At 39.4% G+C, this 71,736-nt stretch overlaps 1 protein-coding gene across 2 annotated transcripts; it reads left to right on the forward strand.

Moving 5' to 3' along the window:
- Window positions 1-33,045: 33,045 nt before the first annotated feature.
- LOC100619728 (zinc finger protein 260-like) lies at window positions 33,046-60,659 on the forward strand. 2 transcript variants are annotated; one of them, XM_056814397.1, is made up of 7 exons: window positions 33,063-33,416; window positions 40,174-40,423; window positions 40,842-40,936; window positions 42,634-42,760; window positions 45,858-45,953; window positions 52,679-52,747; window positions 56,855-60,659. In XM_056814397.1, the coding sequence occupies exons 2-7, from the start codon at window positions 40,390-40,392 to the stop codon at window positions 58,897-58,899; spliced, it is 2,466 nt and encodes an 821-aa protein (XP_056670375.1). In that variant the 5' UTR covers window positions 33,063-33,416; window positions 40,174-40,389; the 3' UTR covers window positions 58,900-60,659. The 2 variants fall into 2 exon arrangements, with proteins under 2 accessions (XP_016285212.2, XP_056670375.1); XM_016429726.2 differs by lacking the exon at window positions 52,679-52,747 and having other exon boundaries at window positions 33,046-33,416.
- The last annotated feature ends 11,077 nt before the right edge of the window (window positions 60,660-71,736 follow it).

Consider the following 71,736-nt stretch of genomic DNA (forward strand, 5'->3'; position numbering starts at 1 on the left):
GTGTACATTCAAAAAAATGTTCAATCAACCACATCCCAAGGTTCATTCTGGATCTTCCTGTAGTGAAAAGGTTTAGATATCTTTCTGCAAATAGTTCATTCTCTGGATTCAGTTAGTTAGCAAGCTTCTTCTCTGAAGATCTATCTCGAACAAAAGTTAAATCTTGGATTTTATGAAATACAATCCCCCCTGAAGAAAGTGTTGAAAAAACACTGAGTCCCGCTGAGGATGCAAGTTTTAGTTGTGGGGGTGTGTGAGTTAATCCAAAAGGAAAACAAAACAAAAAATGAAAACCAAATAAAAAACAAAAAACAAAAGAAGAAAAAGGGAAAAAAATTAAGGGAAAAAATATAGACCCTTTATATATACATATATTTATATTAAAGAAGAATTCAAAATCAGTATCAAAATATCAAAAATCTATGTATACAAAAATTTTTAGAAAGCAAGAATAAAATTTTCTCACAGGCCCCTATATTAGGGTCCAGTTAAGTAATTTCTAATCCCAAAAATCTGTAGGATGGAATGCAGCAAATTTCACTTACCCATTTGCAGCCAAGGCTACAGGAAGTTGCCATACTATAGGAGAGAAAAAAGGACCAGATTTTTATTTTATATCTAGGGAAGTGTCATTCCCTTATCTGATTTTACCTTCATTCTCAGGGATAGATGGAGCCAAGATGGTAGCCAACCTTTGGTACTTGTCTGTAGGTATTTTCACGAAAAGTGTGGGTACAAGGAAGGCCTACATCTTAACGTCTGTCAAGTGTCGCAACCCTGAGTCTCACACTAGGTTCAAGTCCTTAGTATTGGCTTAGAAGTGCATCAATCCTACCTGGATTGGTCTTTGATTTTTTAGACCTGTGAGCTCTTTTGGCATTTTCCAGATCATCTCTGTGCTCCTTTTCTGATCCCATTCCTAGAATCAGACACAAACATTAATCATAGTCCCACAACAATTATCAATAAATGGCAGGTTCCCATAGTCTAAAACTGTTTGGGTATGTACTCTTATCCTCAAATTATTGTAATCTTTAAATTGATTATGTTTTCATGATCCTTTGGGAAAAAAATTAATTTTTTTCAAACGCTCAAACGAGGGAATGTAAAAAATAGACTTGAACTCTGGACTTCAATCCCCACAAGCCTTTGCTCCACTTCCCCAGAATGCTTTGTAATCTCACGGAATTCTGAGGTGGGCGAGATTGAGAAGGGATTTAAGCTGATTGCAAAGGCTTTTGGCTTTCTTTTGGACTTCCATTTTGGGGCAGACGTGGCTCTTTCCATAATGTAGGTGAGATCTTGTCTAGGCCTCTCTGGCCTGGGCACGTTTTCCTTATCCTGTATTTTCTTTAATCCTTAATCTTCAATAAATCTCATAAATATAATACTTCTTGCAGAGAGAAACTAATTTCTACCTGCCTCAGTCTCCCCTAAATTTTAATCTTTACAGTATTAAGCATTTTTGTGTCTTTTCATTACATCCATTAATGACTATCTGACCCCTTTCATCAGTTCATATTCAGCTTTATTATTCATATCTACATCCTGGAAAGTTTCTGGCTATGAAATCAATAATGGGTCATTTCTTGTCTCATCAGTAAACTTATTTCTTTCTCTTTTTGTCAACAGTTCCTTCATCAATAAATAGAAATCACCATAATCTGGGTCAAAAATGTCAATAGCTCTTCGAAATTCTCTAACCACCTTGTTTGGTTCTTCTACAAATGATGGAATTCAGTGTTTTATCGATTCTAAATTTTCTTGTGTAAATAATTTGTGTGTTTTTACTTTAAATATTTCATCTTGGGATACCATAGGGATCTCCATTAGAGGAAACAAGGATTCTTTGTTGTTAATGCACTCTGCCTCTTTCTTTTGTAATCCGGTTAAATTTTTACTATTGCCATCATTACTCTTCAAATCGTTTCCAAAATCATTTATAAAAATCATTCGTTCTTTCATGCACGACTCCACTTCATCTCACTTTTCCTTCATAAGTATAATCATTTGTTTTAACTCTGAGTCTTTAGTAATCCACAATATAATAACTTTAAATCTATTACTAGTAGTAAACACAACTCTACATTTGTATACCACAAATAAGCATATAAAAATTAAAGGCATATAAGACAATATAGTTTGCATAGTCAGACGCATAAAGGGTTTCATCCATTGATACCCCAACGTAGCATAACATCCTTTAGGAAATAAATTAAAATTCGGTAAGGGATGTGTACAACACAATCCCACAACAAATAGGATAAATTATTTATCATGTCCCCTGACATGTTTAAATTAAACATTAAGCCAATATATGATACAGAATTTGTTGTATTATACTCCACTTTGATTTGTATTACTTAATACACAATAACAGAACAACAAAAAAATCAATAAAAATTCAACAAAAAAAATCCGAAATGGCCACCTAGTGCGCTTTAATTGTTTATATATCCCTCAGAGTTCAGTCAGTCTCAGAATTCCATTGATTACCCCCCCCCCCCAAGGTACAAAGTGCTGGGAGTTCCAATGGATTCTTCCAGCTAACCCCCTAGCTGTCTGTTTGGTTTCTAACTGATTTTCCCTATCTAAAGTTTAAATTTTTCTAAGTTTTTATCTACCTGGCTCAGTCAACTGAAATAGGGGGGTTTGGGGGAAAGGGAAGGTTTTAAGGAAGGGATCACACAATTGTATAAATCAATTTTATTAATAAAAAGAACAAGGGAATGATAGGGGATGAGGAACCAATTTACTATTACCCACCCAGATATTAACTCACTAAAATTTCTAATCTCACTTAGTCTGACTACAAAAGGGTTAATTAAATTGGAGAAGGATTTGGTAAAGGAAAAGTAACCAGGGTCCTAAGGGATTCTCACAGACAAGAGTCCTCCTTTGATCCAGAGAAAGATGTCAGCACCTCCAGAATAAATCCAGTTTTTCTTTGTAGTGTGAACAGCAGGAAGCAGGCAGGTACCTCAAGACAGTCACAAAGAGGGAACTGAATGGCTTTTCCTTGGTCCACCCAAGGAATACCAAAACCAGGTACCCTCTCAGTATCTTGAGAGCAGAAAGCAGGACACAGCTTCTGTCTCCTAAGGAGTCCAGCACCAACTGTTAACTGCTTTTTCAGTTATTCTCTCTTCCTGTCCAGTCCCAGGTCCTTAGAGTTCCAAAAGGAATTTTGGTCTTGCATCTTCTTGCATTTTGCAAACTCCTTTCTACTGGGGTAAGGGTCTTTATTGTGAGACCCTTTTCTATAACCCCAAAGGCAAGCTGGCTTTTGCCTGTCTCAGATGAAACAAAGGTTTCACCCTTTGGTCTTGTGCCCACATATCCAACTCTATCCTTCAAGAAACCTCTGATCAATCTCTAACTGACAGTAACTAACAATTTATTTTGAAAGAAATGGAAAATGAAGCAGGAGGGATAGGGAAGCAGGAAGGAGGGATAAAGGGAGCCCTAACAGTTAACATCAATGGATGTTTGAAACCCAAGGTCCTTAGCCAGGGGCTTGGTACCTCAAAGCCTTTTGGCCTCAAATACCCTCATCCTTATCTCCTAACTTTACTATAACTTGAACTAAATCTTTTTTATCCTATCCGAGAATGACGTAAGGGAAAGAGACCCAAGCAAAAGGGCAGATGTTCCCTTCCTCAGAGTCCCACTGACTCTTGGTCAGTCTTGAAAAGCAGGAGTTTAATGGTGAGGGAATTGTAGAGGATTTCAAGCTGGAGACAGGTGTGTAGCAAGATGAAATCAGCTTCCTTGTCCTCCTGGCATCAGGAATCTCTCTCTGAGTCTCAGAAAATGCTCCTTTCCCTCTGCTTCCAAAGCTGGAAGTCCAGTCAGTTGGTTTAGAACTCTCACAGCTCCTCTTCTCCCAGCATCCTCAGCTCCTCTTCTTTGCCCCCCACCCCCAGCCAGTCTCTCCCTCAGCCTGCAAGATTCTCTTTCAGGGTCTCTCTCCAATTCTTACACTATGCATTAAAAAGTGCTCTGTACCCCTTGGGGTGGGGTAAGTTAATGTGCATGAGCTCAGCCGGAGAATCATACCCAAGTTATCCTAGATCATACTAAGGTTATCTCCAGCTGTCAAACACCCCCCACCCCAGGCCCTGCCTCTTTATTCTTATCTCATTACTTTCCTGTTCTTATTAAAAGTCACATAATCTGTTTCCCATATTAAATGACTTGCATGGGGTCACCCACCAAATAAGTATCTGAAGCTAGACTTGTAATGGAATTCTCCCTGACTCCAGGTCCAGGGCTCTATCCACTCTGCATCTTCTTGAGACATTAGGGAGCTACTGGAATTTGAGAAGGGAAGAATTGTTACAGGATCAAATTGGGATCATTTTCAAGGCAACTTTGGAGTGTTATAAGGAGTTTTATTTAGTGTATTTTGTCCTGTTAGGAGCAGAAGTTTAGGTCAGGGAAAGGTTTTTGTTTGTTTGTTTTTTTAATTTGTATGCTGTCTCCTTTAAGAGACAGAACAGACAGATCTTGTGTCTGGACCTTTAAGGAAAAAGCATAAAACCAGGGAAGGTCTGTTAGTTCTGGGCTCCATCTTCTCTGGCAGTCTCAAAGAACAGGATTGACTGTTTGAGCTCTCTGTTGAGGTCTCACACACAGAGACTGGTGGCAGTTGGAGTTGAGTAGAACAGAATTAAGGAGGTGGAAGAAGGAAAGACTTACTATTTTTTGTTGAGTCTAGTTATTGAGAGGTTTTCCTTCTCAATACCCTGAGGCCTATTCTCCAGAACACCTTGAGGGAAGCTGTGGAACTGTGTCTGACAGGCTACTTTCAACTGACAGAAGAATTTCTTAAGGAGTTCATAATCATTTAAGTTTATCATTTAGCATAGCTTAGTTAGAAAATTATTATTTAAGATAGTGAGTATAATTTAAGTTAGGTCAACCTTGGCGGAAAAGAAGAAACTGAAATGAAGCAGTCAGTTTTTTTTGGGGGGGGGGTTATTTAGACATTTTATTATTAGGATTTAAGAAATTTTCTATCATTACTACTTCCTTTCCCCACCTCTACTAGAAATAAATAAGAGTTGTATTAAAGTGATTCTGGCCTTCCATCTACTGCCTGCAAATAATTTAACCTCTGAGAGCTTTAGTATATTATAACAGCTGATCATTATTGACCAGCTATCAATATTCAAAACCAACATTAGATCGGTTATACTTATCATAGCTTGGTGAGCAAAAAGGATTCGAATTAACCTATAAATCTTCTATAGAGCAGTCAGGAATAAGCAAAAAGAGAACAAGAACCATAGTATTTGAGACTATGGCTCAACTGCTATAAGAGGAGAGGTACCATCTTATCTCCAGCAACTGCCTGTGCCAAAAACTGTTTTAGACATACTCAGATTATTACCAATATTTGCCTTCTTTCTATTAAGTGGATTACTACAGGGGTACCAATTGTGCCTCATACTCAGCAAAATTATAAAAAGATAGAAAAAGCAACTAAAAACTGATCAAAATGAAGCAAGGCTACTGTATCTAGAGGAGTTTATAGTACAACTCATTGAAACTATTTGTAGGCAAAGTGAATGGATAGCTCAACTTCTCAATGCTGCTAATACTGATTCTAGCACCACTGCTAAAACAACAACTAAACAAAACGCAAAGAACAACAATAATACTATTTTCACAGTGTGAAGTATCAACATTCAATCCTGACCAGGAATTAATTAATATTAGGCAACATAGACCTTTCACTCCTGCTGACGTAGAAGGGTTCAAGCACAGTACACCTTCCTTCAAGGAGGAACCAATAGCCATAATTGAGAAAGTAGAAAAGGTAGGTAGTGCAATCCCACATGGCTTGACTTTGAATTTTTAATGGATGTGCTTTTAACAGAGGAAAACAGACAAGATAATTAGATTAACCAAAGAATGGAGGATGGTTCAATGGCCTCAGTTGGATCCTGGATGTGATATGAAAGATCCTTTGCATTATGACGGACTAGTCCAAGCTAGAAAAGCAGTGTTGACAGCAATGAGACAGTGTTCTGATAGACCTGGCACATGGAACAAGTTTGAAAAGCTAAGACAGGAGATAGGAGAGAATTCATCTAAGTTTATGGATAGATCGATTGAATAGAGGAACAGTACATAGACTTAGATATGCCTAAAGAAAGGGACATTTGCCACCTTAAAACTGCTGCACTGTCATCAGGAATTATTTTAAAATGCATTGTACAAACTGGAGTAGGATGGACTTGGATGAATTGAGAAGGGTGGCTATGTATGTTTTCACAAGGCATCATGAAAAAAAGATGAGGATAATACCAGATTAGTAGAAGAATTAAGAAGGGAGATAAAAACCTTGAAAGGAAAACTTGATAAAGTTGAAAAAGGAGAGACCAGTGTTGGGTTAGCTGCATTCCAGGAATATAGGAATCAAAGACAACTTACAAACCAAGGATCATCTTGTTATATTTTTGGAAAAAGGGGACATTTAATGCTTATAGGTGCTGGAACCAGATAATAATTTTATGAGTAATAGAGGCAACTTTAGAAGTAATTTTAGGAATGGCAATGATTTTAGATACAACAATAACAATTACAACAGGTGAGGCAATTTTAGGAATGGGAATGATAGATACCATGACAGAAGCAATAACCAAAACAAAGTTAATGAATTACTAAATTGTATAAGAAACTGTGTACATCCAAAATCAAAATGCAAATACTCTTCAAGGACAGGAAGCTCAGAAAGGGACACACAGTCCATTATGAAGGTTTAACAGGCAAGAAAGAACTATAGAATCATGGGCTGAAAAATTTGAATTTCCAGACCCATATGTAATAACACCAATAATTCAAATTAATTCTCCCCCAAACAGCAGAGAACCACATGTCAGGAATATGCTTTATGATTGTCTTTTGGTTACTGAGGCATCAAGATTAGTTTTAATTAATACACCTGATTTAAATTGTAATTCAGTGGGCTCAATTAGTATTGTTGGAATTTTGGGAATTCCTTTTGAAGTCCACAAGCTTTCATAAATAATGGTGACTGTAGGACCTTTGTCTGTGGAGCATTCATTTCTACTAATGCCTAACTCCCCTATGAATCTTATAGGGAGAGATTTTCTGTGCAAATTAAGAGCCACAATAGTTTGTTCCCAAGATGGTGACATAACATTATAATTACCAGAAGAATTATTGAATTTGTTCCCAGTACTATTTTTAGACAATCAAGAAGTGGATAAGAATCAATTTTTCAAAATACCTGCAGATATATATCAGAAGTTCTCTGGGCTACATCTTCCTTCAATGTAGACTTGTTAAAATCAGCTGTTCTAGTCAAAATAACAATGAGAGGTGGTCCTCCTCCATCTATACAACAATATCCATTAGTAAAAGAAGCCATAGAAGGAATTACTCCATGATACACTCTTTAATGAAATATGAGATAATAATCTCTTGCAAATCAGAATACAATACACCTATTTTGCCAATTAAGAAACCCAAACTAGATGAGAATGGAAAACCAGTATATAGATTTGTCCAAGATTTGAGAGCTATTAACAATCACATAATTAAAAGGCATCCCATTGTCCCTAGTTCTTGAACTATTATTTCATCAATTCCTATCAATGCAAAGTACTACACAGTGGTTCTGCATTTTCCTCCATACCTATATATGAAGATTCCCAAAAGATAATTGCATTTTGAAATAATGGGTATAAATGAAGTAGTAAGAGTGATATACTGTGGGATACTTTGCTTGATGACTGCAAAGTACTTCAATTGTTCATCTTTAAAAGAGGTTCAATTGTGGACCTCTTTTACTGAGCTTAGTGCACTCAAACTGCCTTGTGTAGAAAAGAAAGAGAGAAATGGGTTGAAATAGAAGTGAGAGAAGGGTTTTTTCAGAAGATCTAGCTGCATGCCAGGACCCTGATGACAGCAAATTCTGGAAGTCAGTGGGAGAATTTGAGGAGAAGCCAATTGCTGCTGGGGGCTTTTGCTTCCTGTCCCTGGAGGTGAGCGGAGATAAGGTATCTGAGCTCTGTTATTCCTGCAGTGATAAAAGCTACAGTGAAGTTAAAGTGAAGTGTTCCTACCTTCTGGGAAGTACCTTTCCTTACTAAGAAGATTAAATCAAAGAATATCTGTGTAACAACTAGCCTGATCTGATCAAGAGACAGTGTTGGGTTGAAGGCTTCAGGCCAGTGTCAAGACTTGGCCAGCTGGGTTGGACTTAGTCATCAAGAGTTCAGTCTTTGACCATCTAAGGATTGTTTCATCTTATAAACCAACCCAGAGGATTAATTAGATTCACGTGTAGACAGTGAGGTTTGGGGAATCTTAGTCAGAGATAAGCCAGGGCTTAGGGAGCCTCAAGCAAATGAAAAGTTCCCCCTGAGGGAAATTTAGAATGGGGAAGCTAGTGAGACTTATTAGAGCTAGGGAAACCCTGTTCCTTAATCCTCTCTTTTTAATCCTTTGTTTATTTTAAATAAATCCCTTTTACCTATTCATCAACACTGTCTTAAAGGTCTTATCACACACTGGTCCCAGTGAGTGAGACCATCAACCTTACTTCATTGAGGAATACTGAGGGTTCAGATATACCTCAGTATACTAACATTATTTCAGTTGGCTGAGTCAGAAAGTGCTAGAACCTGAAGATTTGGGGATTTTCAGATTCAAATAGCTATTTTGAGGCCTACTAGCCATTTTGAGACCTGTTTAGAACTTTGGCTCTATGAGCAGGCAATTTGAGTAGACTCAGAACTTTAGAACTGCAGGCCCAACAGAACATTGCAGAGCCCTGACTGAGCCAAAACACTGTTTCAACTGTTTTTTCTCTCTCAGACTGTGTGGAATTTTAAAGTGGAGGGAAACAAATGTTTGTGAAGACCTGAGATAATACAATCTACTCAGGGTATAAACTATCTACAGTTGTTTCTAAGCAGCACAATGGAGTTATTGTATTACCAGTTGACACTGATTCCATGTTTTTTTCTGGTTATATTACCAGAATATTTGTATCAGTTACTGGTATATAAAGCCTTACTTCCCATTATGGACCTGTGTAAACCTTAAAATTTCTCAGACTTGTGAATGTTAAAAGATTCTCAGACTCTACCTTGGAACATTTGGTTAAGACCATTCCCCATTTTAAACAATGAAGGTACTTGATCAGGAATGTGAGAACTCTGACCTTATTCCACCCATACTTAAGCATACTTTAGGGGAAGATAAAGTTGTAAACTCCTTACTGAACAATGAAAAAGTACTTAACTCATACTTATCCTGAGGCAAAAGCCCTTAGGCTAAGTACCTATAAAGGTCAGACAACTTGTGAATTTACAAGGAACAAAGAACTGGGAAACTTACTCAGAGCTTTCCTGGTGTGAATTACTCAAAAATCCACACCTTCTTAGGTGTGGACTAAGAATGGTCTGTCCTTTGAAAAATGTCTACTGTGATTGGTAGATGTAAGAATTTAGGAGAGGTGACAAAGGAAAATTTCCCTTTATAAGGAAAGGAAAAGCTGAAAAACAGGAGCTCTCTGGATCTCTCTGATCTCTGGATCTCTGAGGAGATTTCTTGAGAGACAGTCTCTAAGGAGGTTGTTGAGAGAAGGACAATCTCTAAGGAGCTCCCTCAAGGGAGGCTGACTCTGGCTGGAACTCCCTCTGGGGAGACTCTGTCCCCCTGAATCCTCGCTTGAACAGATCTTATGGTGAGTGATTAGGACTGACTGATCTTTTCTTTTAGGGCTCAGGCCTGGGTTGGCCAGGGCTGCCTGGGCCAGCCTATTCTTTTCTCATTTATTTTTTTTCTCCCTCTCTCTCTTTCTTTGATTCCTCATTGTATTATTAATTAAATTCTCTATAAAACCCAGTTGACTTGGGTATATTCATAATTGGGAATATTTCCCTGGTGACCACCTTATATTTGATTTAAAACAAGACACTGTAGTGAAAACATATTTTCTGCGGTCACAATTTACTCACCCACTCTTATATCTACTACAATTTATATCTTCCACTGTTTTACTCACTACACCTGAACCTAGGATGACTGCTTTCTTATGTACCACTGGTAATTCTCCTGTTACTGTGCTCCTACCAATTCAAAAGGGTAATGGTAGCAATGATTTAGAGGCTGAAGGCTGCAGGATATTTCAATTCTGGGGACAATGAGTTAAAGCAACTGGTGGTGGCAATGCAGTTGAAACTTACTCAACTTGAGGCTCATTGTGTGGAACTAAGCAAGGAAAATGGGATTGTGCTAAGGTAACCAGCTAAGCAGGGAGGTGATGACAATATCTAAGCCCCCACCAAACTTCAGTTGGAAACCGAGGCAGTGGAAAATACAGCTATAAACTTATTCCTGCTTAGAGATCTGTCCTATATTACACCAGATGTAGGCATAGTCCATGTAAAATTCCACAAACAATTTACATCAGCTGATCTCCATGCCATCAAGCACAGGACTCCAAAATTTTTTGATGAGCCCCACAGAGTGATAAAAGAATTTAAATGGACTATTCGCATCTTTGATCCAAATTCTAAAGATTTTCAGATCTTGATGGAAGAATTGCTTACTAAATAGGAAAAACAGAAATTTATAGGTGAGACGAATAGAAATCCAGCCCTAACATCCTGGCTCACAGAATCCTTGGAATTTGAGCTAAATTTCATGGAAGCTTATTGCTATCTTAATAAGGCAAGAAAATAAATATTTGAAACTATGAAGTCAAACTCCAAAAGGCCTGATATCTGGTCTAAGTTTGAAAGGCTTAGGCAGGAGTCTGGGGAGTCACCAGCTTCATATTTGGATAGACTTATTGAGGCAGGGGAACATCTATTAGGCATGACAATTCGACGGAGGAAAACATAAGCCATATCTGACACCAGTTTGTGAAAAATTCCTGTAATACAGTCAGAAATTTCTTTAGATCAAACTGTTCTAACTGGAAGACAGTGGTTTTAGAGGAAATCAGGAGGACACATGTTATATATACCAAGTTGATAAGCATACTTGTTGGGGGCCGTCAAACCCACGCTGTCTGACATGGTCACAAGTAGAAATGGAGGCTGCAAGGCATCTTCCAGAAAAGATGAGACCCACTCAGCCCCGCCCCCCCTTTTATGTGAGTTCTCCTACTAATTTCCCTTACTATTAGAATTGCCATGATTATTGTTCTCTCCCTAGTTTTAGGAAAAATAATATGAGAGCAAATACTTGCAGGATTAATACACATGTCCCACTTTAATCCCCCCAGAATATCACCAGAAGATTATAATTATAGAATTAAACCTAAAGATTTCCATGTACCCACTCGGGGGAAAAAAAACCCTCCCTTTTTCTTCTGAGGCTTACGTTTCTAGATTCTCCATCCCCACTGCTATCCAGGAATGTCAGACATATTAGTCACTTCTCAAGCCCAGGCTGATACGATACACTTTGCTGGTTTGTTATGTTTACAAAAGTCAGAGCAACATTACTACAATGCTGAGTGAAACATAGAAAATGTAACTTGAAAATTAGAAAATACCCAAATCTGGTTTGTGTCAAATTTACCCTTTAACCCTGCACCTAGCAGCTTTGTTTTTTGTTTCCTATCTCCTAAGTGATTCTGACTGATTATGAAAACTGATTAAAAGCAACAATGATTCTCTTAGCTGGTCAGCCCACAGTTCAGTGGGAACTGACCCCTGGTTACCCTGCCTGTGACATTTATCTTTAGCAAGCTTTGCTTTGTTGTAGCAGCTTGGTATGCAAGATGATCATAGAATGTTAATTAAATGATTTGTTAAAAGTTAATGTGTGACATATCCAATTACCTGTAAAAAGATCATGTATTTTGAAAAATGAGACTATGTGCCAGAGACGTATGTAACCACTGAGGTATAAAATAAAGACAAATCCTGTGCCTGGCAGAACAGCTCCTGTTCATGCCCATGCAACAGGTTTGAAACACTCAGCTGTCTTCCATTTCTCATCTTGCCTAAGTCATCACACTTAGTCAGGAGGAACCCCCAAATTTGCAAACTGCTGAACAGCTCTCGAAACATATGGAGGAGAAAAATGACCTGATTGAAGATTTAAAGAAGCAGCTTTAAGAAGCTAATACAAAATTAAGGGATAGTGAGATAAAGGAAGTTAAAGCAGTAGCAGCTCTTAGGTCATATAAGCCTAGAACTGAATATACTCCCAGGCAATCTAGAACTAACCCACCAACATGCTACCTGTGCAATAAACTTGACCATTTTGTGAGGGAGTGTCACTTTAGGGGGAAGTTCTCTGAATAGGCATACAGAGGAAATAGAGGCTATAACAACAATAACAATGGCTATAGACAAAATTCCTATGGCTATAGTGACAGATACAACCCTTATCAGAGGCAGGACCAAACAAACTACTGTGCCTATAACTGTTGCCAAGGATCCCAACAAGTTCCTAATCTCCATACAATACAGGAGTATGTAAAGAACAGGTAAAGATCAAAATATTTGCAAGTAGCAGGGGGTAATTGCCAAAAGGGGGATATTGAAAAAATAAGTGTAAGTTGAGAGGTACTCAGGAATTTGTTAGTTATAACTTGGTTACTGTCTGACTGGGCCAGTCACACAGTTAGTTTGGATAGCAAGATTTTTCTATAAAAATATATTTATTTGTGTAAAATTAAGTATAACATGTTAATAAACAAGGAGTCCCTGTCAAACTAAACCTTCTAAGCTTTCCCATGCCCTCTAACTGTACCTCATGGCCCAGCCTTCTGGTCTTCTAAGTTACACTCCCTCCTTATCAACTATTAAACCCCAAAGGAAATGCTAATCTGACTAATCTATCAATAAGGAAAACTATTGACTTATGTCTATACCTTGCCTCCAAGCAGATTGGCTTTGATAGCCCTAAAAGTAGCTGGACCTACCAGTTACTTAGCAATGAAGGAAATATCAAATTGCCAGTAAAGCAAAGGTTGGTCTTTACTCACTGTCTCTTCTTGGTGTATCTGAAGACAGGAACCAGGAAACCTTTTAAGATGGTTCAAATCTCTCTGAGACCAAAGATGGCCTGGGAAAGGAGTCCAAGCTAAATCTTAAGACCAGCTTAAGATTTTTCTGCCAAAAGAATCTTCCTGGGAATCAGCTTTCCTTCTCTCTTTTTGAAATCTTAGTGGAGATAAAGCAGGTTTGCAATCTGTTCAGCTTAGGGAGACACACTGCCAGAACAACCAAAAAACAGTCCAGGCACAACTAGTGCCACAGAAAAACTGTTTTCCAGTCAACCAGTGTTCCTAATGTAGAAATGAAAAAGAAAGAAAAGCTTTGCAAACGGAGAGCAGATGCAAGAGTTTGCAAAGAGGACTTGCAGCATTCCAGGGAACTGTAAGAACTTTATCCTAGGGTATGGGGAAGCTATAAGAGAGACACACTGAGGGCGGTTTGTTCCTGTCCTTGGGAGAGCTTGGAGAGGTAACTTCCTGTGGCTTGTTCCTGTCTGAGCCAAGTGGGAGTTTGCCTACCTGTTCCTGGTGGAGCTGAAGCTTCCATTCCTGCTGTCCTAGTATCCTATGGTTGAAATCCTTCCAACTCTGTCTAATTTGTCATTCAACTGTGGTCCTGAGTCCTGAGCATGTTTCCTGATGTCTATGAAGAGAACTGCAGGGAAGCCTGTAAACCTGTCTGTGGGAAAGGTCTGAAACCATCTTGAGCCCAGGCCAAAGAGGGTGAATTCATCAAGAGTTCAAAGCTGCTACTCTGATAACTATAAATTCATCCAAACATTATTTGTGAGGACTAGTTAGATCAGTTAGCTATATAGTGGGTTTTATAGACAGAGAGTGTGGACAGGAGCCAGAAGACTTTGAAGCTGATTCTTTGCAGAAGTCGTAGAAAAGGGGGGGCAAGAATATACGGAATTCATATTTAGGGATTCCTTTGTTCCTAGTGAAAGGGAACTAGGCCAATGAACCTGGTGTAGATAAGCACCCTTCCTAGGCCAACGAACCCTGTGTAATAGCCACATTGACCTCTCCACCCTGTGGGATAGCCACATTGACCCCTCCACCCTGTGGGATAGCCACATTGACCCTCGGTAAGCTCCATAGTCAGCCCCAAGGGTATATAAGCCTGCCTTAAAAATTGCTTGGGGGAGGAACTCCCTTTGGGCTCCTCCCTGCACGTGTGAAGTGTGTCACAATAAACTACCTCTCTGTGCCGATTGCATCGTCTGTTCTGTTCCTTTGGACCTCTAAACGGACCCTAACACTAGTCCTCCCATCCCCCTTCATTTGAAAAACCATAAACCCCGTCTTTAATGTTTCTGAAGCTTTGTCTAAGAATCAGATAACATTCTGGGCCTAGAAGGACCTTCTGGCCCTATTCCCTTCTAGGTGTATCAATTAGCCATCTACCCTTGATATACTAAATCTGTAAACTTAACATCGATGTTGCCCACATATTTCAGTTGACAGAGCCAGAAAAGGAAAGAATCTAGGGTTTTTCTGGGTTAAAACAACCATTTTGGGGTCTACAGGCAGTTGGACCTACTACATCATTCAGGAGCCTGCATAACAGTAATTCTGTGGAACAGTTAGGCGGCCATCTTTTTTTTAGAATTTTCAAAGAGGGGCTTTAGAGTGAAATCTACCTAGCAACAAGCTATCTGTCAATCACTCAGCTGGCCAACCCTCAAAGGCTTTTTTTTCCTGCTGATTGCCTTTTGAAATTTTAAGGGGCAGTACATTAAATCAAACTTTGCCAAGAATAACAACAAAAACTAAGAACTTTATAACAACAACAATGGCATTACTAGAACTGATTTATAACTACATTATACTACTTGACAATTTTTTCCTGGTTGAAATACCAGACCAGTGTTTTATTATATTGAGATCTCAGGCTATACATCCTGTACTAGACCTATTCTTTAAATTTTAAAATTCTTTTTTTTTAATTTAAAAAATTTTAAATTTAAATTCTTTAAATTAAAAAAAAATACTGTCCTATGTGCCACTGTCATTGTTCCTTATGGGTGTTGCCTATCAAGGTTACCAATTGGCTATTACATTATTACACCAGATAAAGAATATTAGGTGCTTAAGCTTCAGAGACAACAAGGTAAGCCAGATACTGTCTCCTTGGAAGGAACATGACTCCAAAGAGATGCTGTTTGGAGAAATGGAGGACAGGGGACTGGAGAAGGATTTGATTCAATGAGGTGGCACTATGCCTCCCTCAGAAGACCTCGGGGCCTCTGAGGTCAAATCTCTGTGAGACAAGATGACCCCTTGTAATTTCCACCTCCCAAAGGGACATCAACTGTCAGCCCCCAAGGTTTTAGGTATGGCTAACTAGAAAGAATGGCAGTTTCCTTAGTCAGAGATACTGAACAACAGGGTTCAGAATGAGATTCCTTCTCTGTGGAAAATATAGCCAGCCCATGTGTGGGTTGGCACTACACAAGGACAGGATTTCAACTTGAAATCCTGTCTCAAACTGTTATCTTAATTCCCTAGTTGGTTATTAGTAACAGGCCCGAACCCGAATCTAAATAATACAAATATGATTTATTTGTAGGTCAATGAGGTGGCAGAGGAATGAGGAAAATAAGGAAGGTGGGAGAAAGGTCAGCCGTAATGGTCTGCCCCTACCAAGCAGATTGACTCCCAAAGTCTGGAGGCCAGAGGCCACTGTGCCTTGACCTATTTCTTCACCAACTGCTTCTTCTCTTATATTTATGCTTAAACTAAATCCTAATTTCAGTTCAAAGGGTAAATAAGGGAGAGAGACTCAAGGGAGATGGATTAGGTGGCTCACAGCCAGAGTGAGTTCAACAAAATCCCTGTTGAAAAGCACACAGATGTTGGTTGGGTCTTAGTAGAGGTATTTGAGGGTCTCTGGGCAAAATCAGGACCCAACTTGTAGAGAAATCTGGTTCAGGTCTCTCTCAGCTCCAAGATGTTCCTTCTCCTTGCTTTCCAAGTCAGAAAAAAAACCTTAACTTTTGGCTCCAGAGTTCTCTTCCCCCATCACTGCTCTCAGAACCCTCAGCATTCTCTTTGCCCCTCCTCTGCTGCTTCCCAAGCCAATCTGTCCATCAGCCTAGTTGTCAATCACTCTTTCTTACTTTACAAAAAACAGCGGCAGTACAAAAACCTGGCAGTGCCATGAAATAAAAGACAATGGGGAGATGGGATGGAATGAACAGGGATTAGGGATCAAATTCCCAGATCCATCTGTGTTGGCACCAATAATTGAAACGCATTCACCACTGTAAGGGTTAAAAATAAGGGTTTGACTAAAATATATGATTCAAAGTATTATTGCTCAAAGTTGAAGTGACTTTTAAAACTTTTATTTTTAAAAAAGGTGGAAAGAGTAAAAGCAGGGGAATACAAAAGGGTAGAGAAGATATTAACCTATCTAACTAAATATTGTTCCAGTGCTTGGCTCAACCAGGACTTGTTAACCTTCAACCAGAATTAAACTATCTCCAGAAGACAGGAAAGGAAAACCAGCTATCCACTCATCTAAGTTCCCCTTAAAAGAAACAGGTCAAGACAATGACTTGAGTTGAAGGTGACTCCTGAGGCCTACTATTTCCCTTGAGCTGACCTTCTTCCTTAAGCTGACTTCCTTCTTGGAGTCCAGCTCCTTCTTGAATCTGATTTCCTTCTTGGAATCAACTTGGAATCAATCAATTCATGACCTTTTATAGTGGTTTCTTGTCTACTGTTTTAATGGTAAATTCACTCTACTTTGATCTTATTATAGCGAAGTCCAAAAGGGAGCTTGTAGAGAAGGAAACAGAGTGAGGAAGAGATGGGAACCTAGATGAGCTGTCTCCTACTCTCTTTCACCTCCCCTGAGTGAGGCTGTTAAGGGGTGTTGCACAGGTAATAAGGGATCCCCTGATATGAGTGGGTGCTAAAGAGTTGAAGGAAGGTCTCTCATATCAGATGGACCAGGGAGTAACCCCAAATCTACTGGCACAAAGAGGATCCCAGGACAAACCTCCATGATGTCCTTGACTCAGCAAGGGAGGGGTCGTGGCTGCTTTCTGTTAAGGCTGATCTCTAGTTACCTTCTCAAAACTCCAAGAATGTATTACTTGAATTAAATCTGACTGCAATGTAGAAGATTTAATGACTTTGAATATAAGGCAGGTAGGGGAGATGGAAAGATGGATTTGGTGTCCCTAATTTGTTTCCCTAAACGTGGTCTTTCACTCAAATTGTAGCATGCCAGGCATGTTGGCATCTGGGAGGTATGGTTGATGTATTAATGTATAGACAGTTCAAAGGGCAGGAGAACTCCTTAAACCGCCACAAAGGCTTAGATCTCATCTGGTCAAACCACATTCCTTTGAAAAGCTCATGTCAGAGGAATCTCCACCTCCTCTGATCTTGTCATTGTCTATTCAACCAATGTTAAGGCCTATGCTATGTTATGTATTCATTGATCACCTCTCAATCCATAATAAATGCTGGGGTGAGGGGTGCTATTCTTTCTCTTGATTCCTGCATCCTCGGAGTTCTTCTCCTAATCTCTCTCCTTATCTTCCCTAGTGACAATGTCGCCCACGTGCTTTCTATCTCAGAATTCTTACTTCCACGTGTTCTCTTATTTCTCATGTTTTCCTTTAATTAATTTTGAAGGGAAAACATTATAGGAGCTAGCGCTGCTCCCCATATCAATTAACTTATCTTTGAGTCTTCATTTATCACCCATTTTCCTCAGGCTCCCTTCTCCTTCTCAAGTTATAACCCACAAAGGAAAATTATATAACAACTGCTGGCCGGATTGTTATACAAATGGCCATCCAGCCAATTTGAGTTACTATGCCCCATCCCAACTAATTTATAATTTATTAAAGCTAAGAAATGACAGAACAGGTGCAAGAGGGCTAAAGGGAGAGAGCCAGGCTCTCTTTGACAGTGAGTCCATGACTCTCTCACTCTGAGGAATCTGATCCTCTGTTGATATGTTCTTTGAGGTATCAGATTGCCAGTATCACTTGGCAGATGAAACTTCTGGATATTGAATTGAAAAATCTCCTTTACGGCACTAGGCAAGGTCCCCAGAAAGGAAATTGCTTCCTCCTTGGTTCTGATCTCAGCTCAAAAAGCCCAGAATTCCATACGGATCTTTCTCAAGTCTCCTCTTCTTACCCAGCATCCTCTGTTTCCAACCGTCACTGCTGTCACTCAAACTCTCCTTGCAAAATTCCATTTTTCCCTCTTGCAACCAATCCTCACACTACTCCCCTCTTCACAGGGGCCAACCACTACTTCTAAATTGTCTAAATTGCCCCTGCCAAGGGGTCAGTGTTTGTGGGAACCAGTTCCCAAATTCTGGAGGGGTGAATACAAAGGGTTCACAGTTTCTAAAGGTGTGAACTCTTAAAAGAATTCACAAGTTTCTGACTGAGTTAGAAAAAAGGGTGAAGCTCTCCAAGTATCTTGTTGGCTTCTCACCTAGAACTAGGCAGGGTGTGAATTCACTAAGTGGTTTGTGAGCTCCTCCACCTAGTTCAAGCTTGTGTTGATTTAATCAAAAGTTAGATAAAAGAGAATTAATCCTGCCTTCACAATCTAGTGAGGTACTTAAGTTAGTGTTAACTCAGGATAGACAATAGAGTAAAGAATTCTCTTTCACACCAGGGAATAGCAAAATGGAGCCACACATGCCATTCAAAGTGGCGGAACAAATTTATGATCTGCTGGTAGATACAGTTGCAAGTAAATCTGTGTTGCAAATATCTTCTGATGATTACAAATCTGTAGGGTCCATGGAAGAAGTAGGGGCTACTGGAAGACCACAAAGAGTGAGAAAATTACAGCCAAAGATGATATGTTTAGGTCCTCTGCCTGTAGAATACTCCTTTTTGGTCATGCCTTCTTGCCCTATGAATCTCCTGGGCAGAGATATATTATGTAAGTTAAGGGTAACCATCCAGTGTACACCCTCCAGGGATATATGGCTATGTCCCTAATCTTTGAAAGTATTTCCAATGCTGTTCTTGGATTCAGTAGAGGCAGAGGGGGACACAGAATAGGTTTACCTTATACAAGATGACATATGAAAAGAATTATGGGCTGTGTCCTCTTTAGATGTGGGGTTACTTAAATCAGCAACATCAGTTAGGGTGAGGACCAAAGGGGGACCTCCTCCTTGCATTGCACAATACCCCCTAAATAAAGAGGCTTTCGAAGGGATCAGACCAATTATAAAATCCCTATTACAACAAGGGATCATAGTACCTCATTTCTCTGAATTTAATACTCGTATACTTCCAATCAAGAAACCAAAATTAGACAAAAATGCGTGCAATGTCTACAGATTCATGCAAGATTTAAGATCCAGTTGTCCAGAATAATATGTAATAGGTTTTTGTACTGGATTAAAAAAAAACTGTATTAGCACCTCAGAGGCCACACCTTTCCTCTCACTGGACATACAGAAAGAATGGTTTCTTGTAATCTGAATGCAGAACAGAGATCTACAAAAGTGAAAATTTTTACACGCTAGAAATCAATGATATTATTGTGGCTGGACTTGGTACTATTGCATGCCGCTTGAATATGTGATTATTTTTTTTTAAATATTATTTTATTTGGTCGTTTTCATACATTATTCACTGGAAACAAAGATCGTTTTCTTTTCCTCCCCTCCCCTTCCCCCCCCCCCCTGCCTTTCCCTCTCCCATAGCCAACGCATGATTCCACTGGTTATCACATGTGTTCTTGACTCGAACCCATTTCCCTGTTGTTGGAGTTTGCATTATAGTGTTCATTTAGAGTCTCTCCTCAGTCTTATCTCCTCCAACCCTGTAGTCAAGCAGTTGCTTTTCAGCGGTGTTTTTACTCCCACAGTTTACCCTCTGCTTGTGGGTAGTATTTTTTTTTTAGATCCCTGCAGATTGTTCAGGGAAATTGCATTGATACTAATGGAGAAGTCCATCACCTTCGATTGTACCACAATGTATCAGTCTCTGTGTATAATGTTTTCCTGGTTCTGCTCCTTTCGCTCTGCATCACTTCCTGGAGGTTGTTCCAGTTCACATGGAATTCCTCCACTTTATTATTCCTTTTAGCACAATAGTATTCCATCACCAACATATACCACAATTTGTTCAGCCATTCCCCAATTGAAGGGCATCCCCTTATTTTCCAATTTTTGGCCACCACAAAGAGCGCAGCTATGAATATTTTTGTACAAGTCTTTTTGTCCATTATCTCTTTGGGGTACAAGCCCAGCAGTGCTATGGCTGGATCAAAGGGCAGACAGTCTTTTATCGCCCTTTGGACATAGTTCCAAATTGCCCTCCAGAATGGTTGGATCAATTCACAACTCCACCAGCAATGAATTAATGTCCCCACTTTGCCACATCCCCTCCGGCATTCATTACTTTGCATAGCTGTCATGTTAGCCAATCTGCTAGGTGTGAGATGATACCTCAGAGTTGTTTTGATTTGCATCTCTCTGATTATAAGAGATGTAGAGCACTTTTCCATGTGCTTATTAATAGTTTTGATTTCTTTGGCTGAGAATTGCCTGTTCATGTCCCTTGCCCATTTATCAATTGGAGAATGGCTTGATTTTTTGTATAATTAATTTAGTTCTTTATAAATTTTAGTAATTAAACCTTTGTCAGAGGTTTTTATGAAGATTGTTTCCCAATTTGTTGCTACCCTTCTGATTTTGGTTACATTGGTTTTGTTTGTACAAAAACTTTTTAATTTGATGTAATCCAGATTATATATTTTGCATTTTGTAACTCTTTCTAATTCTTGCTTGGTTTTGAAGTATTTCCCTTCCCAAAGGTCTGACATGTATACTATTCTGTGTTCGCCTAATTTTCTTATAGTTTCCTTCTTTATGTTCAAGTCATTCACCCATTTTGAATTTATCTTGGTGTAGGGTGTGAGGTGTTGATCTAAGCCTAATCTTTCTCACACTGTCCTCCAATTTTCCCAGCAGTTTTTATGAAATAGTGGATTTTTGTCCCAAAAGCTGGGATCTTTGGGTTTGTCATATACTGTCTTGCTGAGGTTGCTTGCCCCCAGTCTATTCCACTGATCCTCCTTTCTGTCTCTTTGAATATGTGATTATTTATGGCCCTCAGATATTATAAGAATCAATAGATTGGTTTGCCATTTTCATCCAATTTAGGTTTTTTGACTGGTAAGATCAGGGTGTTACATTCAGACATACAGGGCACTATAATGTTTTGTTTGATTAGCGATTTGATGACAGGCTTTATTCCTTCTACAGCTTTTTTTGGCAGTAGGTACTGTAGGATACATGGAGATGAAACATCTTTGGTTTGAATCTGGACTGGCACTGCTGACTTCAGTAGGCCTACATCTGGAGATGGTGTAGACCATAGCCCTTCTGGAATATCTGTAGGGATCTCATATATTTGTGGCTTCTCTATCTCAGGATCTAGACTTTCCACAAAACAGTATAGGAAAACGCTCCAAATATTTTTCTAGTAGCTGTAGAGAAATGTCCCCATCTCTGCCTAGAAGGTTTGCAAGTGAATTTGACATGAGCAGGAATGCATGCTCTATGCTCAAGGGACCATGGGACACCATATAGGGTGGTAACTCCTTCACTTCTAATGGTTCCCTGAAGATTCCCACAACCTGCATACATCCCACATCATCACAAAACCTGTCAGATGACTTCTTTAACACTGATTTAGAGGCTCCAGTGTCCAATAGACAGTCATACAGTGCATTTACCACTTTCAGAGTGACATAGGGTTCTGTGCTTTGAGGTGGGGTATGGACCAGAATAACAAAACTCATTATAGTTGGATCAGGAAGCCTAAACTCATCTTCCTGTCCTTCATTCCTCAATTTATTCACTTCAATTTGTACTTCTCTGTCTTCTACATCTAATATTTCTTCAACATCTATATACTTTATTGCCATCTCCTTATTTTCTCTTTCATTACCTAGTCCAGTTCCCTGGTAAAACGTTCATAATGCACTTCCCCATGTGTCCTCTTCTGGGAGTCCTGCTTCAAGTTACCACTGACCACTTGGGAGTACTTGGGCCTAGCACAGTTCTTAATATACATTTGCATTGTTGCCATGTCTTCTGCTTGTGCAGACTCCTGATAAAATCTATCCTCATTGTCAGTTGGATAACCCCTCCCGCCTTGGTACTCATATCATAATGTATTTGGGAGCCCATAACCTCTAAATCCCTGATACTGGTTTTCCCCTGTCATAAAATCTATTTCCTCTATACAAACTACCATTGCCCCTGAATTGATTTGGGATGAAGCCATTTTACCTGTTCATCTGCCCCCAGGACCTGCATTCTCTCATGAAGTGCCCAAATTTTCCACAATAGTAACATCTTGGACCCTGATTGCTAGCACTCCTCTGTTGTTATATATATTATCTTTGCTGGCTATATTCCTTCATTGGAGCCATGATAGTTTTGTCCTGTTTTTCCTTCTTCAATTGCAATTTTAGATTTTTAATTTCCTGCTTGAAGTCCTCTATTATTTTATTATGTTCAAATTCATACATTTTCCCGCTTGAAATATATAGGTAGCCACTCTTGATTTCATCAAGAGTCAATTCTGACCACTCTGGACAATGCTGTTGGAAGTGCTGCCTGACCACCTTGCAGGAGTTCTGTACAAATTGTCTGTGTAGATGTTTAACATTTCCATCTTTGGATATGTCCAAAGACAAATAACACTCTCCTAAGGTCAATATGGCTATCCATGAACATTGAGGGCAGGTCCCCAGATTCCTGCCTAACCCACTCAAATCTGGTCAAGGCCCCAGGTCTTTTAGAATGCTTTTTTCATGGTCTCAAGTAAAGCCACCCTTGCTTTTACCAATGCCTCATACTGTGCAGGAATAGTCATGTCCCATTGAGGGAGAAGTTCAGGCCACTCTGCTATTTCTAACACAATTTTTGCTTTTTCTTTTTTGGTCAGTAATTCGTCTAGCATGACCTCCATGTCCAGATAGTCTGGGTCATACTGTTTGATTATTTTCTCAAATTTTGGATTACTACGACAGGCTCTTCCTCAAAAGAAGGGACTGACTTTTAAAAACTCTTAATATCTGATTGGGTGAAGCCTTTCGGTGTTTTACACTAAAGAGCTGTCTATCCTCTGTGAGTACTGGGACTTCACACAGTTGGAAGAAACCTCCCACAGCATGCTCCAGTTCTACTGTCTACTGCTCAAGTTTAGTTAATGCTGTTTTGTTGCCAACATTATTGGTATTAGTAAGTTGTTGTTTTCATGCCCTGGTCCATTCACTGTCTCCACTAAGTATTTCATTTGGACATCCCTTTAATTTTTCCCAATCTGTCTTCTCTTCCATGATGTTAATACATTTATGATGCTGTAAAAACCCTTCCTAATTGAAGCCAGTGCCAGTAGTACTACAGTTAATGATGGGGTCCAACATATAATGTCTATTAATGATAAGGTCAGCAACTGGTATATGGTGTTAGGCATAAATATTCCTTTGATGTAAACTGGAATTGGTTCATTGAATAATTATGAAGATTCAAATGTGTTTAAAAATAATAAGGCAATCCATATTCCTATGAATACTCAGAGAGAGAGAGAGAGACAGATAGACAGATAAGCAAGCCTTTGGAACTCTCCTTAATGCTGAAATTGAATTGCACCTGAGAATTCTGTTAGCTAAGAACTGCCTGCCTGTATCTGACTTATAGCTTTTTTGGAAAATATAAATAGTAGTTTCTAGGTTCTTATCCTAAAATAAAATGTAGCTCACCAACTGTTATAAGAGGTTATTGACCCTTATCAATAGTTGTATCAGGTGTGAACAGGTTCTCAAATTTGACCATTGGAAAAAATATGGTTTCCAGACAGTTGTAGAAAAATCTTTTTCATGCCAGCTATCAAAAAACTGATTTATTGTAACTATCAAATAATTATATAAAGGGAAAGTAAAAGAAAGTAAAGGAAAGTATGCATTTACAAAGGATTCCCTATTAACTAATAATTCTATATATGTTTCCCACCAAATCTTTCTGTTATGGGAATTTTTTGATGATTACTAAATGGCAATCCTTCTTATATCTATACTGACTAAATTATAATTCCGTCTTACTAGACCTATTTCCAGAAACAAAATATTATTAACTTAATATTATAGAGATCCTCCTTTCCCTCTGGTCAAAGATCAACTCTGTTAATCTGAGTTGGAAAAGATTTGTGGTTTCATATATGATCCTCTTTATGTTTTTTTTAATATTAAAATGACAGTATTGCTGTCTACTAAGTTCATAATCAAAATAATTGAGCTCCAATTTCCCCTTTTTGTTGCAAAGGACGACTTCCTTTGTCATGTTTGGGATGGTGCTATGAAATGAAATATAAAGCCTTGTAAAATCAAGCAGTATTTTTATATTTTATTTTATTTTATATTTTTAAGTATCTTTTATTTGCCAACACTATCCTAAGTGCCAGGGATACACATACAAAGAATGAAACTTCCAGAGGGTGGATCCAAAATGGCAGTTTAGTAGCAGCGAAAGCTGGAACCAGTCTGAGAATCCTCCTAAATCAACCCTAAAATACTGCCTCAAAATGACTGAAGTCACAGAACCAACAAGGAGAGGGGGTGAGGGGGCTCTCCTGTGGGGGGGGGGAAAGTTGAAAGATAGGCAGAGAATTTTCATGGAATAAGGGGGGCCAGGAAGTAAAACTTCACCCAGAGTGAGGGCCAAACCCCCCTCCCCACCTGCTGAACCAGGTGCCAAGCCTGGGCATAGGCCAACTTTGAGATCCCTGGACCCTGCCTAAGCTAAAAGCAGAATACCCTACATCAGTGATGGTGAACCTTTTAGAGATGGAGTGCTGAGCCCCGTTTCTACTCCACCCCTCAGACTATGTGCTGTGCCCCTCCCACCACCACATGCTGGGTATGCCCTGCCCTCCTAACTCCCCGCCATAGGGGAGGGAGTAAGCATTCCCATTGGGCTTCTGGGCAGAGGAGTGACCGAGTACCCACAGAGAGCACTCAGCATACCATCTTTGGCACCCGTGTCATAGATTCACTATCACTGTCATCTGCCTGAAGTGAGGCCCAGAAGTTTGTAGCCTCTGAAGGAAAAAGTGCAGGATTAAAGGGGAAAACAAGATGGAGGGAAATGCACAGAAATACACATACATCTGAATGTAAATAGAATGAAATCATAAAACAGAAGCAGATAGCAGAGTGGATTAAAAACCAAAATCCTACTATATGCTATTTACAGGAAATACATTTGAGGTAAGGGGACAGGAGCAGAATCTGTTGAACTCCAAGATAAAGAAATGGCAATGATGATCTCAGCCAAAGCTAAAGCAAAAATAGATATGATTAAAATAGATAAGGAAGGTAATTACATCTTGATAAAAGATAGTATCAAGAAATACTAGTACTTTATATATATATATGCACAAAATGGTACAGCTTTCAGATTTTTAAAGGAGAAACTAACTTAAGGAGGAAATATTTTATTTTTTTGAAAGTTTCATTTAATTAGTCAATTTAGAACATTTTTCCTTGGTTACAAGAATCATATTTTTCCCCTCTCCTTCCCCTACCCCATTCCATAGTCAACATGCAATTCCACTATGTTTTACATGTGTCCTTGATCAAAACCTATTTCCATATTATTGATATTTGCACTAGAATGATCATTTAGAGTCTACATCCCCAATCATATCCCCATTGACCCATGTAATCAAGCAGTTGAGTTTTTTTTCCGTGTTTCTATTCACACAGTTTTTCCTCCGAATGTGGATAGTGTTCTTTCTCCTGGATCCCTCCAAGTTGCTCTGGATCACTGCATTGCCACTAATGGAAAAGTCCATTTCATTTGATTGTACCACAGTGTATCAGTTTCTGTGTACAATGTTCTCTGGTTCTGCTCCTCTCACTCTGCATCAATTCCTGTAGGTCATTCCAGTTCACATGGAATTCCTCCAGTTCATTATTCCTTTGAGCACAATAGTATTCCATCACCAACATATACCACAATTTGTTCAGCCATTCCCCAATTTTAAGGAGGAAATAAACAGTAAAACTATTCTAGTGGGGAATCTCAACCTTCCCCTATCAGAACTAGACAAATTGAACCAAAAAATAAATAACCAAGAAATAAAGGAAGTGAATGAAATTTTAGAAAATTTAGACTTAATAGATATCTGGAAAAAATTGAATTGGGATAAAAAATAATATACTTTCCTTTCATTAGCACATGGCATATACACAAAATTTGACCATATATACTAGAATATAAAAACTTCACAACCAAATGCAGAAAAACAATAAATGCAGCTTTTTTAGATCATAATGTAATAAAAATGATCAATAAATATTTGTGGAAAGGCAAATTACAAATTAATTGGAAACTAATTCTTCAAAACAGGTGGGTAAAAGAACAAATTATAGAAACAATTACTGATTTCATTAAAGAGAATGACAATGAGGAGACAGAATACCAAAATTTATGGGATATAGTCAAAGCAGTACTTAGTGAAAAATGTATATCGCTGAATGCTTATATCAATAAACTATAGAAGAAGCAGATCAATGAATTGGGCATGCAACTAAAAAAAACTAGAAGGACAAATTAAAAATCCCCAATTAAAGGCTAACTTGAAAGTCCAAAAAAAAATCAAAGGAGAAATTAATAATATTGAAAGTAAAAGAAGAGTTTATGTTCTAGAGGCAATAGGAAACCACCGGATTTGAGTAGAGAAATTGCACGATCATATCTCGGATTAAGGAAAATCAATTTTTCAGCAACATGTAGAATTGGATGGGGTTCTAAGAGACTTTAAGCAGAGAGACCATGTAGAAGGCTATTGCAGTAGACTAGATGAAAAGATGAAGGCATTAACTAAGATGTTAACTATGAGTCAAGAGAAATCATTCAGATGCAACAAGATTAAGCAACTAGATGTATGGTGTAAGGAATCAAATATAATGTCAAGTTGAAAAATCTAAGACTTTAGATGGATAGTAGTGCCTTTGACAAAAATTGAGAAGTTTGGAAGAAGAAAGGAGTTAGAGTTAAAGATAAGGAACGTACTGTTAAACATGTTGAATCTGCAATATCTCTGGGACATTTAGTTTGAAATGCTGAAAAATTTGTTGGTGATACAGTACTGAAGTTTGGAGAAGAGACATAGCTGAATCTAGAAAATCATCTGCATGGGCACGATAGTTTAACCCATGAAAGTATAAGAGCAGGAGGTTAGAAATGTTGAAAAAGATTTGATTGACAGAAGTAGACCATTGGAGTCAGGAGCAGAGGAGCCTGGGAAGAAACCAAGGGGACCTGGGAAAGATCCTAGGAGGACAAGGGAATTTTTGGGACCTGAAATCTTGGGGTGGCAAGAAGTATTTTTGTCTTGCTCAAGATTGTCCAAGAGCCAGCCAAGAAATTAGCCCAAAGGACCAGCTGAGCAGCTTCCCAGTGAAGGACTCGTTGCCTGATATCTTCATTAATATCAGAATGGATATTCAGGTCTCATTGGATCTGAGGGGCCAAGAACTCAACAGCCTTTGGTTCACCCCCCCCCCCCCAAAGGCCTTTAGCACCTGCCTTATTCCTGTCCTGAATTCCTTAATACCCTAGTTCAGGTTAAGATAGGAACTGGGAAAGGGAAGAAGAATTTCTGGTTTAGCCCTAGGGCTATCCAGGAAGAAGGACCTTGGGTTAAGAATTTAGAGACACCTTTTATCCTCTACCTGAACCCCCACCCTCAGATACTTTGGTTCATTAAAGCCTTACTTCAAATTACAGTCAAATAAAAGGGAATTCTTTGTTCTGGGTGACATAGAGGAAGCAAGTATCCAATGGCAGCTGATCAGCCATTACTCAGTGCCAGTCAGGCCTCTTTCTGTGATGGCAAACAGGGGAGGCTTGTACCTCCAGGGGATCCATGCACATCTACCCCAGGGTATCCTTACCGCCATTCAATAGGGGAGAGACATCCCTCCAATATTCTAGCACAGACCATCATTCGGGAACCCCATCTTCCCAAGATATACCTCTGTTGTTGCAGCCCTGGAGTGGTAAGATAGGGAGAACAACTGGCAGTCATAGACACACAGGTCTGCCAGCCATTCCATTCTGACTCCTCCCTTATATTCACTCATCTGTCAATCATAACAGCTTCCTCAGAACCAACAATTACTGTCCTGAAGATTAACCATTACAGAAAGCTAATAAGCTTACTGGGAGAGAGAGAGAGAGTATAGAGGAAAAAGAGAATGCAGCCTAGGACAGAACCTTGATGAGCACCCACAGTTATAGAGTTTGTGACATGAATAATGAGTCAGTAAAGGAGACTGGAGAATAATCAGAAAAGGAGGAGGTGAACCAGGGAAGATCATTACAACAAAAACCCAGAATGAGCATCCAGGAGGAGAAAGTGATCAATAGATAGATTGAGAAGAATAAGGACTAAGAAAAGGCCATCAGATTTAACAATAAGATTATTAGTTAACATGAAGAAGGCAGTTTCAGTTGAATTATGGGGTTGAAAACTTTTTTAAAAAGCAACCATCAAAACAACAGATTACACTGGCCTGAATTTCTTTTTTCATTCCTTTTTTTAAGAAGGTCTCTAAACTGGTAACTCAAGAAAGTATGATGGATAACACTTAGGTAGCTTCTGGCAGAGCAGTTGATAAATGTCCTGATGTTCCTTATAGAACTGGGCTAGACAATAATACAATTAAATAGAACTCAAAATGAGTCTAAGATTAGTTCTAAAGAGTACTCATTAATGGTTTAATATTATATTATATTGGAAGAAGGTCCAGAGATCTGTGCTGTTGTGATATTTTTATAAGTGGCTTGGATGAAAACATATTGGATAATATAAGGATGTTATTAGAAATTAAGTCTTGTTACATTCCTTTAGAAATAAGAAGTGGAGAAGCTGACGAGAAAGAATTGGAGTTTGAAACAGATTTGAGACAGTGTCAGTTTCAAATGTTGACAATGGGGGGGGGTGTAACAGTTTTTCTGTAGCAGTTGCTCTCTGGGAGTGGCAGTTGTCCTAGAGGCAGGTGACATCTTCTGTTCTCTCTCTCTCTCTCCTCACTGCCTGAAGGTAGAAGGAAAGAAGGGAAAATCTTGAAGTAGCTAAGTGATTTCCTTTTCCAACTTCGGAAACACTAGTGATTGTCTATTGCTGTTTCATAGATTGTTTTAACTCTGAGAAGACCAAAGAAAGACTTGGTCTTTGGTTTGGACTCCAAGTCTGCTAAAGCTGAGTCCTAACTTGGTTCTTGCTGAGGCTCAGCCAGCTGGCCTTTGATATTTCTATAACTTGGAGACAAAGTTAAGAATTATATACTTCTTATAAAGATAATCACATTAGTTAATTGTAGAATAAGGAAAATTTGGGTTAGTCAGATCAGGAAGGATCAGTGTAGCTTGTGGAAACAGGAGAAGCAGTTCCTTGTGGAATCAGGGAGTTTTATTTGGGTGGAGTTACAACCCCTTAGAGTTAGAAATCCTTTTATATCCTTATATTCTCAATAAATAGTTTGTTTTTGTATAACAAGAGTCTCCTTAGTGTCCTTGTGCCTGGCCCTGAAAAGAAGTTCACTTATGAGCTTCTCTTCACTTATAAAAACTGAAGATACTTTGTAAGCACAGCAAACAGAGTATCTAATCAGTTTATATCCATAATCAGTTCATTGAGTATATTATTTTTACAATAACCTTGCTTATCCAGTTTTCAAAAGACACAAATCTAGTAGGGATGCACTTCATGTGAAAGGAAATTCTTGGTTCTCTTTGTCTATTCTGAGTTTGCACTTGTAAAAAGGGAATCCTTTGTTCTCTTTGCCTAGTTGGAGTTAACATTTTGGAATAACAATAACTTATGTACCATTACTTACTAACTCTCACTAGACTGAGGACAGGATTAACTCTCTTTTGATTACTTTTGAATTAATTAACAAAAGTGAATACACCCATACTTAACCCTAAAGTAAGGAAAGTCCACAAACTCTTACTCCTAGGAGGAGATTTAATAATAAGATTATTATTAGTTAACATGAAGAAGGCAGTTTCAGGAGGAGAGTTAACACCTTTAGAGGTAAGAAGTCAGCAAAATAGTTGGGAGAACTCCACTCTTTTTTCTAACTGACAGAAACTTTTGAATTCTTTTAAGAGTTTACACACTCAAAAATGTATGAATCCAGAAGTGAGAAGTCAGAGGAGTAATAATTTTGGAAACTGTGATTAGCCCCTGTGAAGAAAGGAGGGGATAGGAAACCACCATAAAAGCCACAAAAAAAAAAATCCTTCGGCTGGGAGGATGGTGAAGTTGAGTCTCCTGGAGAATGTCCCCTGGAGACAGTCTTTGAGGGAACCTCATTGGAGCCTGCAGCATGAATCCTGACTTCAACTTAGACTCTGACTCCTGGACTACTTGGTTGGGTGAATGAAAAAGCTGACTCCCTTCCTAGTTTCCTAAGACTAGCTTCCATCTTGAAGGAGGCCATGTGATTACTCACTACTGGCCCTTCCTGCTGAAGACTAGTACAGGCATTTTCTCCAACCTCTTTCACATTTCTCTACTTTATTGTTTCCCCTCTGTTTTGGTAAATAAACTACATACAACCATTAAATTTAACCTTCACATTTCTGGTGACCATGAAGGGACTGACAAATACCCTCAAATTTCCCTCACTTTTCTTAAATTTTTATTTACTATCTCAAGTCAGCTTTTTTTTTCTGTTTCTATGATTTTCAACTGAGAAGGTAAGTTCAAATATTTTGTTTTTCAAAATCACTTAGAGTCCTTTATTAATCCTTTTAGCCTGAGGCTAGTTGATTAAGGATGGGCCTCTGACCCTAACCCCTAGCCAATCCCACCATCTACTGGTAAAAAAAAAAGGCAAAAAAATTACGAGTCTAATAAGTAAATTAATACCACTTAACATGGATTTTACCAATATAACCTAAGTTGGAAACATGTCTATATTTGGTTTAAAATGACTCATATGTTCAGAAAATATTTCACAATATGTGCATATAGTTGGTGAAATAGGGTTGATACTCTACATATTCTACTTTAAGAAAAAACAGGAAAATTGTTTGTTTATACTCAGAGTTCAAAATGAAACTATGGAGAATATTTTGTGGGAGATAAGTTCTACAAAAACCATTGGAAGAAATCTAAAAACCCTCCAGAAAAAATCTATCCATACTTCCTTATTACTGGAGTCAATTCAATCTCTGTCCCACCCTACCCTACACAATCTTGTTTGTCCTACTCAACCTATCCCTATCCCTACGCCCACCTCTACCCTCCTCTTTCCTCCCCCTGCCCAACTCATCCCTTCCCTCCTCCCTCTGCCCCTCCTGCCCCTGCCTCTTTCCAACCTATCCCCCCTCCTCCTGCCTCAGCCCTTCCCAATCCTGCCCCTACGTATTATCCCTCTGCCCCTCCTGCCCCTTTCCAACCCCTTTCCAACCTCTCCAACCTATCCCTCCCCCTGCCCCAGCCTCTACTCCAGTTCCTCCTCCCACTACCCAACTCTTCCCTCCCCCCCTACCTCTTATCCCTCTGCCCTTCCTGCCCCTGCCCAAGCCTCTTTCCCCCCTGCCAAACCTATTCCTCCCCCTGTCCCTCCTGCCCCAGCCATCCCCCACTGCTGGTTGGTGGGAAAGAAAGATCTTGAGAAATCTATTCAGTAGGCAAAAAGGCGATGCTTTTCTCATAGGATGGTTGCCCTCTGCTGCCACCACTGGCCACTGAAGGAAAAGCAGGAAGTCTTGTCACTGCTGTAGCACCCTATCCTGATGAACTGAAGGCTGAACTTGACTCTGATCATCTAGATGGCCCAGAGTTGAGTCACGACCTGGCTGGGAGAAAGCCTGACTGATTTGTTTGCCAGTTCTCTAGCTTAGAGAGAACTAAAAGGAGAAAGTGAACACTGGCCTCAGATGACAGTAATAGTTTATTGAAAGAGCTTTAAAGGCTGCATTGAAGTAGAGCTGAGATTTCCCCCAGAAGAAGGGTGGAGATGCCCAGAGCAAGTGAGCAGAGATGCATTTTCACTTACTGCAGATGTTCCTGAAAGGAACCCCTAAGTATTTGCCCTCATCAGAGCTACTGAATGTCTTGGTGGAAGAGCATAATCTGGGCTTATATCTGTATTAACTGTTTATTTTATTGTTTTAAAAATACAGCTGTTAAGAGTTTCAAAATGCACTAAGACCAAGGGGAGCTAGATGGCTCAGTGGAAGTCCAGGGTTCAATGTGCAAACTTCCTGTTTGACCAAGACAGAAGATAAGGCTTTCAAAAACTGCACTAAGACTTTTGGGACACCGTGTGTTAGGATCTGTAATATTTCCTTTTCCTTAAGTGAATGATTACGGTTGTCATTGAGTGTCTAGTTGTCCATAGTCACTAGAATGGGGAGTAGCGGTCACCCCTTGTAACGTGTGGTGAGGGTGTGGACACTCCACAGTGTCTGTAGAGACCAGACCTCGCTGTAGCACCCCATTTACCTCATTACATTTGGTGGGCATTGCAGTAGAGCCCACAACGGCCAGTTACACCGATGAAGGAACCAGTGGACTTCAGGAGGCAGTGGGGTCTCCTTAAGTGAGATCTTCAAATCAGGACTCAGGGCTTGTGAGGGGTGCTGGTGACGTGATTCTTGGGGATAGTTTGGACACGATGTCCACTTCTGACTGGGCCACCCATAAATCTCTTCTGGGACGCCCCTTCCTCCCCGCACGGCCCTCACTGTACAACTCTGGGGGAGAACCTGATTTGGAGGTGCGGTCACTCCATTGGCCCCACGGGCCCCGAGAAGGAAGGGGTAGTAGGCGGCTTCTTGGAGCTCTAATCATTGGCTCGCCCCTTCCAGGCACTGCCTTGTTAGAATCAGCCTGGATTTGCCCGAGCCCCCAGTAACCCCGCCCACTCTCCCAGAAGCCACCGCCTCTCCCTCCTCCTCCGTAGGCTGATCCTAACCCGCCCCTGCCCAGTCCGCTACTCGGAGGGAGGGCGGATAGCACAGTCTAGCACTTAGACTCAGAGGCTTGGACTTCGAAAAGGACAGTGGAGCCTTCTGGGAAATGGAGTTTAGTGTGGCGCGTGAGCAGTACGACCCGGCGAGTGTCTCCTTGCTTCCGGACTGCATTTCCCAGAAATCACACCGCGTTTCTAGTCGCTTCATGAAGTGATTGCTATGGAGTACAATGCATTGTGGGAATGGCGCTTCCAGAAAACTAAATGTGAGGCCGCAGGCCGCCCCTAAAATACGACTTCCACCTGGGGCTACAGCTTCGAGGGACCTAGCGCGTGAGTGGAGAGGGAACAAGGGGGAGCGCGCACGCACGGAGCACCCAAGCGGGCAGAAGTGAGTTCGCATGCGCCTTCTGTCTCCCTTTTCCCCTAGTCACTAGAGGTTGAGCGCTGGGGGTAAGGATACGTGGGAGTGTCCACTCATGTAAGTGCCCTGGTATGCTAGAAGTTGTCCGCAGTATTTGAGGGGGGTGTTTGGCGAGGCAGATCCGTGTGTGCGTGGGGAGAGTGTGCCTACGCGTGCCCGCCTCTTTCCCCCCACTCCGTGGTCTCCAGTGAGACCCCGCCCCCACCCCTGGAATCCTCCCTCGTTTGCTGCCCCTCACGAAGGTCACCCATGCTGGTGACTTTGAGCCCGTTCCCGGGGCTGTGTCCTCTTCTCTCGAGGGATCCATAAGTCTTCAGTGGATCCTGTCCTGTGCCCTCCCGCATCATTAAGCGCATCTTTAACCAGTCACCATCTACACAGCCCACTTGAGCTCCTGTCTCAGCTGTGTGTTAATAACAAAGTCTTCTGGGGTTGGGAGCGAGTGGGGTATGTTGCGTTATCCTTGCTGTGATCTCAAGGCCGACCCTTTGCTGGTCACTGAGGGGGGCCTCCAGGGCTCGCTCTAGTCCTCGAAAATGGTCCATTTCTCCGTGGCTGGGGAACAGAGTCCGGTTCCTGACCGTCACCTACCCAGGACTTTGGGCGGGTCCCCAACAGGAGGACACCCGCTGAGAGGCCAGTTTGGGGAAGAGAGTTTCGGTGTGTGTACACTCGTAGGCCCTCCGTAGCCTTTTCCTTTGACCTCTGGAGTGGGTAGAGAGCACTGATAATGTCCGAGGGAGCTGTAAACCTTAAAATTCCTTAGACTTATAAATGTTGGAAATTTCACCATTGGGAAATTTCATACTTGGAAAATTTCTTACTGATAGTCTATTGGAATGTGAACCCCATTGGCATGGGAGGTTCCTCCTCCTCCCTTCTTAAGATTACTTTAGGACAGAAACCTTTTGCTGAACAATGGAAAGGACTTTGACCTATGCTTAAGCATAGAACAGGAATTTCTTTGAGTCATGATTGATTTTAGAATTGATACAATGGAGATACTTGGAATCAATCTCCACCCTACTCAGTCCTAACAGGATTGAGGAAGGGCTGCAGCCTAGATCAAAATTTAATTATTCCAATCTCTACCCTACTCAGGTTAACAGGATTTAGGAAGGGCTGTAGCAAAGGATCAAAGATTTAATTATTTGAAAATATGACCTTCAACAGACATGTGCAAAGCCAGAGACCTCTGGGCGGTCCTGGGTTAAGCTAGAGCCTCCATTGGCACAGGGAAATTGATGGACAGTGATTGGTAGATGTGAGAACTGAGGGGAGGGAACTTGGATGGTTTCCTTAAAGATAGAGGGGTCTGAAGACTCAAGGGGGGTGGTTGAGGAGTTTGTCTGAGTGGTTGGAGTGTGCTCTGAGAAGCTTGCTCTGAAGGAAGCTGAAGGTGGGGGCCTTTGAGACTGTTTCTCCATTTTGGTCACGTGAGTAATAGAGACTGATCTCTTTTCTTTGCCCCAGCTATCTAAGGGCTTGGGCCTTTTGGCCCAGCCTAAACAGAAGGGGTATTTAAGCCCTATTCCCTTCTCTCTCTCTCTCTCTCTCTCTCTCTCTCTCTCTCTCTCTCTCTCTCTCTCTCTCTCTCTCTCTCTCTCTCTCTCTCATTCCTTTCTTCCTCCTGTTTGTAATTAAACTCTATAAAAGGTTGACGGCTGACTTGAGTTTTCATTTAGGAATTACATAGCTGAATTCCTTGGAGACCTTAAATTAATATATATCAGTCTTTTAAAAGTGATTTCCTTGTCACATTGTGGCTGACCACACGGGAGTCTAAAGAATCTTCTCAATAAACTTCTGAAATTCCTTGCCTTTTTACTATACCGTCTCACCACTTAGTCCCTTTTTTTTAACAAAAAACTTGGCTTAAAGACACAGCTGCTAGAACACGTGAGTATAAAAAACTTTTTCTCTCTTCTCTTTTCTCCTTAAGTTAAATTGGAATCAGCAGTTTTTCTTTTTCTTCCCTTTAATCTTAAGGGACAGCTGGGTAGCTCAGCGGATTGAGAGCCAGGCCTAGAGACAGAAGGTCCTGGGTTCAAATCGGACCTCGGATACTTCCCAGCTGTGTGACTCTGATAGACAGAAAACAGCTGTTTTAATTCTCAGCAACAGGACCCTAAAGTCCTGGCTGGAAGAGCTGTTTCTAAATATCCTTTCCCTTAAGGAACAACTTCCTGGATTAGGAAAAAAACCCTGTGGAAAGTTTGTGGCTTTGCCCTGCTCCCCACGTGTTTTGTGAAATTACAAAATATATTTTAAAAAAATGAGTACTACATTCTTTGACAATTATATGGCAGCTGAAGAAGTAGGGAAATTGAGGAATGCAGGATACCTCCAAATTTTTATATTAATAGGTACTGTCATTTTTGTACTCCCCAATACTATATTTAGAGATGCTAAAATAAAAAATATTGAGGATAAAATAGAAAATATTGAGGATAAAATAGAAAAAATTGAGGATAAAATGCAAGCCCAATTAGAAGATCTAAAATGTTTCTTACAGGATCAATGGGCAAACACCCACTCTACCAGAAACAGACCTGTTTCTGAACCTTTGAATGAGGAAATTTCCTTCCCTGAAATAGAGACGGAAAACACCTTCCCTATAGCCCAGTTAACAGACTGCTTCTCTCGTGTAGTGCAAATCTTGTCTGAATTTAATCCCCAAAACCCTTCCCCTGCAATCCCAGTTTCTCATGTTCCTTCTCCTACAGAAAACCAAATTCCAATGCAAAGGAGATCTTGTCCTCCTAGAGAAACCTGTCCTTGTCAAACTGACCCACAGGTACAAAATTCAACTAGAGGCCTGTTTCCTCTAAGAGAAGTACCTGAAATAGGACGGAATGGGGATGTGGTGACTTTAAGACATAGGATACCGTTTACTCCCCAAGAAATAAATGAATTTACACGAAATATCCCCACATATGAACAAGATCCTTTTCTAGTAACAAAAAAGATGGGAGACATATTTTTTCAGTATAATCCGTCTTACAAGGACGTTGAGAACTTACTACAGGCTTTTTTAAGTGAACGTGAAAAAAATAAAATAATTGCTCATGTCAACAAAACCCGGGGGTGTAATGCAGCACATTGGCCATCTCAGGATCCCGAATGGGACTATAACAATCCTGAGGATTATCTACAACTATACCATTGTAGAGAGGCTATCCTCACGGCAATGAAGGAATGTGCAGACAGTACAGATAAGTGGATGGAACTGGAAAAAATTAAGCAAAAGGAAGAAGAATCACCGTCCAGATTTATGGATAGAATTATCGAGTTTGGGGACAGATACTTAGATTGGGATTTAACTAAAGAGAGTAGTTTAAGACAAGTTAGAAGAATCTTTGTCAATAACTCTTGCAAAGCAATTAAGAATTATTTTAGAACACAATGCCCAAGATGGTCAGATATGGACCTTGAAGAATTGCGAAAAACAGCTATATATGTTTTAAAGGGAAACAAGGAAAAGGAGGAAGAAAATAATGATGACATAGAGGAAATGAAGAAAAAAATGAGATATTTAATAGATAGGATGACTAAATTAGAAAGTGGGCATGATAATGAACCAACGACAATTGCCCCTCTCCAGAAATCCAATTATCAATCCATTACTTGCCACTTCTGTGAGAAGAGGGGCCACAAAATGATGGAATGTAGAACCTTTCTTAAGATGATTGGAAGGAATACACAGTTTAATAATAGCTTTAGAAATAATAACTATAGAAATGATGATAATGGTTATAGAAACCAGAATTCTAGAAATTATAATAATGACTATGGAAATAACTATAATGAATATAGAAATAAGAACTTTAGAAACCAGAATTATAGAAATAGGAATTGGGAAAATAATGACAATGTTCCAATTGAAGAAAATTATAATGATAATGAACAACAACAATATATGAGAAATGGCGCTCGTCCAAAAAATACTCGAGGTACTAATGACCCAAAGAGAAGTGCCCTTCAGGAGGGTGCCCAAGGAACTTCCTAAATCCTGTTAACCTGAGTAGGGTAGAGATTGGAATAATTAAATTTTGATCTATGCTGCAGCCCTTCCTCAATCCTGTTAGGACTGAGTTGGGTGGAGATTGATTCCAAGTATCTCCATTGTATCAATTCTAAAATCAATCATGACTCAAAGAAATTCCTGTTCTATGCTTAAGCATAGGTCAAAGTCCTTTCCATTGTTCAGCAAAAGGTTTCTGTCCTAAAGTAATCTTAAGAAGGGAGGAGGAGGAACCTCCCATGCCAATGGGGTTCACATTCCAATAGACTATCAGTAAGAAATTTTCCAAGTATGAAATTTCCCAATGGTGAAATTTCCAACATTTATAAGTCTAAGGAATTTTAAAGTTTACAGAGCCCCGCCTTCCCTGCTACCCCTGAGTGGCCGGAGTGTTCCGCTCCTCCAATAACAGTGTCCAGAGGTGGGGGGAGGACAGCCTCCGCCCGCTTTAATGAGCATTTCTGACTGGCATTTTTCCCCGGGATTATTGATGGGGAAAGGAACAAGCATCAGTTGGAGGGCTGAATCCCAAACGTCTCATTCAGTCCTCACCGTTTTTTCCCCATTTTACTGTCGAGGGAACTAATTCACACAGGTGAAGAGGCCCGAGACGTGCAGCCAGAAAGAGTCTGAGGCCAGCTTTGCACTCGGGTCTTCCTGATGCCAGGCTCAGGTTCCGCTCGCTGCACCCTCCCCCCCCCCCCCGGCATAATTAATAGTTAATAGCTTGGATTTTTCCCTTTGAAAACTGCCCAGTATATTCTTGGGCTCCTTATCTCCTGGGATTATTTAATGACTTAGTCTTATACATGGGCAGCTGGGTGGCACAGTGGAGAGAGTGCCAGGTCTGGGATTAGGAAGACCTCAGTTCAAATGCAGTCTCAGACACTCACTAGCTATGTGCCCACTTCTGCTTAATTGCCTCCGTTTCCTCATTTGTAAAATGATCTGTTGAAGGAATGGCAAACCACTCCAGTATCATCGCCAAGAAAACCTGAATGGGGTCAGAGTGGGACACAACTGAAAAATGACTAAAGGACAAGTCTTACACATTTTAATGAGGACTTGAAATAGCCCAGAAATGTGACTTTTTTCAAAGAAACTCGTTGCCAAGATTTCCCGCCACTTGACCTGTTTCTTTTCCAATTTTAACAATGTAGATTTGTGCCATAACTTTTACATTTTATATACTACCATCTGCCCTTTTTATCTGCTATAACCTTACCAGTTGCTTAATCATGAACTCTTCACCATCTGGAGATTGAGATAGTAATTTCTTCCTTGCTCCTTTGATTTATTTATAATGTTGCTTTTTTATATCTAAATCCTGTATCCATTTGAAGCTTCTTGGTATATGGTATGAGGTATTGGTCTAAACCTAACATCTAGACAGACTGCTCTTCAGTTTTCCCAGCAGTTTTAACCAAATGGTGAATAAATTTGTCAAACACTGTTACTACATTTATTTACTTCTGTGTTATGTACCTAGCCTGTTCCACTGATCAAACTCTCTTTTAAAACAGCACCAAATTGTTTAATGATTACAGCTTAGTAGAACAGTTTGAAATACAATATTGATGGACCCCTATTCATTTCCACATTAAAAAAATTTTTTTTAAACTCTTGAGATTCATTTTTGTTCTTCTTTAATGAATTTTGTTGTTACTTTAGCTGGATCTATAATTTTTACTTTGGTACAGCTCCAAATATGTAAATTAGATAGTTTGTCATTTTTATATTATATTGACTCAGCCTATCCATGAGCAATTAATATTTCTCCAGTGATTTAGCCCTTTCTTTATTTCCACAAAATCTCTAGGTGAACTTGGAAGATATATTCCAAGTATCATATAGCTTTTATAGTCACTTCTAATTGAATTTCCCTTTCTAGATCTTTTTGCTGGATTTTGTTGGTTATATATAGGAATGCTTAGGTGGATTTATCTTATATGTTGCAACTGTGCCAAATTTCAAAGGCTCTGCCTCTGATCACTTCTTAAGTTATGGATTTTACTGGCAAAGTGCAGGGATCCTGGTAATAGGATCCGGTTGTAAAGATGCTTTTGAAGATGAGGACATAAGATTGCTGTATATTTTAGAGGAATAGGAAGAGTTTGATTAAAAAAGACTATTTACAAAGTTTGTATTTTTAAAGTTCAAGTTCATTTAAATATAAGGTACAGTTCTTGTTTTTTAGTTTGATAAACACAAATATCATTTATTATTGAGCATTCAGTAGATGTTATTCTTTTAAAAAAAAATTCCTACAGAGGATGGAAGTCCTCAACACTATCATACCTTAGTGGATAGCTCTTGGTCCATTTCCATAGCCAAAAAACTTCCTCATTGGCAGCCAGACTTCTGGTGCTTGCTGACTCCAGTATGAGATGGTAAGTCCTTTATTCCCTCACAGTGTGTGGCACACAAAGTGTTTTCTTTATGGTTTCTTTAGTGACAGAAGCTGATTCCCCCATTTTTACATTCGGGGGTCTGTGACTACCTCAAAAGACCTGAGTTATGATGCAGAATTATAATATCTTGGCTTCTCCTGTTGCCACCATCCTGTCTTTGATATAAGTAACTCTTGGGTCTCTTCCATGAGCAACTCTTGGTGCTAGTGAAGGCCTGTCAGAGGCTGCAGAGTTCCATTGATCTGAGTTCAAGAAGGAAAATCCCAGTTAAAGTGATCTTGCCTTTTAGCCCCCAGGTCCCAACTTTCTTAGAAGGTGAAGGTCTTCAAAGATATCCCCAGGAAAAGGAATCCAACCAGGAGAAGAGTCCTGTTCTGAGACCTTACACCACAGCTTTAAGGTAGTGCTTGGTGGGAACGACTGGTGGCACAGTGATTTTTGCTGATCCTGGGCAGAGGACAGGAGTAAAGCCAGCTCAGGGAAAACACTGGAAAGACTGGAAACCATGGAGGACTTGTTCCAAATGCTTGGGGAGAGAGGTGAGAATTACAGAAGTGCTAGAATCCTACCCAGGGAAAGAAAGGTTTCTCAAGGAAGGGTTCCTGGGGGAATTATTAAAGAAATACGGCAAGAACAATTACAGCAGTTAACCCAGTCATTATTCCTATCAATTCACACCATTATCTAGCTACTTTCATTAGCAATCTCGACTCAGAAGAAGTTTCTTCAAATCAGTCAACCAACTTTATATAATTAAGGCCCCTATAAAGGGCAGAATGAATATTCAGGATCCCTGGTCAAAACACAGCTTTTAGGACTTTAGCAGTCATTTGGCACCTCAGAGGGAGGAGCGATTTAGTGTGGGATTGACAGGGCAGAAATATTAAGAGGTTGGGAGACCCAGGAAACAACCCAAAAATGATCAGTCTTTCCAGTGACTTCTTCCTTCTGATTCAGCTCAGCCTCCTCAAGTCTCTGTGCTTCTTCTCCAAGACCAGATCAGAGAGGGAGAGGAGGGAATGACTTTTAGGTTCCTTACAACCAAGTTTCAGGTGAGTTCAAGTCTCTTCCTTTGTGCATCATTTCATACCATATTTCTCAATTTACAGACATTTCTTTTCCTTCCTTGGACTTGAGTCTCAGTTATGCTGTCCCAGAAGCCTCTGACTATTCTCATTGATGATATCTTAGAGTTTGGAGGCTGAATCTTAGAATGAATGTGCCTCATTCAATAAGGATCATAGAAATGGACAGTTAAAAGGGACTTCAGTGGCCTTCCAGACCACCCTCCTTGAGATGATAGCTCTTAAAATGTCTGAACCTAGCTATCATGCCCTTCTGAGCCTTTTCTCCTGGCTAAACAGACCCAATTCCAAGAGTTTGATTTTTTTTACTATTGGAGTACCAGGTTAATAGTGGGAGTTATGTATTGGAATAGATGCTAAGACATTGGACTTGATGCCTTCAAAGGCCCTATCCAACCCGAGATAGTTTTCTTTAAATTTAATTCAGTAGACATTTATTAAGTTCCTACTCTATACACCAGGCATTGGGGCAGAAATGAAAATGAAGTAGTCTCTGCCCTTAAAGGGTTTACATTCTAGTGGGAGACAACACACCAAAAAAATGAGATGAGAAAGAATGAAAGAGTCAGAGGGAGAGAGCCATATGGGAGAAGGAAAAGAAGGTATGAGGCAGGTCAGAAAGTGTGTAAGAGACAGGTAGAATGAATGCTACCTCACACCCTGCAGGGCAGAGTATTGTCAGTTTTAGGCCTCACATTTTAGAAGGCCCTGGATAAATAGGAATGGGGTATGTACTGTAGCTTATGACAGGCCTAGCATTCAATGCAAATCATTAGAAGAAATATTTTAAAAGTATGACCAGAATGTGAGGTGCACCTATGATGTAGGAGAATAAAGGCTGGGACAGGGAGAGCCCTTGCTGCCTTTGTTCCCTGATTTGATAAGAGCCCTAGAAAAGTCCTCCTGGGTACTGGTGGGAGCCCTTTGGGGGTGGGAGCAGTTCTGAGAAAATTCTGGTAAATGAGGACCACACAGACTGCAAAGGGGTTGTACTATTTTACAGATTTATACCTGAGTGTGTATGTATGTATATGTATACACACATACATATATGTGTGTATACACACTGTCTTTATATCTATATTTTTATATACACACATACACATATTTACATACTCTAGGGCAGAGTACTTTCATTAGTATTATTTCATTAGTATTAGTATTAGGTCAGAATCCATAGAAATACTGGAAAAATAGCTCCCTTAGAACTTAGCACAGTTCTCTGTACAGTGTAGGTTATACTAATATGGGAGGTAGAAATTTATTCCAAGTCTCCATGGTACGAAGGGAGTAGATGTTGTGTTTGTCTATGTGTGGAGGGGAGGGAGAGAAGGAGAAGCCAGTTGGGAATTAGAACTCCTGGCATGATCATTCTGTCTGTGGGATTTTGCCTTCTAAGTAAATGTTGACTAGTAGAGGAGAATCATTTCTATAATGCAGTGGATTACTTTGGAGCGTGCTCGTCGGCATTACTGTGTGTGTCTAGGTGTAAGTAGTGGCTGGTTCTGGTGAGGTTTGGGGCTTTAGGAGCAGAAGGCACAGGTTTCTTGGCCTTCACTTAATAGGTGAACTTGAGCTTCCCAAGAAGGCTCTCTTCCTAAGGCCTAGGACAATACAAAGGAGGCACCCACCGAGTAGGTAATAAGTCCATGTGTCTGATTCAGGAATCGGTGACGTTCAGGGATGTGGCTGTGGACTTCACCCAGGAGGAGTGGAGGTGTCTGGAGCCTGCCCAGAGGGCCTTGTATATGGATGTGATGTTGGAGAACTACAAGAACCTGATCTCCCTTGGTGAGTACCTCTTTTCCCCAGGACTCAGTGTCTGCCCTCTGGGCAGTTGTTCTAGTCCTTATTCCTGTGGCACAAGAATATTTCAAATTATCCATCCTGTGCAGAAGAGTCTCAAATTCTTTATGGCTGATAAGTTTGGTATTCCCAGGTGAAAGGTCTTTGCTTTGTACAGATGGACAAACCCCTAACTTCCTTGCTCTGACCCTGAGTCTCTAGCTTCCTTTTCCTCAGAACCTTAGATGAAGGATTCCCAAGAGAATCCATTAGACTATTGTCCTTCCCCTTCCCTTTGACAGTTCTCCAGCCACTGGGCTGAGAGCTCTCTTGTCCACAGATTTCACTTTTCCTGGAGTGGAAGCCCCATGACACAGCAGGGACCATATCTTAGCTGAACCTTCTATCTTTGCCCTTCACAGCTCTCTGCACACAGTGAATACTTAATGTTTGATTTTTTTTTTCTGGGTATATACTGTAGATACACCTATACACTAAGTATCCAGTTCTGAGGTAGAAGAGCAGTGAGGGCTAAAGCAATGGGGGTTAAGCAAATTGCCCAAGGTCACACAGAAGTGTCTTGAGGCCAGATTTGGACCCAGGACCTCCCATCTAGGGCCAGGTTCTCTACCCTCTTAGCTCTTCCTATGAGAGCCGGTTGATGTTTTTTTAAAGTCTTATTCCAGTGGTCAGTATTTCTGGCCAACAACTCCGTGAGCAGATTCTTGAGGCACAGCACGATGGACCCAGGTATGGATAGGGGCAAAGGCAGACCCTTTGTTTTCTGTGACTCAGTTTAGCAGAGCAGTGTTACAAAGCAACTCTTGCTCCATTAGTAAACATCCTAAAGTACCCTCTTTGGGCCAGGCACTGTGCTAAACATGCTGAAAAAAAATATTTCCTGTAGGAAAGGTCCTGCCTTCAAGCTTTTGGTCTAAAGAGGGAGATAGCACGTGGAGGGGAGGTGCTTGGAGAAGACCAGGATGCAGTCCTGTCTGAGGAAATGAAGAGATGCCTGACTGGGGTGCCCTCTTGGAAGGGAAGTACTCAAGTCAGAGGATGCTGAGGGTGTGTGAGCACTAGGCTAGTTCAGTCCCTGAGGATGATGAGGTTTCTGGGGGTTTGGTGGAAACTAGAGGAAAGTATCTGGGTGGGAGAGAAAGACAACTTTCCCCAAGGATGCTTTCTGGCTTCCTGGTGACCTGGGGAGCTCAGATTCTTCCCAGCACCCATGGAAGGGGCCAGGGGTGCACGGAGTGTTCTGAGATGTCCCTTAGATTTGTGACCCTAGGCAGTGCCCTTCACTTCTCTCAGTCTCCATTTTCTTATCTGTAAAATGGATATGAGTAGCATCCTCTCACAGGATTGTGGTGAGGATCTATTGAGAGAACCTTGGCTTTGTGAACCCCAAAGTGCTCTAGAGGAGCTAGCTGGCTACCATCCCCTGAGATTAGGGCTGTTCAGGGAGAGCGAGTGCTTGGGGACCTTGGCCCCAAAGGGGAGAGGGCAGCAGAAGGAATATCTGGCAGATTTTCCTACCCTTGGATTGGGCAGGCACTTCTCAGGTAGACTTCTGGACGCCGGGGCTGAGGAAGACCCAAACCCAGGCTACTTCCATATACCTCAGTTAAGGTCACAGCCTCATTGACACGCACTTCCCCACTCTGGCCAAGTCAGCAGCTTTTGTTAACTGCCATGAGCCCCATTCAAGTCTTCTCTTATTCTAGGCCTGAACTGGCTGTACCAGGTCAGCCTGGTGAGGCCTGGCCTCTGCCTTCACCTCTGCCCCCTCTGTGCATGTGAAATCTTTTGGTGTGTGGTCTGTTCCCATCAATAGAACTGATCCTCTTTGTGGGGGGTGACCGCCGAGGCTTTGCCTCTGCCTCTCCAGGATACAGCGTAGCATCTCCCCCATAATGGGTTGTTAATGGCTGCTGATCTGTAAAGATATCTCAGCTGACATACTTGGGAAGGTGTTTTACTGTTATCAAAGAGTGGGTCAGTTGAAGTGGTTTTCTCTAATTTGATTTTAATCTGCAACCCATACTGCGGTGGAACTGTGGTTTGGAGCTTGGTCCAGGGTTGCAGTTGTAACCCATGCAGGCCTGAGCATCTTGGACCACGTTTTGTCTTCATCATCCCCTTTGTTCTTTGGGGAGGAGAGTCAGAGGGGGTCCCTTCACCATTCTGGAGGCTTTCTGCTTTCCCCTGACAGTGGTAAGACTCAAGTTGTCCCCCTGTTATTCCTTGTCCTTGCCACATGATCGGCTCATCTTCTCTCTGTCACAGATGCCTCTTGATCTCTTTTATTCTTTCATTTGAAGTTCCTTATGTCATGTGTTTCAGCTTGCTTATACTCACTATTGACCTCTTTTTTGTCCTGAGGGATATTAAATTTTAATTGTATCCCCTGGTGTCCCTGCACCACTAGAAGGTTAACTTTTAGAACTTAGCCCTTTGCTTTTGGAGTAGTTTGGGATCACAAGGTGCTCTGCAGGTTCTTGAAGGTAGTCAAACTCACTCCTCGTGTCCAATGGCCAAAGGAGCCTGCTCACGGGGTAACAGAGATCTCCCAGAGCGTCCCAAATGGGAGAGGAATCCTCCCTGGAAGGTCATGCTTGTGGTGTTTGCTGTGCCAGCACCAAGTCCCAGAACATTCGAGTGCTGTCAGGAAGAGATCTGTTAGCAACCAGATCCTCAGGAAAGACCTGGGAAATGAAGATTTTTCTGAGGGCCAGATTATATTCAGGATAGCCCATAAAGCTTGTCTACAAGGATATTGTATTTGTGGTATGTATAGACCCAGCTGTCTCTTCCATCAAGGAAGTCTTCACGTGCCCAGGGTAGACATCCTTCTGACTCAACAAGTGGTGGAGGCCTGTCAGCAATTCCTCATCCTGATTTATCCCCGATATGTGTTATATGTACATGTATATGTATGTGTTATAAGTTTGTAGATGAGTCAGTCTCAAGTGGACAAGACAGCAGAACCCCAATTGTGACTTAGGTTCTCTTCGAATACATAATAATACCCCGGGGACATTGGAGGTGCCTCATTTTCCCTTCCAGAACTGAATCTTCAGTTTTCTGTACCTTTGTGTAGGAATCCCTGTTTCAAACTTGGATGTGGTCTCCTTGTTAGAAAAGCGAGCAGCAGTGTGGACCCAAGACGGAGAAGACCCAAGAGACACTTGTCTAGGTGAGTACATAAAAATCAATTAAATGAACCCCTGCCAGCAGCTTCTCATTAAGCTGATCCATGGCTGTGCCAGGAGGTACAATGGAACGGGCACCATGTGTGCAGGCAGAGGACAGGGATGGTCCAATCCCCCAGATGATTATGCTTGCCTTTGGAACTTTAGGGAAATCACTTAACCTCTCCTGGCCTTTGTTTCCTTATATGTAAAATGAGGTTGGACGGCTAGGTGGCAAAGTAGAGAGAGTGCTGGGCAAGGAGTCTGGAAGACTCATTTCTGTGAGTTCAGATCTGGCTTCAGAAACTTACCAGCTGTGGGACCCTGGAAAAGTCACTTCACCCTGTTTGCCTGATCTTCCTCATCTATAAAATGAGCTGGAGGAGGAAGTAGCAAACTCCTCCAGTAGCTCTGCCAAGAAAACTCGTAATGGGTCAGGAAGTCAGACACAACCAAAATGACTGAACAGCAAGGTGGGTCACCTCAATGATCCTTCAACTCTAGAGCTCTCCATTCCTTGTAATAGTATCTCTGGGCTTAAGGATATTAACAGTTTTGTAGATTTTGTGATTTATTTCTTTTTTCCATTACAAAAAGATTGTACTCTTTCTTAATTCTGGCAGGTGGACCACACTATATTTTCCATAGACCCACTACCATGAATAATTTTATAATTCTTTTAATTTAATTGATTTTACGTTGTATCTTGTATCTCAGATTTTTTTCATGTTAGTTTTTATAAGTAGGGGAGAGTTTGAAGAGTTTTTATATAGCTTTTGCTAGTGTCCTTTTAAAAAAACTTCAAACTTAACCTTTTTATTATTGTTTTAATAGAATCTTCATGTTATTTTTCATAATAAATCTTATCTTTTGCTTTGCCTGTGGTTCCCATTGTATCCTTCCTACTAACCCTTCAGAGAGCATCCCTTGCTGATAAAGAAAAAAGTCCAGCAAAACCAACCAGCAAATGGGAAAATGGTGACATTCTGTGCTGTGGTCCCTGCCCTTGATCCCCACCTTCTGCAAAGAAGTAGGGGCCTCCTCTGGGCCTTCTTTGGAGCCCAGTTTAGTCATCACAATTTTTTTTTTAAACATTATTTTATTTGGTCATTTTCATACATTATTCACTGGAAACAAAGATCATTTTCTTTCCCCCCCCTCCCCCCCGGCCCCTCTCCCTCCCGCCTTTCCCTCTCCCATAGCCGACGCATGATTCCACTGGTTATCACATGTGTTCTTGACTCGAACCCATTTCCCTGTTGTTGGAATTTGCATTATAGTGTTCATTTAGAGTCTCTCCTCAGTCTTATCTCCTCCAACCCTGTAGTCAAGCAGTTGCTTTTCAGCGGTGTTTTTACTCCCACAGTTTACCCTCTGCTTGTGGGTAGTATTTTTTTTTAGATCCCTGCAGATTGTTCAGGGAAATTGCATTGATACTAATGGAGAAGTCCATCACCTTCGATTGTACCACAATGTATCAGCCTCTGTGTATAATGTTTTCCTGGTTCTGCTCCTTTCGCTCTGCATCACTTCCTGGAGGTTGTTCCAGTCTCCATGGAATTCCTCCACTTTATTATTCCTTTTAGCACAATAGTATTCCATCACCAACATATACCACAATTTGTTCAGCCATTCCCCAATTGAAGGGCATCCCCTCGTTTTCCAATTTTTGGCCACCACAAAGAGCGCAGCTATGAATATTTTTGTACAAGTCTTTTTGTCCATTATCTCTTTGGGTACAAGCCCAGTAGTGCTATGGCTGGGTCAGAGGGCAGACAGTCTTTTATCGCTTTTTGGGCATAGTTCCAAATTGCCCTCCAGAATGGTTGGACTAATTCACAACTCCACCAGCAATGAATTAGTGTCCCTACTTTGCCACATCCCCTCCAGCATTCATTACTTTCAATAGCTGTCATGTTAGCCAATCTGCTAGGTGTGAGGTGATACCTCAGAGTTGTTTTGATTTGCATCTCTCTGATTATAAGAGATGTAGAGCACTTTTTCATGTGCTTATAAATAGTTTTGATTTCTTTGGCTGAGAACTGCCTGTTCATGTCCCTTGCCCATTTGTCAATTGGAGAATGGCTTGATTTTTTGTACAATTGATTTAGTTCTTTATAAATTTGAGTAATTTTAAACCTTTGTCAGAGGTTTTTATGAAGATTGTTTCCCAATTTGTTGCTACCCTTCTGATTTTGGTTACATTGGTTTTGTTTGTACAAAAACTTTTTAATTTGATGTAGTCAAAATTATTTATTTTGCATTTTGTAACTCTTTCTAATTCTTGATTGTTCTTGAAGTATTTCCCTTCCCAAAGGTCTGACATGTATACTATTCTGTGTTCGCCTAATTTACTTATAGTTTCCTTCTTTATGTTCAAGTCATTCACCCATTTTGAATTTATCTTGGTGTAGGGTGTGAGGTGTTGATCTAAGCCTAATCTTTCCCACACTGTCCTCCAATTTTCCCAGCAGTTTTTATGAAATAGTGGATTTTTGTCCCAAAAGCTGGGATCTTTGGGTTTGTCATATACTGTCTTGCTGAGGTTGCTTGCCCCCAGTCTATTCCACTGATCCTCCTTTCTGTCTCTTAGCCAGTACCAAATTGTTTTGATGACCGCTGCTTTGTAATATAGTCTGAGATCTGGGACTGCAAGACCCCCTTCCTTTGTATTTTTTTTTCATTATTTCCCTGGATATCCTTGATCTTTTATTCTTCCAAATGAACTTGTTAAGGTTTTTTTCTAAATCAGTAAAAAAAATTTTTGGAAGTTCCATGGGTATGGCACTAAATAGATAGATGAGTTTGGGTAGGATGGTCATTTTTATTATATTGGCTCGTCCTACCCATGAGCAGTTAATGTTCTTCCAATTGTTCAAGTCTAGTTTTAGTTGTGTGGAAAGTGTTTTGTAGTTGTGTTCATATAGATCCTGTGTTTGTCTCGGGAGATAGATTCCTAAGTATTTTATTTTGTCTAGGGTAATTTTGAATGGGATTTCTCTTTCTAGTTCTTGCTGCTGAGCTGTGTTGGAATTATATAGAAATGCTGATGACTTATGTGGGTTTATTTTGTATCCTGCAACTTTGCTAAAGTTGTTGATTATTTCGATTAGCTTTTTGGTTGAATCTCTAGGATTCTTTAAGTAGACCATCATGTCATCTGCAAAGAGCGATAATTTGGTCTCCTCCTTGCCTATTTTGATGCCTTCAATTTCTTTTTCTTCTCTAATTGCTACTGCTAGTGTTTCTAATACAATGTCAAATAATAGAGGTGATAATGGGCATCCTTGTTTCACTCCTGATCTTATTGGGAATGGATTTAGTTTATCCCCATTGCAGATGATATTGGCTGATGGTTTTAGATATATACTGTTTATTATTTTTAGGAATGACCCTTCTATTCCTATGCTTTCTAGTGTTTTTAGTAGGAATGGGTGTTGTATTTTATCAAAGGCTTTTTCTGCATTTATTGAGATAATCATGTGGTTCTTGTTGGTTTGCTTGTTGATGTGGTCAATTATGTGGATAGTTTTCCTAATGTTGAACCAGCCCTGCATCCCTGGTATAAATCCTACTTGATCATGGTGGATGACCCTTCTAATCACTTGCTGGAGTCTTTTTGCTAGTATCCTATTTAAGATTTTTGCATCTATATTCATTAGGGAGATTGGTCTATAATTTTCTTTCTCTGTTTTTGGCCTGCCTGGTTTTAGAATCAGTACCATGCTTGTGTCATAGAAGGAGTTTGGTAGAACTCCCTCTTTGCTTATTATGTCAAATAGTTTGTATAGTATTGGGATTAACTGTTCTCTGAATGTTTGATAGAATTCGCTGGTGAATCCATCAGGCCCTGGGGATTTTTTCTTAGGAAGTTCTGTGATGGCCTGTTGGATTTCTTTTTCTGATATGGGATTATTTAAGAAAACTATTTCTTCTTCTGTTAGTCTAGGCAATTTATATTTTTGTAAATATTCATCCATATCACCTAGGTTGGTATATTTATTACCATATAGTTGGGCAAAGTAGTTTTTAATGATTGCCTTAATTTCCTCTTCATTGGAGGTGAGATCCCCCTTTTCATCCTTGATGCTGTTAATTTGCCTTTCTTCTTTCCTTTTTTTAATTAGATTAACCAGTACTTTGTCTATTTTGTCTGTTTTCTCAAAGTACCAGCTTCTAGTCTTGTTTATTAGCTTAATAGTTCTGTCACTTTCTATTTTATTAATTTCTCCCTTAATTTTTAGGATCTCTAGTATGGTTTTCTTCTGGGGGGTTTTAATTTGTTCATTCTCAAGTTTTTTGATTTGCATTTCCAATTCCTTGGTCTCTGTCCTCCCTAATTTGTTAATATATGCACTCAGGAATATGAATTTTCCTCTAAGTACTGCCTTGGCTGCATCCCATAAGGTTTGAAAGGATGTTTCACCGTTGTCATTTTCTTCAACGAAATTGTTAATTGTTTCTATGATTTCTTCTCTAACTATCCGATTTTGGAGTATCATGTTATTTAATTTCCAATTAATTTTTGATTTGGGTCTCCATGTACCCTTGCCGATCAATATTTTAATTGCCTTGTGATCTGAAAAGGCTGCAGTTATTATTTCTGCTTTTCTGCATTTGAGTGCCATGTTTCTATGACCTAGTGTATGATCTATTTTTGTGAATGTGCCATGTGGTGCTGAAAAGAAGGTGTATTCTTTTTTGTCCCTATTTATTTTTCTCCATATGTCTATTAACTCTAATTTTTCTAAGATTTCATTCACCTCTTTTACTTCTTTCTTGTTTATTTTTTGGTTTGATTTATCTAAATTTGATAGTGGTTGGTTCAAGTCTCCCACTAATATGGTTTTACTGTCTATTTCCTCCTTCAATTCTCCTAGTTTCTCTATTAAAAATTTGGATGCTATACCATTTGGTGCATACATGTTGATTAGTGATATTTCCTCATTGTCTATACTCCCTTTTAGCAGAATATATTTACCTTCCCTATCCCTTTTGATCAGGTCTATTTGTGCTTTGGCTTTGTCAGATATCATGATTGCAACTCCTGCCTTCTTTCTATCAGTTGAGGCCCAAAAGGTCTTACTCCAACCTTTAATTCTAACCTTGTGAGTGTCAACCCGTCTCATATGTGTTTCTTGAAGACAACATATGGTACGGTTTTGGGTTCTAATCCAATCTGCTATTTGTCTATGTTTTATGGGTGAGTTCATCCCATTCACGTTCAAAGTTATGATTGTCATTTGTGGATTCGCTGGCATTTTGATATCTTCCCCTAGTTCTGACCTTTCTTCTTTAGCTTTCTCCTTTTGAACCAGTGATTTACTTTAGGTCAGTCCCCCTAGTCCCCTCCCTTGAGATGCTTCCCTTTCTAGCCCCTCCCTTTTTTATGCTCCCTTCCCCTCCCCCCTCTCCTTCCCTCCCTTTTTGTACTCCCTTCCCCCTCCCCCTCCTTAATTTTCCTTTCTTTCTTGCCCTAATGGATAAGATAGAATTCAGGATCCCACTGGATCTAGATGCTCTTCCCTCTCAGATTTGATTTCACTGAGAGTAAGGTTTAAGTAATTCCACTTCACGCTCTCTTCCTCTCCTTCTCATATGAGAGTTCTTCCCCTCCCCTTCCCATGTGTATCTTTATATGGGAAAGATTATTCTATTGATTCCCCCCCTATTTCTTGAAGTTAATCTTAGTATTATCGACGGTTCCCCCCTCCCTTTTCCTTTCTTTGCCCCCACTTTCCCCAAATCTTCTTAATGCCCCAATCTTTCCCTATGCATGTTTCTTCTAACTACTCTTATGATGATACAGTTTATGAGAGTTACACAAAACATTTTCCCCACATGTTAATATATATAATTTGATGTAAATGTAGTCCTTATAGAAGAGAGTTTGACTTAATGAAAAAGGTAAGATTTATCTCCTTTTCCCTTTCTTTCATATTTACCTTTTCATGTTTCTCTTGCTTTCTGTGCTTGGATATCGAACTTTCCACAGAGCTCTGGTCTTTTCTTAGCAAATGCTTGGAAATCTTCTATTTTGTTGAATGCCCATACTTTCCCCTGGAAGTATATAGTCAGTTTTGCTGGGTAGTTGATTCTTGGTTGGAGACCCAGCTCTCTTGCCTTTCTAAATATCGTGTTCTATGCTTTGTGGTCTCTTAGTGTGTTAGCCGCTAAGTCGTGTGTGATCCTTATGGGAGCCCCCTTATATCTGAAGCTCTTCTTCTTGGCTTCTTGTAGGATTTTCTCCTTTACTTGGAAGCTCTTGAATTTGGCAATTACATTCCTAGGCGTTGTCTTTTGGGGATTTAGTATAGAAGGTGTTCTTTGAATCCTTTCTATTTCTATTTTGCCCCCTTGCTCCAGAACGTGAGGGCAATTTTCTTTTATAATCTCCTGTAGAATAATATCGAGTTTATTGTTTATCTCTGGTTTTTCTGGGAGACCGATAATTCGGAGATTTTCTCGTCTCCCTCTGTTCTCCAGGTCTGTGACCTTCTCAGTGAGATATTTTATGTTTTCTTCTAATTCATTAATTTTTTGGGTTTGCTTTATTGATTCTTGCTGTTTTATCATCTCGCTTTCTTCGAGGTGCTTAATTCTGGTCATTAGGGACTGGTTTTGCTTTTCAGCCTTGTCTGCCCTTCTATTGGATGCTTCGAGTTCTTTTTCCAATTGAGCATTCTTATCTGTCAGACAGCTGATCTCTTTCTCCCATTTTTCTTTCCAGGTTTCCATCTTTTGGCTAAGTTCCAGTTTGAGATCTTCCAGAGCTTGTTGATAGTTTCCATTTTGGGAGGTGTGTTCTGAATTTTTTTGGATTTCCTCCTCATTCTCCTCTTTTCCTTGGGTACTTCCACCATAAAAGTTTTCAATAGTCACTTTTTTCCCTTTCTTCCTGGAGGCTTGATTTTGGGCCATGTGAGCCATCCCTTTGGTGGTTTTATTCCCCTTTCCTTTTTGGTCTGGGATCTGGGTGATATGGGCGGTTTTTCTGTGAATTTAGGTTGCTTCAGACTAGTTCTTCCCAGCCTCCGAGGTTTCTTAGAGCACTGGGTCCCTGATCACAGCCACACTGCCCAGGTGTTCAGCTCCGCCCAGATAATCAATGTGTGCTCCGCCCCTGCTGTTTAGTGCAGCCGCCCCAAGAACAGCTCCACTGAAGAGCTGGATTCTCCAGTGAAACCGCCCTGAGACGTTTTTTCCTGGCAGTCCCCAGATCCCAAGGACCCTGGAGTGCTCCCCAGACAGAGACATTCCCCACTCACTCGCTGTCCCGGTGAGCGCTCGGGTAGCTCACTCTGGTTTAGTGGGGGAGGTGGGGTGGGGGAAGGGCGGCTCAGTTCACTTTTCTGTGCAAGCTTTTCCTCCTTATTATAGTGTGGAAATGTTCAAACCCCACGTACCTTTGTCTCTGTGGAGTACTGGGAGTACTGGGGTGTCCTTCTGTTCCTCCAAAGGTGATTTTTATGTTCCTTTGATGTAGTCTATTTCATTCGGTGCAGGGGAGAGGAAGCGTGTGGCGTCTAGATTGCAGCCATGATTACCCAGAAGTCTAGTCATCACAATTTTTTTGGAAAATTTTATTTAATTAGTCAATTTAGAATATTTTTCCTTGATTACAAGAATCATGTTCTTTCCCTCCCTTCCTCCAACCCCCTTCCATAGCCGACACACAATTTCACTGGGTTTTACAAAGTCATCACAATTTTTTTTCATGAAACCATTGATTGTTTTCTTGTTCTTCCAAGCTCTATTGCTCCAGTGATCGTGCATCTTGTTCTCTTCTTTCTTGCTGTATTTTGCATCTGATCACATCTTTCATCATATCCCTCATTTCTTTCAGCATTCCTTTTTATTCATATCAAGCTCATGCTTGAAGTCTTCCACTAAGGGCAAGCCACTTCCTTGTGGAGAGCTGTGTTACCAATTGTTGGGCTTAGATGAAGCCGAACTGCTTCTTTGCACTTTCTAGGCATTGCTCCCAATTCTTTCTTTTGGAGCCAAGAAGACTAATATCCTTCCATACAAATAACACCTTCCTGATACCTGAAGACAGTCCTCTCTACATCTTTTACTAGAAGGACTATGGCAAATGGAATAGGGAGCTGACCCTCAGAATCAAGACCTGGGCTGGGTTCAAGTTCTGCCTCTGAAAAATACTGGCTCTTTGACTCTCGGCTGATTGTTCCACTCTCAATGGATCAGGCAACTCTCTTATTAGGAGAAGGTGTATAGAAAGAGCTAATTTTCCTTGGTTGAAAATTCTTCCCTGTGGGAGCCCTCCATAGCTAAAATCACAGTCCAGTAAAAAAAAAAAAGTCTTTTCTGGGCAGGTGGCATCTCTAATTTAATTGGTGAACTTGTGAATGGATTAGCTGTTGAGGGGTGACCACAGGCAGCTCTCCTTTGCCAGTTGTGCAGCTTAGGGGACCTTAGCTTAAATCCTGGCTCAGATGCCTACCAGAACCCTGAGCAAGTCACAGCTCCACTGTTCTCAGTTTCCTTATTTCTAAAATTAGGGGATAGACTCAGTGGCCTCTAAGGCTACTTCTAGCTACAAATCCATGATCCTCTGATGTGACCTCCAGAACTAAACAGAGCACTATAGAAATGGCTTGACCAAGGCAGGACGTAGACCTTCTGCATTCTGTGACAAGGAAATCACTTTAAAAGACTGATATATATTAATTTAAGGTTGCCAAGGAATTCAGCTATGTAATTCCTAAATGAAAACTCAAGTCAGCCTTTTATAGAGTTTAATTACAAACAGGAGGAAGAAAGGAATGAGAGAGAGAGAGAGAGAGAGAGAGAGAGAGAGAGAGAGAGGAGAGAGAGAGAGAGAAGAGAGAAGAGAGAAGAGAGAAGAGAGAAGAGAGAAGAGAGAAGAGAGAAGAGAGAAGGGAATAGGGCTTAAATACCCCCTCTGTTTAGGCTGGGCCAAAAGGCCCAAGCCCTTAGATAGCTGGGGCAAAGAAAAGAGATCAGTCCCTATTACTCACGTGACCAAAATGGAGAAACAGTCTCAAAGGCCCCCACCTTCAGCTTCCTTCAGAGCAAGCTTCTCAGAGCACACTCCAACCACTCAGACCAACTCCTCAACTCTCTCCTTGAGTCTTTAGACCCCTCTATCTTTAAGGAAACCATCCAAGTTCCCTCCCCTCAGTTCTCACATCTACCAATCACTGTCCATCAACTTCCCTGTGCCAATGGAGGCTCTAGCTTAACCCAGGACCGCCCAGAAGTCTCTGGCTTTTGCACATGTCTGTTGAAGGTCATATTCTCAAATAATTAAATCTTTGATCCTTTGCTACAGCCCTTCCTAAATCCTGTTAACCTGAGTAGGGTAGAGATTGGAATAATTAAATTTTGATCTATGCTGCAGCCCTTCCTCAATCCTGTTAGGACTGAGTAGGGTGGACATTGATTCCAAGTATCTCCATTGTATCAATTCTAAAATCAATCATGACTCAAAGAAATTCCTGTTCTATGCTTAAGCATAGGTCAAAGTCCTTTCCATTGTTCAGCAAAAGGTTTCTGTCCTAAAGTAATCTTAAGAAGGGAGGAGGAGGAACCTCCCATGCCAATGGGGTTCACATTCCAATAGACTATCAGTAAGAAATTTTCCAAGTATGAAATTTCCCAATGGTGAAATTTCCAACATTTATAAGTCTAAGAAATTTTAAGATTTACAATTCTGAGCTTTTCCCATCCATGCAACCAGATATTATTTTAGCTGCAGTGGCCATGTCAAATGGCTCACATAGATTGATCGTCCATATAATTAAAACTGTTCAACCTTTCCAGGTCATCTTATGTCTAGCCACATGACCCCAGTTTGGTAATTGTGAATTTGAGTTTCTGAACCCAAAATGTTGTGGTCTAGCCTGTTGGAATCTCTTTGAATCTTCACTCTTATTTATATTTTTAGTTATCCCTGTCAGCTTTGTGTCATGTACAGATTTCATTAAAACTGCTATATGCCTAATTTGGTTCATTGATAAAAACTTTTTATGAAAAAAGTACATTATTTCACTATGTAATAATATTCTTGTTTTCTTAATTTTCAGGATAATATATTTAGTATTGTCATTTAAAAAGTATTTTACAGAAAGCTTTGTGCAAGCCAAATTGATTTTTTTTGATATGACATATCTCTCATCTTGACTGCTTTTAAAATAATCTTGTTATAATTTGCTAGGTAGCAGATTGGATAGAGTACTATATCTGGAATCAGGAAGATTCATCTTACAGAATTCAAATCCAGCCTCAGTCACTAGCTCTGTGACTGTGGGCAAGTCATTTAACCCTGTTTGTTCATTTCCTCATTTGTAAAATGAACTGGAGAAGGAAATGGCAAACCATGTCAATGGTAGGTCTTGAATGAGTTGAATGTGATGTTGTACCCCCCCCCCCCCCAGAAATTAGTAAACTGTTAAAAATAAATTTCCTGAAATGTTCATAATTTTTGAGAAGTTCAGTAATTAATTTTTCCCAATTGCTCAGTCTTCAAATATCATTTTTCTTGTATTTTGCATAGATTCCAAGTTGATTAAATTTGCAGTTGGATAATTCTCTGAGCTAGTTTTTTGTCCTTTCCCCATAGTTTTCCATTATTCTTCCACTAGGAGATATTTCTATTTTAAATTTAGTATTGACATCTATAAGGACATTTAGTGTCCTGAAATGTAATGAATTTTGTTCAGGGCAGCTAGATTCTCTTCACCTTGTCTTTGTCCTTATTCCTAAAAATAACCCTGTTAAACCTGGTCCAAATTAAGCACCAACTTGATGGGAGAGACAGGAACTAGAACTCCCTCTAAAGAAGATTCCTTTGTCTTAGCACGGCAAACAATGGTTAATGACAATTTAGTGGATTTTTTATTTTTTGTGTTTTTTTTTTTAGATTTCTTTAGGGAAGACACCAGATTTGAAATCCAGGATTTAAGTATGGGAAGGTCATCGAGGAAAAAACTGCCAAAGAGCATGGCCTGGCATTACAAAATGGAAGAAGCTGTGGAATATAATATTAATTTGGAGAAACAAGAGAGACCATCCAGAGAAGCCACCATTTGCAGAACAACTTTGAGTGATATGAGTGTACCTCAGTGTGAGATACTGGGGGAAAATTTAAATCTGGGGCCAGACTTAGTAGCACTGTTGAATGAGACTATGGAGAAAAGTCTGGATAAACATAAGACAGCTGGAAAGAGCTTCAGGGGGTTTTCAGACCTAACTGCATATAGTATAGTCTCTTTAGAGAAAAACCTATCTAAATATGCCAAATGCAAGAAACCTTTCAGATACCACTCGGGACTATTTAAGTTTCATAGAATACATGCTGGAGAAAAGCTACATGAACAAAGTGAAGGTGGAAAAGTATTCAGAAGATCAAATCTTATTGAACTTAAGAGAATTTCTACCAGAGAGAAACATGAATATACTAAATATAGAAAAGACTATAGCCACAATGGAAGCTTGACCGAACTTAAGATAAATCATCCTAAAGTGAAACCCTTTAAATGTAACGAATGTGGGAAATCCTTTAGTCGGAGTGGAAATCTGATGGCACATCAGAGAACTCATACTGGAGAGAAATCTTTTCCATGTAATGAATGTGGAAAAAGCTTCATTCATAGGGGAAACCTTATTACTCATCAGAGAACTCATACTAGAGAGAAACCTTTTGAATGTAATGAGTGTGGGAAAACCTTCAGGTTTAGGGGAAGCCTTATTAGACACCAGAGAACTCATAATGGAGAGAAACCCTTTGCATGTAATGTATGTGGGAAAGCCTTCAACCACATGGGGTACCTCATTGATCATCAGAGAATTCATACTGGAGAGAAACCTTTTGAATGTAATGAATGTGGGAAAGGTTTCAGCAAGAGAGGATACCTTATTTTTCATCAAGGAATTCATACTGGTGAGAAACCCTTTAAATGTAATGAATGTGAGAAAGCCTTCAGCCAGAGAGGAAAACTTATAGCACATCAGAGAACTCACACTGGAGAGAAACCCTTTGCATGTAAGGAATGTGGAAAAGGCTTTAGCAGGAGAGAAAATCTTACTAGTCATCAGAGAGTTCATACTGGGGAGAAACCCTTTGCATGCAAGGAATGTGGGAAATCCTTTACCCAGAGAGCAAGCCTTATTACCCATCAGCGAATTCATACTGGAGAGAAACCCTTTGTATGTAATGAATGTGGAAAATCCTTCAGCAACAGGGACTCCCTCACTTATCATCAAAGAACTCATACTGGAGAAAAACCTTTTGAATGTAATGAATGTGGGAAGGCCTTCACCCAGAGAGCAAACCTTATTACCCATCAGAGAACTCATACTGGAGAGAAACCCTTTATTTGTAATGAATGTGGGAAAGCTTTTGGACAAAGAGTATCCCTCACTTGTCATCAAAGAACTCATGATGGAGAAAAACCCTTTGAATGTAACGAATGTGGGAAAGCTTGTAGCCAGAAAGCAAACCTTATTACTCATCAAAGAACTCATATAAGAGAGAAACCCTTTACATGTAATGAATGTGGTAAAGGCTTCAGCAGGAGGCAAACTCTTACTAGTCATCAGAGTGTTCATACTGGGGAGAAACCCTTTGCATGTAAAGAATGTGGGAAATCCTTTACCCAGAGAACAAGACTCATTACCCATCAGCGAATTCATACTGGAGAGAAACCCTTTGTATGTAATGAATGTGGAAAATCCTTCAACCACAGGGACTCCCTCACTTATCATCAAAGAACTCATACTGGAGAAAAACCCTTTGAATGTAATGAATGTGGGAAGGCCTTCACTCAGAGGGCAAGTCTTATTACCCATCAGAGAACTCATACTGGAGAGAAACCCTTTATATGTAATGAATGTGGAAAAGCCTTTGGCCACAGAATATCCCTTACTTATCATCAAAGAACTCATAATAGAGAAAAACTCTTTTAATGTAATGAATGTGGGAAAGCTTGTAGCCAGAAAGCAAACCTTATTACTCATCAAAGAACTCATATAAGAGAGAAACCCTTTACATGTAATGAATGTGGTAAAGGATTCAGCAGAAAGTCCAACCTTATTCCTCATCAGAAAATTCATACAGAAAAGAAACAGAATTTGATGAAATAGAGAGGCTTCAATCAAGGAGTACACCTTCCTAGTCACCAGAAAACTAATTTGATTCTGAAAACTCAACCCGTAGATACATCTTTTTTTTCTAACATAATTTATTATGGCTTTCTTTGGTTTTTATATCACCTGGACATCTCATTCTATTCCTTTTTCCATCCCCTCCAAAGAGGTATCTCATCTTTTAAAAGTTCAGCCTAACAGACCTAACACATTTAAAAACTGACATTGTCTACAGATTTCCAACTATAGTCAGCCATCTTTGTAAAGAAAGAAGGGGATAGGATAGTTTTTTCTCAGAATTTAATTTTACTTTTATCATATCTGTGCTCTAATTTCTAATTTATTTCTAATTTCTCTAAATTTCACTATTTTCTAATTGTACTTTTGTTGGTTTTCAATTTTTAGAAATGTCACGTTCCTTTCATTAATTCTTTGGATATTTTATTAATATATGATGTTATTTTATTTTATTTATTTATTTTTTAAAACCCTTACCTTCTGTCTTAAAATCAATTCTGTATTAATACAAGGCAGAAGAGTAGGAAGGGCTAGGCAATGGGGGTGAAGTGACTTGCTTGCCCAGGATCACACAGCTGGGAAGTGTCTGAGGTCAGATTTGAACCTGGGACCTCCCATCTCTAGGCCTGGCTCTCAATCTACTGAGCTACCCAGCTACCCCCATTAATATATGATTTTGGAGGAGTTATTATCCTCTTAAGGCCTACTTTAGCTTGATCTCAGAAATTTTGGAATGTTGTCTCCTTATTGCCATTGTCTTTGATACTGTTATTGTTTCTATGATTTATTTTCTGCCCCACCCATTATTTAGCATTTCAGTATTAAATTTCTGTTTAAGACTGTGACTTTTGATGTGCTCCCTGAATTGATACTTCTTAATTATATTATCTCTGTGCCCAAAGGCTTGGTTTTTTTGGTAACAGTACTATATTTGGTGCTTAGAAATAATATAACATGTTTTAATATATGTTTACACATTTGATATTCATTTAGAAGCTATAAATCTTTTAGCCTTAAATTCATTAACAGTTTGTTCAGTTCTATAGTTAATTTTTTTTATCTTCCTGCTTTTAATATGTTCAGTTCTGAGAGGAAGATTACAGTTTCCTGTTATTTATTGTGTTCTTATTTATGTCTTGCCATTCAGTTATTTTTTTCCTTGATATGCCATTTGATGTATATATGGTTAATATGGATATTAATTCATTGTCTATGATTCCTTTAAGCATAATGTAATTTCCTTTTTTATATCTTGGGATTGTGAGTTTTTATTTTTAACATTTAACATTAAGATGTAGTAGCATGATTGCAATTCTGGCTTTTTGTATTCACTTAAAGCAGAGTAAGTTTTACTCCAGCTTCTCTTTTGTTTTCTGTGTGGAATATGCCTATTAGATATGGGGCTTTGTTTTTGTTCTGACACTTTTATTGGATTTAGTCCAGTGAAGGATTGCTATGGACCACATACTTACTGACTTAGTTTTAAAGTGTAATGTTATCTCTGTTATATTTTCATTTATTTTGTTAAATATTTCCCAAATATAGATATATCTGTACCCATGTACCCTTATCTTCTGTTTTAGTATCAAATCTGAGACAGAAGAGTAGCAAGGGCTAGCCAATTGGGATTAAGTGATTTGCCCAGAATTTAACCTGGGACTTCCTGACTCCAGGCCTGGTGCACTTATCTATTGAGCCACCCAAGTGCTCCCCCAATTATATTTTAATCTGCTTTTGGTTACACAAAAACGTATTGTGGACCACCTCAGGTTTAGTTTATTCACATGTGAAGTTATATGTTAGATTTTTAAAAAATATTCCTCTTTTTAGTTAATACTTTATCTCTAAGATTAAGTCTTATTAAATTATTTTGATGGAATATATTCTTTCTTCCCACTTTTCCAGTTTCTATTGGTTAGTCCTTTCTGTAGATTTGGGAATTTAGTTAATTCACTGGGATTTTTTCCCCTTTAATTTATTTAGGTATCTATTCCTTCATCTTTTTTGGCCCTTCTCAGTGGGTAGTTAAAAACCTCCCCTTTTTTCCTTCCCTCCAACTAATGCTTCTTTTATGACCTTTTTAAAATGAATTTTTCTTTGTTTTATTCTCTTCATAAATTCTCTTCCCTTCCAATCTTTGGAAAATTTCTTTTCTGATACATGGATTATACCATTATTTATATAGTAGTAGTAGTCTCTCGGTAACCGAGGATGACGATTGTCTTTGTGTGTTTTCATCTATGATAGATGAATGAGTGTGCACAAAGACACTTGTGCATGAAGGAGATTTAAGTGGAAAAGTCGATGCAGAGAGACAGTCCCACTCTCTCGGCGTTGGAAGCCTGGGTCCAGTGGCACGAAAAGTCGTTACACCTGGAGACTTCCTCAGCTGCATTGGGTGGCTGTGTTGTCTTTTGTGCTCCAACACGCTCTAAGCACTCCACAGTGCTTTGCTGTGTCGCCATCTCAGCCATTAAACCTTCTTATTGGTTTCTTCCTCCTGTTCCACCGAAACACTCTTCACATGCTGGGTGAGCAAAGCCCTAGTTCACCAGGGGTTGACGACGACCCGATGGCTACCCTCACAAGGTTTAGCTGGCCTGTCAAATTATTTATATTTATGCATTATTTATATATATATATATATATATATATATGCACTTATACATACTTATATATAATAATGTGTGTGTATATATATATATATGTGTGGTACATACACACCTACACACACTCACACACATACTCCCCATATTTGTTTATACTCCAATGTCTCTGTCACTTCTTCTCTGGGTTCCCTTTCCTTACACAACTTTCTGGTTATTAGCTACCCCTTGGAGCTCCCATATCCTTGCTCCTTGAGACAAGATATGTGTATGTATGCAGATGAGACACTCAAAGCAGGTGGCTTCCCAATGCACAACTCCCCTCAAGTTAACCCCTCATGGAATCTGCATTTCCTCTTGAGAGTATACACCTCTTCCTGAGTGGGAGTACTGTTTGATGGGAATTTAAGCTAGTTCTTGTTTACTAAACAAGGTGAAGCTCACAATCTCAATCTCAATAATCCCAATTTAGAAGCTGTTTTGGGGTTGGGAACATTCCTTGGATTCCTGGAAATAAAGGAATGAGAAAATAGGTTTGAAAGATAGACCAAGCCTCAATTAAAAAATATACAAATCATTACTTGGAAATAGAAATAATATAGCATTAGAAATTAATCTCTACTCAGATTCTTTTTGTAACCTATGGATGGACAGATGTGAACTGGAAATTCAAGACTTGATCAAGTGCCTCTCCTCTGCATCTTTTACTACGCATACAGATGGGATAGGGCTTAGTGGGCTTAGGAACAGTCCTTGAATAAGAGAAAAATGATCACCAGGGACCATTTGGGATTTTTAGCAGAGCATTATACCCTGAATATAAAGTTCTTGCTTTTGAAGTATGTTATCACTTGGAAGTTCACAAATTGTATTTTGTTTGAACTTGAAAGTATAAGCTGACAACAAATCACTGATATTCTGACCTGTGCCCACATAGATACTATATTCCAGAAATGGGAAACAACATACTGTCTATGAATTTAGTATATACTAGTGAGGATCTCAGAGGAATCAAGTTCTTTCAAGAGCTGACCCACAGTCTTCGAAGCCAAGGATTGCTTCTGCCTAAGTGTGGCGACTTAGGCGAATGAGGAATGGGAGACAGTTGAGTGTTCAGACCTGATGTTCAGGCGTCACAAAGCTGTTCCACCAGGAACAGAGTTCATGTTTATTTTATAGCTTGGTGGTTACATGCTTTTCTGGCACGCAGTCTAATTTTTCAATATACATGATTTTTACAGTAATTGGATATGTCACAATTAACTTTTAACAAATTATTTAACATTCCTATGATCATCTTGCATTCCAAGTTGCTACAACAAAGAAATACGTGCTAGAGATAAATGTCATAGGCAGGATAACTAGGGGTCAGTTCCCACTGACCTGTGGGATAACCAACTAAGAGAATCATTGTTACTTTTATTTTATTTTATTTTTTTAATTTTTATTTGGTCATTTCCAAACATTATTCATTGGAAACAAAGATAATTTTCTTTTCTTCCCTCCCCTCCCTCCCACCACCTTTCCCATAGCCCACGCGCAATTCTACTGGGTATCACATGTGTTCTTGATTCAAACCCATTTCCATGTTGTTGGTATTTGCATTAGAGTGTTCATTTAGAGTCTCTCCTCAGTCATATCCCCTCCACCCCTGTAGTAGTCAAGCAGTTGCTTTTCATCAGTATTTTTACTCCCACAGTTTATCTTCTGCTTGTGGATAGTGTTTTTTAGATCCATGCAGATTGTTCAGGGACATTGCATTGCCACTAATGGAGAAGTCCATTACCTTCGATTGTACCACAATGTATCAGTCTCTGTGTACAATGTTTTCCTGGTTCTGCTCCTTTCGCTCTGCATCAGTTCCTGGAGGTTGTTCCAGTCTCCATGGAATTCCTCCACTTTATTATTCCTTTGAGCACAATAGTATTCCATCACCAACATATACCACAATTTGTTCAGCCATTCCCCAATTGAAGGGCATCCCCTCATTTTTCAATTTTTTGGCCACCACAAAGAGTGCAGCTATGAATATTCTTGTACAAGTCTTTTTCCTTATTATCTCTTTGCGGTACAAGCCCAGTAGTGCTATGGCTGGGTCAAAGGACAGACAGTCTTTTATCGCCCTTTGGGCATAGTTCCAAATTGCCGTCCAGAATGGTTGGATTAATTCACAACTCCACCAGCAATGAAGTAGTGTCCCTACTTTGCCACATCCCCTCCAGCATTCATTACTTTCCATAGCTGTTATGTTAGCCAATCTGCTAGGTGTGAGGTGATACCTCAGAGTTGTTTTGATTTGCATCTCTCTGATTATAAGAGATGTAGAACACTTTTTCATGTGCTTATTAATAGTTTTGATTTCTTTATCGGAGAACTGCCTATTCATATCCCTTGACCATTTATCAATTGGAGAATGGCTTGATTTTTTGTACAATTGATTTAGCTCTTTGTAAATTTGAGTAATTAAACCTTTGTCAGAGGTTTTTATGAAGATTGTTTCCCAATTTGTTGCAACCCTTCTAATTTTAGTTACATTGGTTTTGTTTGTACAAAAACTTTTTAATTTGATGTAGTCAAAATTATTTATTTTACATTTTGTGACTCTTTCTAAGTCTTGCTTGGTTTTAAAATCTTTCCCTTCCCAAAGGTCTAACAGGTATACTATTCTGTGTTCACCTAATTTACTTATAGTTTCCTTCTTTATGTTCAAGTCATTCACCCATTCTGAATTTATCTTGGTGTAGGGTGTGAGGTGTTGATCCAAACCTAATCTCTCCCACACTGTCTTCCAATTTTCCCAGCAGTTTTTATCAAATAATGGATTTTTGTTCCAAAACTGGGGTCTTTGGGTTTGTCATAAACTGTCTTGCTGAGATCATTTATGCCAAGTCTATTCCACTGGTCCTCCTTTCTGTCTCTTAGCCAGTACCAAATTGTTTTGATGACCACTGCTTTATAGTATAGTTTGAGATCTGGGACTGCAAGTCCTCCTTCCTTTGCATTTTTTTCCATGATTTCCCTGGATATCCTCGATCTTTTGTTCTTCCAAATGAACTTAGTTATGTTTTTTTCTAATTCAGTAAAGAAGTTTTTTGGTAGTTCAATGGGTATGGCACTAAATAAGTAAATTAATTTGGGTAGGATTGTCATTTTTATTATGTTAGCTCGTCCCACCCATGAGCAATCAATGTTTTTCCAATTGTTTAGATCTAGTTTTAGCTGTGTGGAAAGTGTTTTGTAGTTGTGTTCATATAATTCCTGTGTTTGTCTCGGCAGATAGGTTCCTAAGTATCTTATATTGTCTAGGGTGATTTTGAATGGTATTTCGCTTTCTAATTCTTGCTGCTGAAATGGGTTGGAGATATATAGAAATGCTGATGACTTATGCGGGTTTATTTTGTATCCTGCTACTTTGCTAAAGCTGTGGATTATTTCGAGTAACTTTTTGGTTGATTCTCTAGGATTCCTTAAGTAAACCATCATATCATCTGCAAAGAGCAATAATTTGGTCTCCTCATTGCCAATTTTAATACCTTCAATTTCTTTTTCTTTTTCTTCTCTAATTGCTACTGCTAGTGTTTCTAGTACAATGTTAAATAATAGAGGTGATAATGGGCATCCTTGTTTTACTCCTGATCTTATTGAAAAAGCTTCTAGATTATCCCCATTGCAGATGATGTTTGCTGATGGTTTTAGATATATACTGTTTATTATTTTTAGGAAAGGCCCTTCTATTCCTATACTTTCTAGTGTTTTCAATAGGAATGGGTGTTGTATTTTATCAAAGGCTTTTTCTGCATCTATTGAGATAATCATGTGATTTTTGTCAGTTTGCTTGTTAATATGGTCAATTATGTGGATGGTTTTCCTAATATTGAACCATCCTTGCATTCCTGGTATGAATCCTGCCTGGTCATAGTGGATGACCCTTGTGATGACTTGCTGGAGTCTTTTTGCTAGTATCCTATTTAGGATTTTTGCGTCTATATTCATTAGGGAGATTGGTCTATAGTTTTCTTTCTCTGTTTTTGACCTGCCTGGCTTTGGGATCAGTACCATGTTTGTGTCGTAGAATGAATTTGGTAGAACTCCTTCTTGGCCTATTCTGTCAAATAGTTTGTTTAATATTGGGATTAGTTGTTCTTTGAATGTTTGATAGAATTCATTTGTGAATCCATCTGGACCTGGGGATTTTTTCTTAGGGAGTTCTTTGATGGCTTGTTCAATTTCTTTTTCTGAAATGGGGTTGTTAAGGTAATTTATTTCTTCCTCTTTTAGTCTAGGCAATTTATATTTTTGTAAGTATTCATCCATATCACCAATTTGCCATATTTGTTGCCATATAATTGGGCATAGTAGTTTTTAATGATTGCCTTAATTTCCTCTTTTTTTTTTTTTTTAAATATATTTTATTTGATCATTTCCAAGCATTATTCGTTAAAGACATAGATCATTTTCTTTTCCTCCCCCCCACCCCCCATAGCCGACGCGTAAGTCCACTGGGCATTAGATGTTTTCTTGATTTGAACCCATTGCTTTGTTGATAGTATTTGCATTAGAGTGTTCATTTAAAGTCTATCCTCTGTCATGTCCCCTCAACCTCTGTATTCAGGCAGTTGCTTTTTCTCGGTGTTTCCACTCCCATAGTTTATCCTTTGCTTATGAATGGTGTTTTTTTTCTCCTGGATCCCTGAAAGTTGTTCAGGGACATTACACCGCCCCTAATGGAGAAGTCCATTACGTTCGATTATACCACAATGTATTAGTCTCTGTGTACAATGTTCTCCTGGTTCTGCTCCTCTCGCTCTGCATCACTTCCTGGAGGTTGTTCCAGTCTCCATGGAACTTCTCCACTTTATTATTCCTTTGAGCACAATAGTATTCCATCACCAACATATACCACAGTTTGTTCAGCCATTCCCCAATTGATGGGCATCCCCTCGTTTTCCAGTTTTGGGCCACCACAAAGAGCGCAGCTATGAATATTTTTGTACAAGTCTTTGTGTCCATTATCTCTTTGGGGTACAGACCCAGCAGTGCTATGGCTGGGTCAAAGGGTAGATATTCTTTTGTCGCCCTTTGGGCATAGTTCCAAATTGCCCTCCAAAATGGTTGGATCAGTTCACAACTCCACCAGCAATGAATTAATGTCCCTACTTTGCCACATCCCCTCCAGCATTCATTACTTTCCTTTGCTGTTATGTTAGCCAATCTGCTAGGTGTGAGGTGATACCTCAGAGTTGTTTTGATTTGCATCTCTCTGATTATAAGAGATGTAGAACACTTCTTCATGTGCTTGTTAATAGTTTTGATTTCTTTATCTGAGAACTGCCTATCCATTTCCCTTGCCCATTTATCAATTGGAGAATGGCTTGATTTTTTGTACAATTGATTTAGCTCATTATAAATATGAGTAATTAAACCTTTGTCAGAGGTTTCTATGAAGATTTTTTCCCAATTTGTTGTTTCCCTTCTGATTTTAGTTATATTGGTTTTGTTTGTACAAAAGCTTTTTAGTTTGATGTAGTCAAAATTATTTATTTTACATTTTGTGATTCTTTCTATATCTTGCTTGGTTTTAAAGCCTTTCCCCTCCCAAAGGTCTGACATGTATACTATTCTGTGTTTACCCAATTTACTTATGGTTTCCTTCTTTATGTTTAAGTCACTCACCCATTTTGAATTTATCTTGGTGTAGGGTGTGAGGTGTTGATCTATTCCTAGTCTCTCCCACACTGTCTTCCAATTTTCCCAGCAGTTTTTATCGAATAGTGGATTTTTGTCCCAAAAGCTGGGATCTTTGGGTTTATCGTATACTGTCTTGCTGAGGTCGTTTTCCCCCAGTCTATTCCACTGATCTTCCTTTCTGTTTCTTAGCCAGTACCAAATTGTTTTGATGACTGCTGCTTTGTAATATAGTTTGAGGTCTGGGACTGCAAGGCCCCCATCATATGTGTTTTTTTTCATTATTTCCCTGGATATCCTTGATCTTTTGTTCTTCCAAATGAACTTTGTTATGTTTTTTTCTAAATCAGTGAAGAAGTATTTTGGTAGTTCAATGGGTATGGCACTAAATAGATAAATAAGTTTGGGTAGGATGGTCATTTTTATTATATTGGCTCGTCCTATCCATGAGCAGTTAATGTTTTTCCAATTGTTCAAGTCTAGTTTTAGTTGTGTGGCGAGTGTTTTGTAGTTGTGTTCATATAGTTCCTGTGTTTGTCTTGGGAGATAGATTCCTAGGTATTTTATTTTGTCTAAGGTGATTTTGAATGGGATTTCTCTTTCTAGTTCTTGCTGCTGAGCTGTGTTGGAGATATATAGAAAAGCTGATGATTTATGTGGGTTTATTTTGTATCCTGCAACTTTGCTAAAGTTGTTGATTATTTCAGTTAGCTTTTTGGTTGAATCTCTAGGATTCTTTAAGTAGACCATCATGTCATCCGCAAAGAGTGATAACTTGGTCTCCTCCTTGCCTATTCTGATACCTTCAATTTCTTTATCTTCTCTAATTGCTACTGCTAGTGTTTCTAGTACAATGTCAAATAGTAGAGGTGATAATGGGCATCCTTGTTTCACTCCTGATCTTATTGGGAATGCATCTAGTTTATCCCCATTGCAGATGATATTAGCTGTTGGTTTTAGATATATACTGTTTATTATTTTTAGGAATGACCCTTCTATTCCTATGCTTTCTAGTGTTTTTAATAGGAATGGGTGTTGTATTTTATCAAAGGCTTTTTCTGCATCTATTGAGATAATCATGTGGTTCTTGCTAGTTTGCTTGTTGATGTGGTCAATTATGTGGATGGTTTTCCTAATGTTGAACCAGCCCTGCATCCCTGGTATGAATCCTACTTGATCATGGTGAATGATCCTTCTGATCACTTGCTGGAGTCTTTTTGCTAGTATCCTATTTAAAATTTTTGCATCTATATTCATTAGGGAGATTGGTCTATAGTTTTCTTTCTCTGTTTTTGACCTGCCTGGTTTTGGAATCAGTACCATGTTTGTGTCGTAAAAGGAGTTTGGTAGAACTCCCTCTTTGCTTATTATGTCAAATAGTTTGTATAGTATTGGGGTCAACTGTTCTCTGAATGTTTGATAGAATTCACAGGTGAATCCATCAGGCCCTGGGGATTTTTTCTTAGGAAGTTCTTTGATGGCTTGATGGATTTCAATTTCTGGTATGGGATTATTTAAGAATTCTATTTCCTCTTCTGTTAGTCTAGGCAGTTTGTATTTTTGTATATATTCATCCATTTCTCCTAAATTGGTGTATTTATTGCCATATAATTGGGCAAAGTAATTTCTAATGATTGCCTTAATTTCCTCCTCATTGGAGGTGCTGTCCCCCTTTTCATCTTTAATGCTGTGAATTTGCTTTTCTTCCTTCCTTTTTTTAATTAGATTGACCAGTACTTTGTCTATTTTGTTTGTTTTTTCAAAGTACCAGCTTCTTGTCTTATTTATTAAATCAATAGTTCTATCACTTTCGATTTTATTAATTTCTCCCTTAATTTTTAGGATTTCTAATTTGGTTTTCTGCTGGGGGTTTTTAATTTGATCGCTTTCGAGTTTTTTCAATTGCATTTCCAATTGATTGATCTCTGCTCTCCCTTGTTTGTTAATATGAGCTTTCAGGGATATGAATTTGCCTCTGATTACCGCTTTGGCTGCATCCCAAAAGGTTTGAAAGGATGTTTCGCCATTGTCATTTTCCTTGATGAAATTATTAATTGTTTCTATGATTTCTTCTTAATTTCCTCTTTATTAGAGGTGTGGTCCCCTTTTTCATCTTGGATACTGTCAATTTGGTTTATTTCTTTCCTTTTTTTGATTAGACTGACTTGTACTTTGTCAATTTTATTTTTTTCAAAGTACCAGCTTCTAGTCTTATTTATTAAATCAATAGTTCTTTGACTTTCAATTTTATTAATTTCTTCTTTGAGTTTTAGGATCTCTAATTTAGTCTTCATCTGAGGATTTTTAATTTGTTCATTTTCTAATTTTTTAATTTGCATGCCCAATTCATTGACCTCTGCCCTTCTTAATTTGTTAATATATGAACTGAAGGATATAAATTTCCCCCTGAGTACTGCTTTAGCTGCATCCCCTAGGTTTTGAAAGGATGTCTCATCATTGTCATTTTCTTCAATGAAGTTATTAATTGTTTCTATGATTTGTTCTTTAACTGGTTTTGGAGAATCGTATTGTTTAATTTCCGATTTACCTCTCCATGTTCCCTTACTAATTATTATTTTCATTGCATTGTGATCTGAGAAAGTTGCATTTATTATTTCTGCTCTTTTGCACTTGTTTGCAATGTTTTTATGCCCTAATACATGGTCAATTTTTGTAAATGTACCATGTGCTGCAGAAAAGAAGGTATATTCCTTTTTGTCCCTATTTATTTTTCTCCATATGTCTACTAACTCTAATTTTTCTAAGATTTCATTCACTTCTCTTACCTCTTTCTTATTTATTTTTGGTTTGATTTATCTAGTTCGGATAGAGGAAGGTTCAGATCTCCCACTAGTATAGTTTTTCTATCTATTTCGTCCTTGAGTTCCTCTAGTTTCTTCTTTAGAAATTTGGATGCTATGCCATTTGGTGCATACATGTTGAGTACAGATATTTCCTCACTGTCTATACTGCCTTTTATCAGGATGGAATTACCTTCCCTATCTCTTTTAACTAGATTTATTTTTACTTTGACTTTGTCAGATATCATGATTGCGATTCCTGCCTTCTTTTTGTCAGTTGATGCCCAATAGATTTGGCTCCACCCTCTTACTTTCACCCTATGTGTATCTACCTTTCTCATATGTGTTTCTTGTAGATAGCATATGGTAGGGTTTTGGACTCTAATCCACTCTATTTGCTTGCATTTTATGGGTGCGTTCATTCCATTCACATTCAGAGTTATGATGATTAGCTGTGTATTTCCCAGCATTTTGATTTCTGCTCCTTTACCTGCCTTTTCGTCTTTCACTATTTCCTTCTACACCAATGTTTGCTTTTGAACAGTACCCCTTGTTCCCACCCTTATTTTACTTCCCTTTCTACCCCCTCCCTATTTATTCCCCCCTTATTTTCCCTGTAGTCTTTCTAAAATTAACCCCCCACTCCCTCCCTCTCTTGTACTGCTTCCCTCCCCACCAGACCGTTTGTTACCCTTCTACTCCCCTATAGGGTGCAAATCTATTCTCTGCCCCTAATGGATTGGATTGTTTTTCCCTCTTTGAGTCACTTTCAAAGCACGTAAAAGTTGAGTATTTCCTGTCTCTGACCTCTTTACCCTTCCAGTGTATTGATGTTCTCCCCCCTCCCACCATGAGCTTCTTTATGACATATAAATTTACCCCCATTTGTTTCTTTTCCCATTTCTTTTAATATTAACCTATTTTTAAGCTCTATTTATATATATATATATATATGCATATTCATGCGTATGTATTTTTGCATGCATATATCTATATACCTATTTATGTCTTGTCCTTTCATCCTATACAGTTTGTTGCTGTTCCCTCTAAGTATACTTCTTTTTGCTGCCCAGCTAATAACAACAGTTTTTAAGAGTTACCAATGACCTCTTTTCTTATAGGGATACATATCATTTTAACTTATTGAGTCTCTTAAAAAAATTTTTTTTTGTATTTTTCCCCCTCTTTTATAATTACCTTTTGATGATTCTCTTGAGTTCTGTGCTTGGACATCAAATTTTCTGTTCAGGTCTGGTCTTTACGAATTCTTGAAATTCTTCTATTTTGTTGAATGACCATACTTTCCCCTATAAGAATATAATCAGTTTTGATGGGTATTTGATTCTTGGTTGTAGACCTAGTTCCCTTGCTTTCTGGAATATCGTATTCCATGCCTTTCTTTTTTTCAGTGTGGATGCAGCCAGATCCTGAGTTATCCTCACTGTGGTTCCTTGGTATCTGAATGACTTCTTCTTGGCAGCTTGTAATATCTTTTCTTTGGTCTGATAGTTCTTGAATTTGACTATAACATTCCTGGGTGTTGTCAG

The sequence above is a fragment of the Monodelphis domestica genome, chromosome 2 (genome assembly GCF_027887165.1).
Source record: "Monodelphis domestica isolate mMonDom1 chromosome 2, mMonDom1.pri, whole genome shotgun sequence".
In the NCBI taxonomy this organism is placed as follows: Eukaryota; Metazoa; Chordata; class Mammalia; order Didelphimorphia; family Didelphidae; genus Monodelphis; species Monodelphis domestica.

Bases quoted from the DNA above. Each gene is read 5' to 3' on its own strand.
- LOC100619728 (XM_056814397.1), top strand. From the start codon at position 40,390: ATGGAGGACTTGTTCCAAATGCTTGGGGAGAGAG. The intron at 40,937-42,633 runs GTGAGTTCAAGT...TGTCTGATTCAG, and splicing joins TCCTTACAACCAAGTTTCAG to GAATCGGTGACGTTCAGGGA. The intron at 52,748-56,854 runs GTGTGTTCTGAA...TTTTTTTTTTAG, and splicing joins GATAGTTTCCATTTTGGGAG to ATTTCTTTAGGGAAGACACC.